Source organism: Phyllobates terribilis, unplaced genomic scaffold, assembly GCF_046119375.1.
Source record: "Phyllobates terribilis strain yellow unplaced genomic scaffold, ASM4611937v1 Scaffold_292__1_contigs__length_2399606, whole genome shotgun sequence".
NCBI classification, from domain to species: Eukaryota; Metazoa; Chordata; class Amphibia; order Anura; family Dendrobatidae; genus Phyllobates; species Phyllobates terribilis.
Window position 1 is genome coordinate 1,039,425 of NW_027363052.1, and position 72,089 is coordinate 1,111,513.

General features: G+C 44.6%; 1 protein-coding gene and 1 pseudogene across 1 annotated transcript; both read left to right on the forward strand.

Annotated features, from left to right (window-relative positions):
• The first annotated feature begins 1,651 nt into the window (after positions 1 to 1,651).
• LOC141220422 (uncharacterized) lies at positions 1,652 to 26,084 on the forward strand (annotated as a pseudogene).
• On the forward strand, positions 20,317 to 34,888 carry LOC141220423 (uncharacterized). The gene is made up of 7 exons (XM_073666344.1): positions 20,317 to 20,484; positions 30,319 to 30,458; positions 30,582 to 30,686; positions 30,770 to 30,893; positions 30,977 to 31,065; positions 31,262 to 31,352; positions 33,645 to 34,888. Exons 2-7 carry the CDS (start codon positions 30,390 to 30,392, stop codon positions 34,886 to 34,888), a joined length of 1,722 nt encoding a protein of 573 aa, XP_073522445.1. The 5' UTR covers positions 20,317 to 20,484; positions 30,319 to 30,389.
• The last annotated feature ends 37,201 nt before the right edge of the window (positions 34,889 to 72,089 follow it).

The window sequence follows — 72,089 nt, forward strand, 5'->3', positions numbered from 1 at the left end:
TGTCCAATGAACTCAGCTCACCTCATGCACGTCACTGACAGCGTGGGAAAATTCTCCTGCGCTCAGCGCTTCAGCAGGAGAATTCTCTCACGCTCACTGCATGCACAGGAGAATTCTCCCACACTGTCAGTGACGTGCATGAGGTGAGCTGAGTTCATTGTCGGCTCATCTGGATGCCGTCACAGCCAGACACTGAGGAGCGCAAGCATGCCTGCGCTTCTCAGTATCTGCGGGATGACAGGCTGGATGGCAGCTTTCTGCTGCGGTCCAGCCTGTCATCTCGATGTAGCAGAGCTGGAGCTGTCGTGGGAACCATGGAAAGGTAAGGATGATGTTGCTTTATTATTTTACTTTTATTGCAGGAGATCGTTGGCTTCAGCTGGAATGGGCGTGACGGTAAGTATGGTTTAATTTAGAACAATAAAGAATTGTGTGTTTATTTCAATTAAAGGACTTTATTCTGGGTGTTTGTGTTTTTTTTTTAACTTTGACTATGGGGTTAGTAATGGGGGTGTCTTATAGACGCCTCTCCATTACTAACCTGGGTTTGATGTCAGCTGGCATTATAAGCTGACATCAACCCCAGCCCTATTACCCCACTGCCACCGCTACAGGGCAGTGGGAAGAGCGAGGCTAAGAGCCAGAATTGGCGCATCCTATGGATGCGCCATTTCTGGGGCGGCTGACGGCTGGTGTTTCTAGCCTGGGAGGGGGCCAATATTCATGGCACCCTTCCTGGGCTATTAATATCAGCCCCCAGCTGTCTGCCTAGCCTTTGCTAGCTATTAAAATAGGGGGGACCCCACGTCATTTTTTTTGGGGGTCCCCCATTTTAATAGCTAGTAAAGGCTAGGTATTCAGCTGGGGGCTGATATTAGTAGCCTGGGAAGCTCCGTGGGTATTACCCCCTTCCCAGGCTTCAAACATCTGCCCCAGCCGTCTGCTTAACCTCCGCTAGAGACTAAAATTACGGGGAACCCCACGCCAATTTTTTTTTAAATAAATCCTTTATTTTAACACTAAATGACAAGTACAGTAACCAACACTGTCACTGTACTTCTTATATATGTGACTGACATGTTTCTATCTATCTAATCTATGTGTGATGTTCTATTCTTTCTGTTCTAAATTGTCGGGTACCGCTGCTGAATTGCCAGCCGGCTTTTTTAAAGAGACGGTGCATGAAAACACTAATATTTTTTTAAATAAATCCTTTAACACTAAATGACAAGTACAGTAAGCAACACTGTCACTGTACGTATTATATATGTGACTGACATGTTTCTATCTATCTAATCTATGTGTGAAGCTCTATTCTTTCTGTTCTAAATTGTCGGGTACCGGTGTATGCCGCTGATGAATTGCCGGCTTTTCATGTTTCACTGTGAGCACTGTTCCCATCGATTTGGGCAACCACCTCCCCCAATACATTCTACATTATTGTTAGTTGTTTTCCTTCATGTAGAATTAACCTACAAGGAAAGAAAGGGTTTATTTTCATTCCGATATTTGTGTCCCATTGACTTGCATTGGTTTCCGGTATCGGAATCAGCGATATCCGATACCTTTTGAGTATCGGCCAATCCAATCCGATCCGATATTTCCTGATATCGGAAGGTATCGCTCAACACTACTTGTGAGACATCAGTGAATTCACACCGGGGCAAAGCCGCATTCATATTCAGAATGTGGGAAATGCTATAGTGATAAATCAAGTCTTGTGAGACATCAGTGGATTCACACAGGGGAGAAGCTGTATTCATGTTCAGAATGTGGGAAACTTTATAATAATAAAACACATCTTGCCACACATCAGTGGTGAAGCCATTTTCATGTTCAGAGCGTGGGGCATTTTTTACTGATAAATCATCTCTTGTTAACCATCAAAGCGTTCATACAGGATCAATGCCATATTCATGTTCAGAATGTGGGAAATGTTTTATTAATAAATCAAATTTTGTTAGACATCAGTGGGTTCACAAGGAGGTGAAGCCGTTTACATGTTCAGAATGTGGGAAATGTTTTAGTCAGAAGTTGTAAGACATCAAAGAACTCACACAGGGGAGAAGCCATTTTCATGCAATAATGTCAGAAATATCTTACCAAGAAATCAAGTCTTAGGGTATGTGCTCACGTAGCGTTTTACAAGCGTATATGCTGCGGAATTTCCGCAGCATAAACGCTTGGGAAAAGCTTGGTAATCCGCCCCCCATGGTCCCCAATGACAAGCCGCAATGTCAATGCCCATGCTGCGGATTTTTCCGCAGCGTTTATGCTGCGCTCAAAAATCCGCAGCATGTCCATTAATTTGGCGGACACGCAGCGTAATCGCCGCCATTGACTTGCATTGAAACGCATAATATCCGTGTCAGTACATTTGCACACACGGATATTATGCGTTTCTATGTGCGGATGGTACCCAAGTCTGGAGGAGAGGAGACTCTCATCCAGACCTGGGTACCATAGAAACTGTAAAAAAAAGAATTTAAAATAAAAAATAAAGTTTATACTCACCTTCCGGTGTCCTCCCGGTGTTTTGTCTGCTCCTTCCGGTGTCTTTCACTGCTCGCGCTGTTGTGAAGGACCTGCCATGACATCACTGAGTCATGTGACCCATCACATGGCTCAATGACGTCACCACACCGGGAAGACACGGGAAGGTGAGTATAATCTTTTTTTATTTTTTACCATTCTATTCTTTTTTTTAACTATTACTTGGTCACACTATATAAATCCATGCCGGTTGCATGGATTTATATAGTGTGAACAAGTTGTCAAGCACTTTCCAGGTGATGCTAAAATCGCTTGGAAAAGCGCTTGATAACCCGCATGCAGAAATGCATGCAAAGACGCTTGACAAACGCTTCTACCTGGCGGGAAAAACGCATGTAAAAAATGTTTTTCCTGCCAGGGAGAAGCGTAAAAAATATGCAGCATTTATGCATCGTGGGCACATAGCCTTAATAACTATTAAAAAACTCAAATATATCAGAGAAAACTTTCACCTACCCTATTCGGAGAGTGTTTTAATCAAAGCCAGCTCTAATTCTGCATCAGAAATCTTTTATCGGAAAACATTTCCAATTCCTGAATGTTTTACTCACAAATCAAATCTCCATTAAAAATAAATGGATTCATTCAGTGACAGCATTTTTTCAAGCTGTTTTATGTATTAAAATGATAATAGACATTCAATTTACAGTCAAAATAAATCATTGATGAGATAGGAAAAGATATAACATTGGTCAAGAACTTAAAGGGTTGTCCCCTTTCAGAAAATCCTCGTCCCATGCTGCCGTTTGTTATAAAATAACCATACACTCTTCACTCACCTTCTCTGGGTCCAACACTGAGTTTCTGGCTCTGCTCCCGGTGACCAGTATTGAATGCTGCGTTGACTTCATGGCAAAAGTGTGGCACCCAATCAGTGAGCTCAGCGACTCTGCACGTGTAGACTGAGCCCGCCCCATTCAGAGTTTCTGAGTTCTCTGATTGGCCGCCGCGCTGTCGACGTGGGGTCAGCACCGCAGCCAATACCAGACACCAGGAACAGGGGTAAAGACTTAGCGCTGGATCCTGGGACGGTGAGTAACGAGTGGTTGGTTATTTTATAACAAACTTCAGTTGGAGACGAAGATTTTCTAAAAGGGGATAACCCCTATAAAAATGTATATAAAAAAGTATTTGCCTTTTTGTAGTTTCTTTCAGTTTTATTTTTTTTGTCACATGTAAATGTTTGTGATCATCCAACTATTTTTACCATAAAATAAAGTTTAAACAAGTAACTACAAAATGCAGCTTCTAATAGATCATTCCATTTACTGAAGTTCAAAGATTTATACAAACCCTATAGATCCACCTTGTAAAAAAAGAATAATTGCTTTTCTAAACAAATAATTGGTCGTGCCATTCTCTACAGTAACAGATGCAAACCATTAGCTTGCGATAACCTGTAACCTGTGATGAGTTTTTTTACATCAATGTGGAGGAATTTTGGACACTTGCAGAATTGTTTCTATTCGGCTACATTGGAAGGTTCTCAAGCATAAACTGCCCGTTGAAAGTCTTACCACAGCATCTCAATGAAGTTCAAGTTAGGACTTTGACTAAGGCAATCCAACACCTTAGTTTTGTTTCTTTTTAGCCATTCAGAGAGAGACCAATTTCTGTGAATTTGTGATAGGGTTCAGAATACATGTTTCTGTCAATTCTGGTAACTCGACCACTTCTTGTAGAAGCAGCTCCACACCATCACAGTACCTCATTTGTCTCATTTTCTCCAGGTGTTCTCTGTTCTGGAGATTGCTACTTAACTGAGCTGTCTGCCATTGATCCCTGCCAGATGTAGTTTGTGCTTCCTGGTGAGTGTTTGCCTGGTTCTGTTCTGCTGAGTTCTGATCTTCTGCTGCCTGACCCTTTGTTCTGACTATCCCTTCGTCTTGTCCTTTTGCCTTGATCCGCTCTCTCCTGGTATTTTGACCCCGGACCATTACCTGACTTATGTCTTTATCTATTCCCTATGGTTTTCTATGTGCTCTCTTGGTATTGACCCCGCAACGTCTGACTTCTCTGCCTCACGGTCTGTCCACAAGTAGTGACTAGTGTCACAAAACCTTTATGTTCTTTTTGGTCAGCCACGTTTTGCAACTCTCCCATGCAATTTCTGCCCATCTTTCTTATTGTGAAATTAAGGACATTTTACATTAACTGAGGAGAGAAACGAGGCCTTTAGTTCTTTAGACGTTCATCTTGGTTCTTTTGTGACATTCTGGATAAGTTCTAGGTGAAATTTTGGTAGGTTGGATCCTCCAAGGAAAATTCAACATGGTTCCAAATTTTTTTTCCATCTCACTCTCACTTTAATTCACTAGAATCCCCAGGGGCGGGCTGGGCCGGGTGGCAGAGGGCCAATTGCCTCCCCAGGCCGGTCCTCTAGCAGCGGTTTTGGGCCGCCCGGCTGTCAGCCATCGCCTCAGCCGGGCGACCCAAACTGTGCCGCCTGACTGCAATACTGCCGCGGCCACTCTCCTCTATGTGCACCCTCCCATCAGGGTGCGCGGCCTGATGGGAGGGCGCGCGGCCTGATGGGAGGGCGCGCCGCCTGACAGGAGCTGCGGCGCTAGTGAAAGGGGGATGGCTCGTGGGCCCACAGGTAAGTAGGGATCAGCGCTGGAATGGCAGAGGTGAGTATTTATTTATTTTTTTAATCTGGGACTAATATACAATACACTATGCAGGGCCATATATACAATACCGAGCACTTTTCAGGGGCATATATACAGTACAGAGCAATATGCGGGACCCTGTATACAGTACGGTGTCCAGAGCCCAAATCCAACGGGCTTCCAATTGTGCCAAACGTTGACTCCTCTTTCCACCTCTAGCAGTATTTGTAAGTAAATCTATACCCCGCACTTTAAGAAGTGTGCTGTCACAGTCATGATGTAATTGAAAGTGATGGGGAATGGTCCTAAGCGTCACTTAGGGCCATATATATAGTACGGAGAACTATGCAGGGCCATATATACAATATGGAGCACTATGCGGGGCCATATATATAGAACGGAGCACTATGCAGGGCCATATATACAGTATGGCGCACTATGCAGGGCCATATATATAGAACGGAGCACTATGCAGGGCCATATATACAGTACGGAGCACTATGCAGGGCCATATATATAGAACGGAGCACTATGCAGGGCCATATATACAGTATGGAGCACTATGCAGGGCCATATATATAGTACAGAGAACTATGCAGGGCCATATATATAGTACGGAGAACTATGCAGGGCCATATATACAGTACGGAGCACTATACAGGGCCATATATATAGTAAGGAGAACTATGCAGGGCCATATATACAGTACGGAGCACTATGCAGGGCCATATATATAGTAAGGAGAATTATGCAGGGCCATATATACAGTACGAAGCACTATGCTGGGCCATATATATAGAACGGAGAACTATGCAGGGCCATATATACAGTACGGAGAACTATGCAGGGCCATATATATAGTACAGAGCACTATGCAGGGCCATATATATAGTACAGAGCACTATGCAGGGCCATATATATAGTACGGAGAACTATACAGGGCCATGTATATAGAACGGAGCACTATGCGGGGCCATATATATAGAACGGAGAACTATGCAGGACCATATATACAGTACAGAGCACTATGCAGGGCCATGTATACAGTACAGAGAACTATGCTGGGCCATATATATAGTACGGAGAACTATGCGGGGCCATATATATAGAACGGAGCGCTATGCGGGGCCATATATATAGAACAGAGCACTATGCGGGGCCATGTATACAGTACGGAGCAATATGCAGGGCCATATATATAATACGCAGTACTATGCAGGGCCATATATACAGTACGGAGCACTATGCAGGGCCCTATATACAGTATGAAGCATTATGCAGGGCCATATATACAATACGGAGCACTATGCAGGGCCATATATATAGTACGGAGCACTATGCAGGGCCATATATACAGTACAGAGCACTATGCGGGGCCCTATATACAGTATGAAGCACTATGCAGGGCCATATATACAATACGGAGCACTATGCAGGGCCATATATACAGTACGGAGAACTATGCAGGGCCATATATACAGTACGGAGCACTATGCGGGGCCATATATATAGTACAGAGCACTATGCAGGGCCATATATATAGTACAGAGCACTATGCAGGGCCATATATACAGTACAGAGCACTATGCAGGGCCATATATACAGTACAGAGCACTATGCGGGGCCATGTATATAGAACGGAGCACTATGCGGGGCCATATATATAGAACGGAGAACTATGCAGGGCCATATATACAGTACAGAGCACTATGCAGGGCCATGTATACAGTACAGAGAACTATGCTGGGCCATATATATAGTACGGAGAACTATGCGGGGCCATATATATAGTACGGAGAACTATGCAGGGCCATATATACAGTACGGAGCACTATGCAGGGCCATATATATAGTACAGAGAACTATGCAGGGCCATATATATAGTACGGAGAACTATGCAGGGCCATATATACAGTACGGAGCACTATGCAGGGCCATATATATAGTACAGAGAACTATGCAGGGCCATATATATAGTACGGAGAACTATGCAGGGCCATATATACAGTACGGAGCACTATGCAGGGCCATATATATAGTAAGGAGAACTATGCAGGGCCATATATACAGTATGGAGCACTATGCAGGGCCATATATATAGTAAGGAGAACTATGCAGGGCCATATATACAGTACGGAGCACTATGCAGGGCCATATATATAGTACAGAGAACTATGCAGGGCCATATATATAGTACGGAGAACTATGCAGGGCCATATATACAGTACGGAGCACTATACAGGGCCATATATATAGTAAGGAGAACTATGCAGGGCCATATATACAGTAAGGAGCACTATGCAGGGCCATATATATAGTAAGGAGAATTATGCAGGGCCATATATACAGTACGAAGCACTATGCTGGGCCATATATATAGAACGGAGAACTATGCAGGGCCATATATACAGTACGGAGAACTATGCAGGGCCATATATATAGTACAGAGCACTATGCAGGGCCATATATATAGTACAGAGCACTATGCAGGGCCATATATATAGTACGGAGAACTATACAGGGCCATGTATATAGAACGGAGCACTATGCGGGGCCATATATATAGAACGGAGAACTATGCAGGACCATATATACAGTACAGAGCACTATGCAGGGCCATGTATACAGTACAGAGAACTATGCTGGGCCATATATATAGTACGGAGAACTATGCGGGGCCATATATATAGAACGGAGCGCTATGCGGGGCCATATATATAGAACAGAGCACTATGCGGGGCCATGTATACAGTACGGAGCAATATGCAGGGCCATATATATAATACGCAGTACTATGCAGGGCCATATATACAGTACGGAGCACTATGCAGGGCCCTATATACAGTACGGAGCACTATGCAGGGCCATATATACAGTATGAAGCATTATGCAGGGCCATATATACAATACGGAGCACTATGCAGGGCCATATATATAGTACGGAGCACTATGCAGGGCCATATATACAGTACAGAGCACTATGCGGGGCCCTATATACAGTATGAAGCACTATGCAGGGCCATATATACAATACGGAGCACTATGCAGGGCCATATATACAGTACGGAGAACTATGCAGGGCCATATATACAGTACGGAGCACTATGCGGGGCCATATATATAGTACAGAGCACTATGCAGGGCCATATATATAGTACAGAGCACTATGCAGGGCCATATATACAGTACAGAGCACTATGCGGGGCCATGTATATAGAACGGAGCACTATGCGGGGCCATATATATAGAACGGAGAACTATGCAGGGCCATATATACAGTACAGAGCACTATGCAGGGCCATGTATACAGTACAGAGAACTATGCTGGGCCATATATATAGTACGGAGAACTATGCAGGGCCATATATACAGTACGGAGCACTATGCGGGGCCATATATATAGAACGGAGCGCTATGCGGGGCCATATATATAGTATGGAGCACTATGCAGGGCCATATATATAGTACCGAGAACTATGCAGGGCCATATATACAGTACGGAACACTATGCGGGGCCATATATATAGAACAGAGCACTATGCGGGGCCATGTATACAGTACGGAGCACTATGCAGGGCCATATATATAATACGCAGTACTATGCAGGGCCATATATACAGTACGGAGCACTATGCAGGGCCCTATATACAGTATGAAGCATTATGCAGGGCCATATATACAATACGGAGCACTATGCAGGGCCATATATATAGTACGGAGCACTATGCAGGGCCATATATACAGTACAGAGCACTATGCGGGGCCCTATATACAGTATGAAGCACTATGCAGGGCCATATATACAATACTGAGCACTATGCAGGGCCATATATACAGTACGGAGCACTATGCAGGACCATATATACAGTATGAAGCACTATACAGGGCCATATGTACAGTACGGAGCACTATGCAGGGCCATATATACAGTACGGAGCTCTATGCGGGGCCATATATACAGTACGGAGCACTATGCAGGGCCATATATACAGTACGGAGCTCTATGCGGGGCCATATATACAGTACGGAGCACTATGCAGGGCCATATATACAGTACGGAGCACTATGCAGGGCCATATATACAGTACGGAGCACTATGCAAGGCAATATATACAGTACGGAGCACTATGCAGGGCCATATATACAGTACGGAGCACTATGCAGGACCATATATACAGTATGAAGCACTATACAGGGCCATATGTACAGTACGGAGCACTATGCAGGGCCATATATACAGTATGGAGCTCTATGCGGGGCCATATATACAGTACGGAGCACTATGCAGGGCCATATATACAGTACGGAGCTCTATGCGGGGCCATATATACAGTACGGAGCACTATGCAGGGCCATATATACAGTACGGAGCACTATGCAAGGCAATATATACAGTACGGAGCACTATGCAGGGCCATATATACAGTACGGAGCACCATGTAGAGCCATATATACAGTACGGAACTCTATGCGGGGCCCTGTATACATTATGAAGCACTATGCAGGGCCATATATACAATACGGAGCACTATGCTGGGCCATATATACAGTACGGAGCACTATGCAGGGCCATATATACAGTACGGAGCACCATGTAGAGCCATATATACAGTACGGAGCACTATGTGGGGCCCTGTATACAGTACGGAGCACTATGCAGGGCCATATATACAGTATGAAGCACTATGCAGGGCCATATATACAATACGGAGCACTATGCAGGGCCATATATACAGTATGAAGCACTATGCAGGGCCATATATACAATACGGAGCACTATGCAGGGCCATATATACAGTACAGAGCACCATGTAGAGCCATATATACAGTACAGAGCACTATGTGGGGCCCTGTATACAGTACGGAGTAAATTTACTCAGCCTCAGAGCCAAAACCTCGGCCAATATTTTGATGTCTGTGGGTAGTAAAAATATTGGCCTATAAGAATCAGGTACAAGTGGATCCTTTTTTGGCTTCATGAAATGAGCTTGGTAAGCTATTGGCATCAGCAGCTTCATGGAAAGTGTGTAATACAAGGAAATTCACTCGAATGAGGCCCTGAATATTCTGTAATAACTCTTACTATGACAAAGCAATCTGATCTAAACAGATGCAATATGCACCTCAGTATATGGAGCTTCGAACAAGCCAGGATGCATTGAGGTAGAAGCTGTTGTACCGTTTAACCTCCGTTTGCGACTTCCATCCATTGGTAAGGGACAAGGCAGAAATTGAGTCCTTTTTCGGCAACAGGGTAATTGGCAATCACAGTTTCTGGATCTAACACCACCAGACTTCTTCCTTTTGGGGGATGCTCAAAGGAAGTTTATCAGAACTAGTCTTGCACTTCAGAAGTTTTGAAGGAAAATATCCAACGTGAAGTTACTGCTATACCCCCGATATTCCTGCCGATGCCTTCAGGAACATGGAACGCAACTTTGAAATGTGTCTGGCGGAAAACGAGTATCACTTCCAGCATGGCAAATGACGCAACCAATTATACATACGTCATGGTATATAGTATATTTTATTTTATTCAGATTACTTAATCTTAATGGAAATTACAACAGAATACATTGTTCTACATATTTTCAAAAGTTGTCAGGTTCATTTATGAAATGGCCCATTTGTTAATGATTTTGACCTCCTGAATTCAATTCTCACAATGAGAATTTTTAGTTGTCTCTTGTTTCTATGACATCAAAGAGTTTTCCTTTTATGGCTACATATAATGAAAGCTTAAAAGTTTCAGTACTTTGAAACATTATTATTTTTGCAAATATAAAAATGCAGAATATTTTGCTATGCCAATCTTCTGATATTTATGTAGAGGAAACTTAGTAACAATTCAAATAACTAAAACCTGTCTAAACACTATTACGAATTATTGACAGATACAGAAATTGCACTACAACATTTGCTCCTCAGTCAGTGACCACTCTTTCTTGCTTGTCTCTTGTACTCCTACACTGGATCATCTCTTACAATTGTATAACAGTAATCTGCAAGCATTGATGGCTTCCATTTTTCTTGATATCTTTCCTCCATAGCCGTAATATCTTGGTGAAATCTCTCACAGTGCTCTTCATTCACTGCTCCACAGTTTGGTGGAAAAAAGTCTAGATGCAAATGTAAGAAATTAATCTTTAAGGGCATGTTATAGCCAAGATCATTATATGTTTTGAGGAGAATTTCTCCCAATTTTTCATAGTTATCTACTCTGGAGTTTCCCAAAAAATTAGTTACCACTAATGTGAATGCTACCCATGCAGTCTTTTCATTGCCCTGCAATGGACAAACTGCTCATCTTGAAGAAGCTTAAGAATCTGAGGTCCAATAAAGAGTCCTTCCTTTATCTTTGCTTCTCTCAACCTTAGAAATGTATCAATGAGATACTTTTATGCTTTTGCATTTTTATCTATTGCCTTTACAAAGTTCTTCATTAGGCCCAACGTAATATGCAATGGTGGCAACAAAATCTTATCTAGGTCAAGAAGTGCTGGATGTAGGACATTTTTACTCCCTGGCTGAAGTGACTGTTGGAAAGGCAAGTCTTTTATTGTAGTGATATTCTCTTGCACAACTATTTCACTCAGAAAGAAGCAGTACTTTGTGTATCCAACCTGGAGACAAAGTTAGAGGGAAACCACCTTTAAGTCACCACAGAGGGGCTGCAAATGTTGGTCATAGTTCAGGCACCTCAACAGCTGTTTCATGTTGTTATAGGTTTCTTTCATGTGGACTGCATAACCTAATGGAATTGAAGGTAGCGGATGTTTTGGACGTTCGATGAAGAGCCTCCACTCCTCTGAATTATGACTTATCTTCAGAGCTTCCATTAAACTGTTCATGTTGTTACATAGACTGAAAAAAGATAATTAGCTCATATCACCTGATACTCACAGGAATCCCAGGCTCACGGATTAGTGTCCAGCATACACTTGCAAGGATATATAAGGAAGGTAAAATCCGGTGCCACATGCGATAAATCCTTTTATTCCAAAATTAAAAATCACAACATGTCACTAGGAGCGGAACAACTGGACGCGTTTCGACGACACAGTCCCTTATTCGTCAGTATCTTTTTATTTGCTAGTGTTTGTCTGAGAACGACGCTTACCACATATATGGCAGCCTCAGGCCACAGGAGATTGCAGAAGGCATCCGATCTCATTTCCTATGCTGTGGCTGCCATAGCAGTAGGGGAGCAAGGCACCATTTAATTGTATTATCACTGTATGTTCCAAAATGATACATAGCACTTCAATAACACTTGAAAGTTCACCAGTCTGTGACATAAAATGTCAAAGACAAAGAAAAGCTATATGATTATAATAAAATTTTAATTTTATTAAATTACATAATAAAAATTATAAAAGTGCAGACCATTAGATTGTGACTTTATCAGATTAGTAATATGCAGAAGTATATGTAAAATAAGAAAGAATTAATAAATTCTTAAATGCTAGTGCAATATATTATCCCTATATCTTAATAATCACCCGCAGTTTATATATCATTATTTAACCACTATTCCTATTTCATCACAGTTAAGCACCGCATAGGATCCTTATCAGGTAAACTTATTTCACTTGAATGAACATAGGGAATAGTAAATTTGTATACAAGTCAGTCCCCTTTTCCCCCCGACGCGCGTTTCAGCGCTCTGGCTTCTTCCTTGCGGGCGTGTCTTAAGTGGGGGGCATGGCCTGGTTAAATATGTCACTGGACCAATCAGCTACAGATACGTTTTTACTCAATCAGCCAATAGAAAATGGCATCTGACGTCATGAAGTGGGTGGTGTCGTTGGCGCATAACACTCCTGTGCCGCCCTATAAGGAAGTGATCTCCTTCATGTGCGAGGTGAACCACAAGCAGGATATGCTAGTGGTTACTATGATACGCACTGAGTTTGGTCTATGAGGTCCTCAGGAGACGCATGCGCACTACCGCCCATTATTACTTAGATGGTTCTCTGCGCTGTTTTTATATATGTTTGGATATTGAAGGGAGTAGTAGGGGGAAATAAAATAATTATATGTAGGAAAATGTTTGAATTACCAAAATAATCCAGACTATTTAGTATTTTTTGAATACTATATATGTGTTCAGATTACTATAAATTTTATACATTGTTATAGCCTATACCTATCACTAGGAAAACTGTACAACAAAAAGAGCCCATGGGAGAAGAATATTATTATACTTATTGTTTGGATAAGTGAAATTAGTGTAGGAAAAATAATTTGCCCAAATGTGTGAAAAGAAATTGTGACTAAGGATGTATGATGGAAATGTCACGTGTTAAGCAGCAAATATGGAGAGGTGATGCTGAGAAATTGTAAGGAAAGTGCAAAAATATACAGACATGTAGAAGTGATGAAACGGGAATAGTGGATCAATAGAGAAAAGACTTTATATGATTTATAAACTGCGGGTAATTATTAACATCCAGGGAGAATATACAGTGCTGGCCAAAAGTATTGGCACCCCTGCAATTCTGTCAGATAATACTCTGTTTCTTCCTGAAAATGATTGCAATCACAAATTCTTTGGTGGTATTCTCTTCATTTAATTTGTCTTCAATGAAAAAAACACAAAAAGAATTGTCCTAAAGCCAAATTGAATATAATTCCACACCAAACCTAAAAAAGGGTGTGGACAAAAGTATTGGCACCCTTTGAAAAATCATGTGATGCTTCTCTAATTCGTGTAATTAACAGCACCTGTAACTTACCTGTGGCACCTAACAGGTGTTGGCAATAACTAAATCAAACTTGCAGCCAGTTAACATGGGTTAAAGTTGACTCAACCTCTGTCCTGTGTCCTTGTGTGTACCACATTGAGCATGGAGAAAAGAAAGAAGACCAAAGAACTGTCTCAGGACTTGAGAAACCAAATTGTGAGGAAGCATGAGCAATCTCAAGGCTACAAGTCCATCTCCAAAGACCTGAATGTTCCTGTGTCTTCCGTGCGCAGTGTCATCAAGAAGTTTAAAGCCCATGGCACTGTGGCTGACCTCCCAAGATGTGGACGGAAAAGAAAAATTTATGAGAGATTTCAACGCAAGATTGTGCGGATGGTGGATAAAGAACCTCGACTAACATCCAAACAAGTTCAAGCTGCCCTGCAGTCCGAGGGTACAACAGTGTCAACCCGTACTATCCGTCGACGTCTGAATGAAAAGGGACTGTATGGTAGGATACCCAGGAAGACCCCACTTCTTACCCCAAGACATAAAAAAGCCAGGCTGGAGTTTGCCAAAACTTACCTGAGAAAGCCTAAAACATTTTGGAAGAATGTTCTCTGGTCAGATGAGACAAAAGTAGAGCTTTTTGGGAAAAAGCATCAACATAGAGTGTACAGGGAAAAAAAAGAGGCATTCAAAGAAAAGAACACGGTCCCTACAGTCAAACATGGCGGAGGTTCCCTGATGTTTTGGGGTTGCTTTGCTGCCTCTGGCACTGGACTGCTTGACCGTGTGCATGGCATTATGAAGTCTGAAGACTACCAACAAATTTTGCAGCATAAGGTAGGGCCCAGTGTGAGAAAGCTGGGTCTCCCTCAGAGGTCATGGGTCTTCCAGCAGGACAATGACCCAAAACACACTTCCAAAAGCACTATAAAATGGTTTTAGAGAAAGCACTGGAGACTTCTAAGGTGGCCAGCAGTGAGTCCAGACCTAAACCCCATAGAACACCTGTGGAGAGATCTCAAAATGGCAGTTTGGAGAAGGCACCCTTTTCAAATATCAGGGACCTGGAGCAGTTTGCCAAAGAAGAATGGTCTACAATTCCAGCAGAGCATTGTAAGAAACTCATTGATGGTTACCGGAAGCGGTTGTTCGCAGTTATTTTGGCTAAAGGTTGTGCAACCAAGTATTAGGCTGAGGGTGTCAATACTTTTGTCCGGCCCTTTTTTGGAGTTTTGTGTGACATGATCAATGATTTGATTTTTGCTTCATTCTCTTTTGTGTTTTTTCCTTGCAAGCAAATTAAATGAAGAGAATTATACCAAAGAATTTGTGATTGCAATCATTTTCAGGAAGAAACTGAGTATTATCTGACAGAATTGCAGGGGTGCCAATACTTTTGGCCAGCACTGTATTACACTAGCACTTAATCAGTTATTAATTCTTTCCTATTACACATATACTTCGGTATATTACTAATCTGATAGTCACAATCTAATGCTCTGCACTTTCCTGAGGTTTCCTTGTTTTTACATGATTTTTTGTAATCTTTTAAAAATATTTAAATTTGAGAGTCCTCAGTGGTTTATACCTTTTAATGACTAACTGAAAAGATAGTAACAGGTTGAAAGCTGGCTAACACAGTACAAAAAAAAATATATATATATATCGGGCCACCATCTAGTGTGTGTGTGTATGTATGTATATAAATATATATACAGTGCCTACAAGTAGTATTCAACCCCCTGCAGATTTAGCTGGTTGACACATGCGGAATTAACTTGGCATTGTGACATTTGTACTGTAGATCAGCCTGGAAGTGGGAAATGCACTGCAGCAAATTTTTTTTTAATTTTTTTTTTAAAACGTAAAAAGTTAATTCAGAGTGTCATTTATTATTCAACCCCTCAAACCACAAGAATTAAAGTATTAAGAAGTAGTTCAGGCACCAAGAATAATGAGCTTCACATGTGTGGATTAAAGATCTCTTTTGCCAGCCTTTTCTGACTATTTAAGACCCTCCCCAAACTTGTGAACAGCACTCAGACATGGTCAACATGGGAAAGACAAAGGAGCATTCCAAGGCCATCAGAGACAAGATCGTGGAGGGTCACAAGGCTGGCAAGGGGTACAAAACCCTTTCCAAGGAGTTGGGCCTACCTGTCTCCACTGTTGGGAGCATCATCCGTAAGTGGAAGGCTTATGGAACTACTGTTAGCCTTCCACGGCCAGGACAGCCTTTGAAAGTGTCCTCCCGTGCCGAGGCCAGGCTTGTCCGAAGAGTCAAGGCTAACCCAAGGACAACAAGGAAGGAGCTCCGGGAAGATCTCATGGCAGTGGGGACATTGGTTTCAGTCAATACCATAAGTAACGTACTCCACCGCAATGGTCTCCGTTCCAGACGAGCCTGTATGGTACCTTTACTTTCAAAGCGTCATGTCAAGGCTCGTCTACAGTTTGCTCATGATCACTTGGAGGACTCTGAGACAGACTGGTTCAAGGTTCTATGGTCTGATGAGACCAAGATCGAGATCTTTGGTGCCAACCACACACGTGACGTTTGGAGACTGGATGGCACTGCATACGACCTCAAGAATACCATCCCTACAGTCAAGCATGGTGGTGGCAGCATCATGCTGTGGGGCTGTTTCTCAGCCAAGGGGCCTGGCCATCTGGTCCGCATCCATGGGAAGATGGATAGCACGGCCTACCTGGAGATTTTGGCCAAGAACCTCCGCTCCTCCATCAAGGATCTTAAGATGGGTCGTAATTTCATCTTCCAACAAGACAACGACCCAAAGCACACAGCCAAGAAAACCAAGGCCTGGTTCAATAGGGAAAAAGTCAAGGTGTTAGAGTGGCCTAGTCAGTCTCCTGACCTTAACCCAATTGAAAACTTGTGGAAGGAGCTCAAGAATAAAGTCCACATGAGACACCCAAAGAACCTAGATAACTTGGAGAAGATCTGCATGGAGGAGTGGGCCAAGATAACTCCATAGACCTGTGCCGGCCTGATCAGGTCTTATAAAAGACGATTATTAGCTGTAATTGCAAACAATGGTTATTCCACAAAATATTAAACATAGGGGTTTTATAATAATTGACCCACACTTTTATGTTTAAAATTTAATAAAATTCAACTGAGCAACATAACGTTTTGGTTTGTAAGATTTATGCTTCTGTTCATAAAATCTACTCTCGTTTGCAGTTTGAAGGCTCTAACTTATTTGCATCTTATCAAACCAGCTAAATCTGCAGGGGGTTGAATACTACTTGTAGGCACTGTATATATATATATATATATATATATATATATATATATATATATATATATATACAGTACAGACCAAAAGTTTGGACACACCTTCTCATTTAAAGATTTTTCTGTATTTTCATGACTATGAAAATTGTACACTCACACTGAAGGCATCAAAACTATGAGTTAACACATGTGGAATTATATACTTAACAAAAAAGTGTGAAACAATTGAAAATATGTCTTATATTCTAGGTTCTTCAAAGTAGCCACCTTTTGCTTTGATGACTGCTTTGCACACTCTTGGCATTCTCTTGATGAGATTCAAGAAGTAGTCACCAGAAATGGTCTTCACTTCACAGGTGTGCCCTGTCAGGTTTAATAAGTGGGATTTCTTGCCTTATAAATGGAGTTGGGACCATCAGTTGTGTTGTGCAGACATCAGGTGGATACACAGCTGATAGTCCTACTGAATAGACTGTTAGAATTTGTATTATGGCAAGAAAAAAGCAGCTAAGTAAAGAAAAACGAGTGGCCATCATTACTTTAAGAAATGAAGGTCAGTCAGTCCGAAAAATTGGGCAAACCTTGAATGTGTACCCAAGTGCAGTTGCAAAAACCATCAAGCGCTACAAAGAAACTGGCTCACATGAGGACCGCCCCAGGAAAGGAAGACCAAGAGTCACCTCTGCTTCTGAGGATAAGTTTATCCGAGTCACCAGCCTCAGAAATCGCAGGTTAACAGCAGCTCAGATTAGAGACCAGGTCAATGCCACACAGAGTTCTAGCAGCAGACACATCTCTACAACAACTCTTAAAAGGAGACTTTATGCAGCAGGCCTTCATGGTAAAATAGCTGCTAGGAAACCACTGCTAAGGACAGGCAACAAGCAGAAGAGACTTGTTTGGGCTAAAGTACACAAGGAATGGACATTAGACCAGTGGAAATCTGTGCTTTGGTCTGATGAGTCCAAATTTGAGATCTTTGGTTCCAACCACCGTGTCTTTGTGCGACGCAGAAAAGGTGAGCGGATGGACTCTACATGCCTGGTTCCCACCGTGAAGCGTGGAGGAAGAGGTGTGATGGTGTGGGGGTGCTTTGCTGGTGACACTGTTGGGGATTTATTCAAAATTGAAGGCATAATGAACCAGCATGGCTACCACAGCATCTTGCAGCGGCATGCTATTCCATCCGGTTTGCGTTTAGTTGGACCATCATTTATTTTTCATCAGGACAATGACCCCAAACACACCTCCAGGCTGTGTAAGAGCAATTTGACCAAGAAGGAGAGTGATGAGGTGCTACGCCAAATGACCTGGCCTCCACAGTCACCAGACCTGAACCCAATCGAGATGGTTTGGGTTGAGCTGGACCGCAGAGTGAAGGCAAAAGGGCCAACAAGTGCTAAGCATCTCTGGGAACTCCTTCAAGATTGTTGGAAGACCATTTCCAGTGACTACCTCTTGAAGCACATCAAGAGTGTGCAAAGCAGTCATCAAAGCAAAAGGTGTCTACTTTGAAGAACCTAGAATATAAGACATATTTTCAATTGTTTCACACTTTTTTGTTAAGTATATAATTCCACATGTGTTAATTCATAGTTTTGATGCCTTCAGTGTGAATGTACAATTTTCAAAGTCATGAAAATACAGAAAAATCTTTAAATGAGAAGGTGTGTCTAAACTTTTGGTCTGTACTGTATATACAGTATATAATATATATTTTATACTAGATGGTGGCCCGATTCTAACTCATCGGGTATTCTAGAATATGTATGCGGCCTACCGGGCGCGACTAATCAGCGAAGCAGTATTTAAATGGGTTGTGCACTACTTTAAATTAACCCCCCAATGTATCCCCCCGGGGCCCCTAATGAATTTTGTAATTACGTCATGTTGTCAATACTGCTTGTGACAACATCGCTGACCACGCACAGCCAGGACGTAATTCCCCCGGCTGCAGCCAGCTCTTGCTTTCGCTTACATCACGACTATTTGCGGCTGCAGCCAGGGGTCTCCTGTTCCACGTACCACAGTGAATGACGGGCTGTGGGCGGGGTTATCCCCCATCGTGTCACACCCAGCATCCACCGCGCGCTCTGTCAATGAATGCGCGTGCGGTGGATGCCGGGTGTGACGGGATGGGGGATAACCCCGCCCACAGTCCATCACTCACCGTGGAAAGCGAAACAGGAGACCCCTTGGCTGCAGCTGCAAATAGTCGCGACCAATCAGCGAACCGTGTTAGTGAGGACCGGGTAGCGGCGCTGCCTGTTCGGGTACTTCCGCTGCGAGCAGCCGGGAGATGACTGGCTAGCACCCGGCTGCATCGCCGCTGACCTCCATGCGGCTACCGTCGGGAGATCAGCGGCTAGGACCGCTGATTTCCCGACGGCAAGTGTGAAGGGAGGACCGGGGAGCAAGGCCGCCGGTCGGTGTACTTCTGTTGCGAGCAGCCGGGAGATGACCGGCTAGCACCGGTCATCTCCCGGCTGCGTCGCCGCTGATCTCCCGACAGTGGCCTGCGTGTTTCAAATCCGGCGCCAATTCGCGGCCGGGCTGCGCCAGTCGCTGATTTGACCATTCAGAGAAGCGGTGTTTTAAATTTCGTGCCAATCAGTAGAGCACTGTTTAAATTTGGCGGCAATATTGCTGATTGGTCGCGACCAATCAGTGAACCGTGTTAGTGTGGACCGGGGAGAGGCGCTGCCTGTGCGGGTACTTCCGCTGCTAGCGCCGGTCATCTCCCGGCTGCATCGCCACTGACCTCCATGCGGCTACCGTCGGGAGCTCAGCGGCTAGGGTCTCTGATCTTCTGACGGCAAGTGTGAAGGGAGGACCGGGGAGCGGCGCTGCCTAGGCCGCCAGTCGGGGTACTTCTGCTGCGAGCAGCCGGGAGATGACCCGCTAGTGCCGGTCATCTCCCGGCTGCATCGCCGCTGACCTTCGTGCGGCAGATGAGCCGCTAACTGCCGCCATCTTGTTCTGAAATCCCGCATCACTGATTGGCCGCTGCCGGACCAATCAGCGACGCGGGATTTCCTGGACGGACAGACAGACGGGATAAGCCGATTATATAGTAGATATTTATTTTTCCCTGTATTGTAATTTAATAAAATTAGAATTTCATTGTAATCCTAGAGCTTTTCTTTGTGATATTTTATGTCCCAGACTTATGAACTTGTCATTTCATTGTAGCCCAGCGCTAATCAACACTGGGAAATCCTGGCAGCGGCACCGACTGACCGGACAAACCCTTCACAGCAGAGACGAGCCGACTCCATCTAGAAACCACGGACGATTCTCATCCCTATTGTTCTTCAGTCCATGTGTCGTCATTATGTCCGGATTTATCAGCAATGTACAAAAGGTAATAGGGTAAAGAATGTATATAGGGTCAGTATGTATATATTCTGTACTGTATGTATATAGGGTCAGTATGTATATATTTTGTACTGTATGTATATAGGGTCAGTATGTATATATTCTGTACTGTATGTGTATAGGGTCAGTATGTATATATTCTGTACTGTATGTATATAGGGTCAGTATGTATATATTCTGTACTGTATGTATATAGGATCAGTATGTACTGTATATAGTCTGTACTGTATGTGTATAGGGTCAGTATGTATATATTCTGTACTGTATGTGTATAGGATCAGTATGTATATATTCTGTACTGTATGTGTATAGCGTCAGTATGTATATATTCTGTACTGTATGTGTATAGGGTCAGTATGTATACATTCTGTACTGTATGTATATAGGGTCAGTATGTATATATTCTGTACTGTATAGGATCAGTATGTATATATTCTGTACTGTATGTGTATAGTGTCAGTATGTATATATTCTGTACTGTATGTGTATAGGGTCAGTATCAGTATGTATACATTCTGTACTGTATGTATATAGGGTCAGTATGTATATATTCTGTACTGTATAGGATCAGTATGTATATATTCTGTACTGTATGTATATAGGGTCAGTATGTATATATTCTGTACTGTATATATATATATATATATATATATAGGGTCAGTATGTATATATTCTGTACTGTATGTGTATAGGGTCAGTATGTATATATTCTGTACTGTATGTGTATAGGGTCAGTATGTATATATTCTGTACTGTATATAGGGTCAATATGTATATATTCTGTACTGTATGTATATAGGGTCAGTATGTATACTATACTGTATGTGTATGGGGTCAGTATGTATATATTCTGTACTGTATGTGTATAGGGTTAGTATGTATATATTCTGTACTGTATGTGTATAGGGTCAGTATGTATATATTCTGTACTGTATGTGTATAGGGTCAGTATGTATATATTCTGTACTGTATGTGTATAGGGTTAGTATGTATATATTCTGTACTGTATGTGTATAGGGTCAGTATGTATATATTCTGTACTGTATGTATATAGGGTCAGTATGCATATATTCTGTACTGTATGTATATAGGGTCAGTATGTATATATTCTGTACTGTATAGGGTCAGTATGTATATATTCTGTACTGTATGTGTATAGGGTCAGTATGTATACATTCTGTACTGTATGTATATAGGGTCAGTATGTATATATTCTGTACTGTATAGGATCAGTATGTATATATTCTGTACTGTATGTATATAGGGTCAGTATGTATATATTCTGTACTGTATATATATAGGGTCAGTATGTATATATTCTGTACTGTATGTATATAGGGTCAGTATGTATATATTATGTACTGTATGTGTATAGGGTCAGTATGTATATATTCTGTACTGTATGTGTATAGGGTCAGTATGTATATATTCTGTACTGTATATATATAGGGTCAGTATGTATATATTCTGTACTGTATGTATATAGGGTCAGTATGTATACTATACTGTATGTGTATAGGGTCAGTATGTATATATTCTGTACTGTATGTGTATAGGGTTAGTATGTATATATTCTGTACTGTATGTGTATAGGGTCAGTATGTATATATTCTGTACTGTATGTGTATAGGGTTAGTATGTATATATTCTGTACTGTATGTGTATAGGGTCAGTATGTATATATTCTGTACTGTATGTATATAGGGTCAGTATGTATATATTCTGTACTGTATGTATATAGGGTCACTATGTATATATTCTGTACTGTATGTATATAGGGTCAGTATGTATATATTCTGTACTGTATGTATATAGGGTCACTATGTATATATTCTGTACTGTATGTATATAGGGTCACTATGTATATATTCTGTACTGTATGTATATAGGGTCACTATGTATATATTCTGTACTGTATGTGTATAGGGTCAGTATGTATATATTCTGTACTGTATGTATATAGGGTCAGTATGTATATATTCTGTACTGTATGTATATAGGGTCACTATGTATATATTCTGTACTGTATGTACATTTATAGAGATAAGTACACGCGCGGCGGCTCCGCTCCGTACACCTCTCACACACAAGGCTCCGCTCCGTACACTTCGCACACACGCGGCTCCGCTCCGTACACTTCGCACACGCGCGGCTCCGCTCCGTACACCTCGCACACGCGCGGCTCCGCTCCGTACGCCTCGCACACGCGCGGCTCCGCTCCGTACGCCTCGTACACGCGCGGCTCCGCTCCGTACGCCTCGTACACGCGCGGCTCCGCTCCGTACGCCTCGTACACGCGCGGCTCCGCTCCGTACGCCTCGTACACGCGCGGCTCCGCTCCGTACGCCTCGTACACGCGCGGCTCCGCTCCGTACGGCTCCTACACGCGCGGCTCCGCTCCGTAAGCCTCGTACACGCGCGGCTCCGCTCCGTACGCCTCGTACACGCGCGGCTCCGCTCCGTACGCCTCGCACACGCGCGGCTCCGCTCCGTACGCCTCGTACACGCGCGGCTCCGCTTCGTACACCTCGTACACGCGCGGCTCTGCTTCGTACACACGCGGCTCCGTTCCGTACACCTCGTACACGCGCGGCTCCGCTCCGTACACCTCGTACACGCGCGGCTCTGCTCCGTACACCTCGTACACACGGCTCTGCTCCGTACACCTCGTACACACGCGGCTCCGCACCGTACACCTCGTACACACGCGGCTCCGCTCCGTACACCTCGTACACACACGGCTCCGCTCCGTACACCTCGTACACACGCGGCTCCGCTCCGTACACCTCGTACACACGCGGCTCCGCTCCGTACACCTCGTACACACGCGGCTCTGCTCCATACACCTCGTACACACGGCTCTGCTCCGTACACCTCGTACACACGCGGCTCTGCTCCGTACACCTCGTACACACGCGGCTCCGCTCCGTACACCTCGTACACACGCGGCTCCGCTCCGTACACCTCGTACACACGCGGCTCTGCTCCGTACACCTCGTACACACGCGGCTCCGCTCCGTACACCTCGTACACACGTGGCTCTGCTCCGTACACCTCGTACACACGCGGCTCTGCTCCGTACACCTCGTACACACGCGGCTCTGCTACATCCACACTGTAAACCCCTCCTGACCCCACACATAAACTTCAGCTCATCCAGCACCATGACAACCAGCACAGCAGAGTCCTGCATCCACTGAGGCCCCTGATCATGTGACCCCTGACTCCTCCCCTCCTGTGACCTCATCACAGCTCCTGTGCGCACAGAGCAGCCATATATGTGGTGGCGGCTCTGCAGGTGGAGGTATGTGGAGACCCCATTACTGGGCGCAGGGGGCATTAACCCCTTCAGCGCGGAGACTCTTTTGGGGTCTTGTGTTGCCCCTTTATAAGAATCATAAGGTTTTTGTTCTGTTTCCTGTAATAGATACATACGACCCAACTATGGAGACAGGAAGGGAGGAAACGTATTGTTCTCATAGTACAGGACCCCTTTACTGACCCACACAGTGTAATGCCCCCATTATACCCCTTATGCAGGATGTATGATGCCCCCACAGTGTAATGCCCCCATTATGCCCCTTATGCAGGATGTATGATGCCCCCACAGTGTAATGCCCCCATTATGCCCCTTATGCAGGATGTATTATGCCCCCACAGTGTAATGCCCCCATTATACCCCTTATGCAGGATGTATTATGCCCCCACAGTGTAATGCCCCCATTATGCCCCTTATGCAGGATGTATGATGCCCCCACAGTGTAATGCCCCCATTATGCCCCTTATGCAGGATGTATTATGCCCCCACAGTGTAATGCCCCCATTATACCCCTTATGCAGGATGTATGATGCCCCCCACACAGTGTAATGCCCCCATTATGCCCCTTATGCAGTATGTATGATGCCCCCCACACAGTGTAATGCCCCCATTATGCCCCTTATACAGTATGTATGATGCCCCCCACACAGTGTAATGCCCCCATTATGCCCCTTATGCAGGATGTATGATGCCCCCACACAGTGTAATGCCCCCATGATGCCTCTTATGCAGGATGTATGATGCCCCCCACACAGTGTAATGCCCCCATTATGCCCCTTATACAGTATGTATGATGCCCCCCACACAGTGTAATGCCCCTTATGCATGATGTATGATGCCCCCACACAGTGTAATGCCCCCATGATCCCTCTTATGCAGGATGTATGATGCCCCCACAGTGTAATGCCCCCATTATGCCCCTTATGCAGTATGTATGATGCCCCCACACAGTGTAATGCCCCCATTATGCCCCTTATGCAGTATGTATGATGCCCCCCACACAGTGTAATGCCCCCATTATGCCCCTTATGCAGTATGTATGATGCCCCCCACACAGTGTAATGCCCCCATTATGCCACTTATGCATGATGTATGATGCCCCCACACAGTGTAATGCCCCCATTATGCCCCTTATGCAGTATGTATGATGCCCCCACACAGTGTAATGCCCCCATGATGCCTCTTATGCAGGATGTATGATGCCCCACACACAGTGTAATGCCCCCATTACACCCCTTATGCAGTATGTATGATGCCCCACACAGTGTAATGCCTCCATTATGCCTCTTATGCAGGATGTATGATGCCCCCCACACAGTGTAATGCCCCCATTATGCCCCTTATACAGTATGTATGATGCCCCCCACACAGTGTAATGCCCCTTATGCATGATGTATGATGCCCCCACACAGTGTAATGCCCCCATTATGCCTCTTATGCAGTATGTATTATGCCCCCACACAGTGTAATGCCCCCATTATGCCCCTTATGCAGGATGTATGATGCCCCCCCACACAGGGTTTCGCCCCCATTATGCAGTGTGATGATGCCCCCCCCACACAGTGTAATGCCCCCATTATGCCCCTTATGCAGTATGTATGATGCCCCCCACACAGTGTAATGCCCCCATTATGCCCCTTATGCAGTATGTATGATGCCCCCACACAGTGTAATGCCCCCATTATGCCCCTTATGCAGGATGTATGATGCCCCCCCACACAGTGTAATGTCCCCATTATCCACCTTATGCAGGATGTATGATGCCCCCACACAGTGTAATGCCCCCATTATGCCCTTTATGCAGGATGCATGATGCCCCCACACAGTGTAATGCCCCCATTATGCCCCTTATGCAGTGTGTATGATGCCCCCACACAGTTTAATGCCCCCATTATGCCCCTTATGCAGTGTGTATGACCCCCCCCCCCCCACAGTATAATGTTCCCCCAGTACCGCCTGAGGTCCTGCAGTTGGAATAATCCCTCTGGAGAATGTTTTTTTCCTTTCCCTGCTCCCCTCCATATATACCCTCGAGCATGTATACAGGCATGTAGGGGAGCAGGCCTTACTAGATATCGAGGCTTTGTACAGTAATATACCGCATGAGGATGGTATCAGAGGAGTAAGACGTTTCTTGAATTGAGATCAATAGAGTGTAGCAGACATAATGACTTCATGGAGGATCTTCTAAAATTCACTCTTACTCATAACTTCTTTCTTTTTGATAGGAAGTATTTCCACCAGCTCAGGGGTACTGCGATGGGTAGCCTCTGTGCCCCCTTATATGCTAACTTATCCCTGGACTGGTGGGAGGAATCCTCAATATTCAGGGATGGCATCCATATATTGGGGTATGGTACAAATATATTGACTGCATTTTTATCACCTGGTCAGGGACGAGTGAACAATCTTTTTAATTTGTCGGGGAACTCAACATCAATAGAGTGGGCGTTAGATTTACATCTGAATTTATTATAATAATAATTTTTATAGCGACAACATATTCCACAGCACTTTACAATTTTAAGGGTGACTTATATTGACAATACAGACTTTACAGAATAAGCATAACTCAGATATTAAAAGGAGTGAGGGCCCTGCTCGCAAGCTTACAGTCTATGAGGAAATAGGGGAGACACAAAAGGTAAAATGTACGTATATTGTATAATACAGCCTTAATATACTAAATAGAGTAAGTATATAACACCACATGAACTGGTCGCCAGCCAGTATGTGTACAGTACAGACAGAGGCTATTCAGTGCATGGATGGTATGAGCATGATTTTGAAGAAAATTTTAATATGGGCCAAACTGGGACAGTTAGATAAGTGTGTTGAGGTGATAGGCCAGTATAAAGAAATGTTTTTTTAGGGCACGCTTTAAACTGTGGGTATTGGGAATTAATCAAATTGTCCTGGGTAGTGCATTCCAAAGAATTGGAGCAGCATGCGAGAAATCTTGGAGACGGGAGTGGGAGAATCGGATTATGGAGGATTTTAGTTTTAAGTCATTAGCAGAACGGAGGGCACTGGTAGGGTGGTAGACTGAGACGAGGGAGGTGATGTAGGGCGGTGCTGAATCATCAAGAGTTTTGTGGGTAAGAGCGATAAGTTTATATTGAACTCTGTATTGGATGGGCAATCAGTGCAATGACTGGCACAGGGAAGAGACATCGTTGTATCGGTTGGTGAGGAATATGACCCTGACTCCTGCGTTCAGGACGGATTGGAGAGGGGAAAGTTTATAAAGGGGGAGATCGATAAGTAAAGAGTTGCAATAGTCCAGACGAGAATGAATAAGAGCTACATAAGAGTTTTTACAGAGTCAAAGGTAAGAAAATTTCTGATTCTAGAGATGTTTTTAAGGTGTAGATGACACGAGCGAGCGAGTGATTTGATGTGAGGAGTGAAGGAAAGATCTGAATCAAGCTTGACCCCAAGACAGCCGGCATGTTGCTGGCGAGTAATGATGGAGTCACAAACAGAAATGGCAATATCAGGCATAGATAGGTTAGTGGAGGGAGGAAATAGGAGTAGTTTAGTTTTTGACAGATTCAATTTTAGATAGAGGGAGGACATAGTGTTAGAGACAGCGGAAAGACAATCACTGGTATTTTGTAATAATGCAGGGGTGATGTCCGGAGAAGAGGTGTATAATTGGGTGTCATCAGCATAGAGATGGTACTAAAAACCGAATCTGCTGATTGTTTGTCCAATAGGAGCGATATATAAGTAGAAAAGAAGGGCTTCTAGGACTGATCCTTGAGGAACCCCGCCAATAAGGGGGAGGGGAGAAGAAGAGGAGCCAGCAAAAGACACAGTGAAGGAGCGGTCAGAGAGGTAGATCCACAGTGTCGAATGCTGCAGAGATCCAGGAGAATCAGCAGGGAGTAGTGACCATTAGATTTGGCTGTTAGTAGATCATTAGAAACTTTAGTGAGTTCAGTTTCAGTAGAATGTAAAGAGCGGAAACCAGATTGTAAAGGGTCAAGAAGGGAGTTATCTGAGAGATAGCATATTATACAAGAGTGGACCAGTCGTTCCAGGAGTTTAGATATAAAGGGAAGATTGGAATCAGGTCTGTAGTTAGCAGCACAGTTCTGGTCGAGGGATGTTTTTTTAAGTAATGGATGTATGCTGGAGTGTTTAAAAAAGGAGGGAAAAATACAAGATGAGAGGTAGAGGTTGAATATTTTAGTTAGGTGAGTGGTGACAGCTGGAGAAAGGGACTGAAGGAGATGTGAAGGAACAGGGTCACTGGTGCAGGTGGTAGAGCGAGAGGAAGTAAGGAGCCTTGTCACTTCATCTTCCGTGACTGGTTCGAAGTCAGAAAATGATCAAGATACAATGTGGGAGGGAGGAGCATGCATTACATTTGGGGATTGAGAGAAAATTTCCTGTCGGATATGGTCAATTTTTTCTTTGAAATAATTGTCCAGATCGTCAGTGCTGAGGTTTTTGGTTGGGGCCTGTGCTGTTTGATTAAGGAGAGAATGAAAAGTGTCAAACAGGTGTTTAGGATTATTGGGCCATGAGATGATGAGGTTGTTAGGCTGCGTGCACACAATGCTTTTTTCATGCGTTTCCGCAGCGGAAACGCATCAAAAACGCATGGTAATCCGCACCCCATGGTCCCCAATGGCATTCCGCAATGTCAATGCACATGCTGCGGATTTTTCCGCAACGTTTCTGCAGCGCTCATAAATCCACAGCATGTTCATTAATTTTGCGGAAGCCATGCCATTGACTTGCATTGAGACGCATAGAATCCGTGTCTGTACATTTGTACAAGCGGATAATATGCGTTTCAATGTGCGGATGGTACCCAGTTCTGGAGGAGAGAAGACTCTCATCCAGACCTGGGTACCATTGTACCTGTAAAAAAAAGAATAAAATAAAAAATAAAGTTTATATTCACCTGTCCGGCGGCCCCTGCAGCGCTTCTCCTTCCAGGACCTGAGATGACGTCGCAGTCATGTGACCGCAGGCTGTCTCGCGAGATGCTGGCAAGCCAGGAAGGAACCAGGAAGGAGCGCGACAGCACACACGGCGGCATCGGAGGTAAGTATAGCTTTATTTTTTTATTTTTACGGTCACACTGTATAAATCCATGCCGTTTGCATGGATTTATACAGTGTGACCTAGTTGTCAAGCACTTTCCAAGTGATGCTATCGCCTGGAAAGTGCTTGTCAGTCCGCATGCGGAAACACATGCGTTAACGCATGTGAATCCGCATGTATTCCGCAGGAAAAACGCATGCACAATCTGCATGCGTTTTTTCCGCCAGGGAGATGCATATATGCTGCAGAAATTTTCTGCTTCATTTCTGCATCGTGGGCACATAGCCTCAAAGTAGGTTTGTTTGGAGAGGTGAAGGGCGGAGTTATAGGTTTTAAGCATAAATTTATAATGGAGGAAATCTTCAGCCAGATTAGATTTTGTCCACAGCCGTTCGGCACACCTGGAGCCCCGCTGGAGAAAATGTTTTTGCAGCGTGTTCCAAGGTTGTCGCCGTCTGTGCCGAGTTGTTCTCTGTGTAGAAGGTGCGCCTTCATCCAGGGCACATTGCAATGTTTCGTTATAATTCTTCAGTGCAGAGTCAGGGCATGAGAGGGTGGAGATTGGGGCCAATGATGATTGCAACGTTTTCATAAATTTCTGGGTGTTAATGCCATGTATATTTCTATAAGTGTGGAAAGTGGGGGTGTCTTGAGCAGGGTGACAGTTCTTGACAGAGAATGAAAGAAGGTTGTGATCAGAGAGTGGAAGAGGAGAGTTAGTAAAGTCATGTATTGAACAGAGCCGGGTGAAGATCAGGTCAAAGAGTATTTCCATCTTCATGTGTAGGAGAATTAGTAAGCTGTGAAAGGCCGAAGGAGGAAGTTAGCGATAAAAGATGAGCGGCAGATGGGAAGAGGGAATCGCCTATTGGGATGTTAAAATCTCCCATGATGAGGGTGGGGATGTCATAGGATAGAAATTTTGGAAGCCAAGTGGCAAAGTGATCCACAAACTGAAGGGAGTGGCCCGGAGGGCGATACACAGCTGCCACTCGCAGGGAGAAGGGCCAGTAGAGTCTGACTGTGTGGGCCTCAAAAGAAGGGATGAAAAATGAGGGTACTGAGGATATAACCTGAAAAGTACATTTTATTTAAAGGAGCAGACCAACACCAATTATTACCAGTTGCCTTTCCTGCATGTACTGATCAAGAAGGATTGTAACGGGACCCTAGGGACACTCATCTACCAGAAACCTTCAAGCACTAATAAACTACTGAAGTGGGATAACCACCACCCCCATCCCCATAAAAAGAGGAAAATCCAAGGGACAATTTTTATGGTTGAGAAGGTACTGCTCGACTGTCACAGATTTTAATATACAGGCAATAGACCTGAACACCAGATTAAGGGATGAAGGGTACTCGTGGTACATTTTGGATTCCGCATCATCGTTTGCAGAAAAATGGTCTTATCCATCAGCTTATCTTTTCCTCATTCAGGTCTCTACAATACCGGATCCTCTCAGTGAAGATCGTCTATATAAGAAAATTTTCCTGATTTATCCAGGAAAATGATGGACAAGATGGTGGAGGGGATATTACACCTCACCCTAGAGATCCTCTTCCGGCTTACTGGAGAGGTGAGCGATTCTGATGACGTCACATTACAGCATTCTTGGAAATAACAGATGGACAGAACTAGAGAGGTGAGGACTCTGGAAATGTCTGTAGTGAGATTTATTAATGTGACTCTCCATAACCAGAGATTAATCACGGGGCCTCCACCTCACCCCCTAATACATGAGGACATCAATGACCAGAAGATCCTAGAACTCGCCTACAAGATAATTGAGCTGCTGACTGGAGAGGTGACACTGCTGGGAATGCTGGGACATTATACAGTAACGCTGTGAAGGGATCGGGGGGATGACGGTATCATTGTATGTGTCAGGTTCCTATAAGATGTCAGGATGTCGCCGTCTATTTCTCCATGGAGGAGTGGGAGTATTTAGAAGGACACAAAGATCTGTACAAGGACGTCATGATGGAGGTTCCCCAGCCCCTCACATCACCAGGTAATAGACAGGACTAAATACACACGGCCTATAATTATCTGTATGTAAAGAATGAATTCAGTCCCTGTATGTGTTTCCTCCAGATCTATCCAGTAAGAGGACAACACCAGAGAGATGTCCCCGTCGTCTTCTTCCACAGGACTGTAAACAAGAAAATCCAAATGTTCCTCAGGTAGATAGAGAGAAGGTGTCATGAGATCTCCCCTATGATGTGTAGACGGCTGTAAATGTCATGTCTTCAGTTCTGTTTTATCCATCATTATTATGTTTTATATTTGTGTAATGAGAATGGTGGAGATGGCAGGATTAGAGCTGATCATAGATGTGACTTCTCCATCTGTCAGTGACTTTTACAATATTTGTTTCAGGGTGAAGATCTGACCCATATTAATACTACAGAGACATATGTGAGGGGTGATGAGCGGTGTAAAGAGGAGATTCCTACATATGACTACACAGGTGAGCAGTAACCACTGAATACAGAGAAGTCCCTGTCTGTGGCTGCTTTATCAGTGGTGTAGTCGTATCACAATCGTGTGATCACCATTTTGCCGCTAGACTCCAACATTCTCCTCCGTTCGAAAATATTCAAATTACTTTGTGTAATTGTGAAAGACCTTTTCTATAGAACTTACAACCTGAAGGATCCACCTACCCCCTGGGATTAGGAGACGCTGACCGTTACCTGCCCAGGTCTGTAAACTATAAAGCCAAATGACAGCGTACGTAGAATGTGCTGACAAATTAAAAAATCACTTGAAGAAAAATATGATGGGCCTGTAAGAGAAAGCGGAGGGTAATGATGCTGTTGGCTTCCTAGATCCCTGATATCTTATTAGATGAATCTACCTTCTCTCCCTTCTGTGCTGCTGAATGTGCTCATATGGTCCCTACAAGACCAGGTCCAGTCTTTCTGGCCAAACTTCACTTTTATGATCGACAACATTAAATGTCCAGTGAGGCCAAGTGTGAATTTCTGTACAATAAGAACAGAGTTTCCCTTTATCCTGACTTTTCAATTTCTTTTGAAACCAACTAACTTCAAACAGGATTGTCATAAACTACACAGAAAACATTACACCTGTGCCATGATATATCTCTAAGCTGTGCGTGGCTGATGGCTGTAATATACATTTATTCATGCCTGCAGGAGATGTGTTGGCATGGCTCCAGCCCTGGTTTCATGGATCCACTCCACATCATAAATAGTATTTATCGAATTTGTTCGGCATTTCAAATTCGGGTTAGTTTTCGGGGTTCCGGCTTGTTCGCGCCAAATGGTCCACCATAAATGAGTGCAACTCCAGTTTAGTGTTGGATTTCTCCCCTCATACATACGTGGTTGTTGGGGATGTTACATGTTTATATATTCTTTATTTTTTTTACATATTTTTATTTTTTTCACTCTCTATGATAGTTTCATTCTGGTGGGATCGGCCGGCCTCACTTATGTGAGTCTGTAACTCCCTGGTCGTCTTTCAAAAAGATCTCCATTACCTCTTCCAATTGCCTGAGATCTAAATTTAAAACACCTCAGCTCTTCAGTATTATAAAAAAGTTCTCTTTGAACGTCTAATATTTCTTCTTGACACTCATCTGCCAGAAAATATTGGCCCTTAGCGATAGTTTAGATTGAGAAGAGCCCCCGAGCCCCATACTCTAATTACCCCAGAGAGGTTTCACCACTAGTTACTCATTTTTCTCTGATGAAGACTGTTCAGTTTGGTCATTTCAGGAGATGTGTTATTGTCTGTAGACACAGTTTTTGACTTCAGTAATCCTCTGCTTTAACCCCTTCCCGCAGTCAGTATTATGTTTCTAATCAGGCCCCATTTTTCAAATTTGACTTGTGTCACTTTATGTGGTGATAATTTTGGAATTCTTCACAAAGGATAATAGGAAACAAATGGACCTTACAAATTATTTTCCAACTTCTTTTGAATCTGACAATACCCTATATACGGTTGTACACTACTGTCTGGGCACATGGGAGGTTGAGAAGGGAAGGAGCGCCATTTAGCTATTAGGAATGCTCAAAAGATGGCTACCATGAACAGGCTTATAACTATCTACCCTGTTTACAGATTTCACAAATTACTTTGCTCATCACCCTTTAACTCTTCTACATGGATCTGAACCTACACAGAGACCCCTAGGCTTGGGCCATGGTGTTACCTGCTATTCGGTGGAGTGAGATGGAAAGAAGAATAGTCAGGTAGCCGGGTCAGAACCAAGAGGATAGAGAAAATACAAAATCAGAAGACACCAGTAGTCAGTAAACGGGCCGAGGTCACAACAGGAAACAAATACACAAGCCGGGAGCTGAGCACAGAGGACTGAACCAGAGGAGAACAAGGCTGTATCTGGCAGCTTCCGGCAATATGCTTCCAGCTTTAGTAGGGTGCGGTGCTTTCCAAATTGCTGAAGCAGGGAGCAGATTACTCCAGCTGGACTGCACACACACCCATACTGCCAGACTCGATGGTACTACAGGTCCCAAGCACCCTAATCTTAGTGGCTGGACAGAGCCTGTACCTTTTACTCCATATTTGGGAGGCAGAATAAACAAACAGGTGAACACCACGCTCCACTGGTTCATCCTATGAGGTTTTCTATTAGATGGTCATTGTCCAGTGAATTTTTTTTTTATATAACTTGCCTTTTTTACAGACAATTTAAGTAGAAATGTTCAAAAATATAAAATTCAAGGATTCTTTATTAAAAAATAATAATTGTTTTTATTCTTGGCAGATGTCTGTACCAGGAGATCAGAGGGACAGCTGACATCTTCAGTTTTTAAATCAGATAATTTTCAGATCCCCCAGGATACAATTGAAGTGAATGCCATTACTCCAGATTTACCATCATCCCTTCACAGCCAAGATCTGTCATCTGATCCTTTGAAACACGTCCTGTCTTCTGATTCATTACCGACTACTAAGGAAAATCAAAGTCACAAAATAAGCATTAAAAAACAAACTGCTCCTAAAGCAAAGAAGCCATTTTCACATTCAGAATATAGAAATAGTTTTCCTCTCAAAAAGTCTTTTCTTAAACATCAAAAAATTCACACAGCGAAGAATAGATTTTCTTGCTCCAAGTGTGGGAGATGGTTTAATCAGAAATCAAGTCTTGTTAGGCACCAGATAACTCACACAGGAGAGAAGCCATTTTCCTGTTCAGAATGTGGGAATTTTTTTACAGAGAAATCAAATCTTATCGCACACCAGAGAACCCACACAGAGGAGAATCCTTTTTCATGTTCAGATTGTGGGAAAAGTTTTGTACAGAAATCAAATCTTAATATACATCAGAGAACTCACACAGGGGAGAAGCCATTTTCATGTTCAGAATGTGGGAAATGTTTTACAGAGAAATCAACTCTTATCAACCATCAGAGAACACACACAGGGGAGAAGCCATTTTCATGTTCAGAATGTGGGAAATGTTTTGCAAAGAAATCAAATCTTATCAAACATGTGAGAACTCACACAGGGGAGAAGCCTTTTCCATGTTCAGAATGTGGAAAATGTTTTACAGAGAAATCAACTCTTATCAACCATCAGAGAACACACACAGGAGAGAAGCCGTTTCCATGTTCAGAATGTGGGAAATATTTTACAGCGAAATCAAATGTTATCAAACATCACAAAACTCACACAGTTGAGAAGCCTTTTTCATGTTCAGAATGTGGGAAATGTTTTGCAGAGAAATATACTCTTATTAAACATCAGACAACTCACACAGGGGAGAAGCCTTTTCCATGTTCAGAATGTGGAAAATGTTATAACCATAAATCTAGTTTTCTTAAGCACCAGAGAACCCACACAGTGGAGAAGCCATTTTCATGTTCAGATTGTGGGAAATGTTTTGTACAAAAATCACGTCTTAATATACATCAGAGAACTCACACAGGGGAGAAGCCATTTTCATGTTCAGAATGTGGGAAATGTTTTGCAAAGAAATCAAATCTTTTCAAACATCAGAGATGTTAAGAGACTCAGAAAGAGAATAGGAGGGATCCAATGGCTGGATGTCCTTAAGGACAAAAATGTCCAGGAAGGATGGGAAATTTTTAAAAATGAGATTCTCAAAGCACAATCGTTAACAATCCCAAAAAGTAGGAAGAATGGGAAGCATTTAAGGAAACCAGGATGGATGAACACAGAACTTAAACACATGCTAAAAAGAAAGAAAGAAATGTTTATTAAATGGAAAGAGGGAGGCATATCTAAAGAAGATTATAATGCAGTCTGCAGATCCTGCAGGGCACGTATCAGGTTAGCTAAAGCTGACAATGAATTAAGGCTTGCAAGAGATGTCAAAAGCAATAAAAAATGATTTTGGGGGTATGTCAAAAGTAAAAGAAAAGTCAAAGATGCTATAGGATTTTTACAGGATGAAAATGGAGAAATGGTAAGAGAGGATGTTGAGAAGGCCGAACTTTTTAATTCCTATTTTGCATCTGTTTTCTCTCAGAAAGAAAATGTAACTTCAACTGATCTTCACTGTCCTTTTAAAGGAATAGAGGAATCCAAGTTATCTGTAAACAGAAAGATTGTGAGGGAATATTTAGCTAACATAAATGAGTTCAAGTCTCCAGGTCCAGATGAATTACACCCCAGAGTACTGAAGGAGATCGTAGAAGAAATTTTAGAACCACTCTCCATAATCTTTGAAAATTCTTGGAGAACAGGAGAAGTCCCAGAAGACTGGAGAAGAGCAAATGTTGTTCCTATCTTCAAAAAGGGGAAGAAGGTGGACCCAGGGAACTATAGGCCGGTGAGTCTGACTTCTATACCAGGAAAGATCTTTGAGGGTAAACTGATTAAATTTGCTGATGACACAAAGCTAGGAGGGATAGCTAATACTAGAGAAGAGAGAGAGAGGATTCAAAAAGACCTAAATAAACTGGAGCAGTGGGCAGCAACCAACAGAATGGTTTTTAACAGGGAAAACTACATCTGGGCAATAAAAATGAAAAAAGCATATACAGAATGGGAGGAATAGAGCTAAGCAACAGTACATGTGAAAAAGACTTAGGTATACTAATAGATCATAGACTGAACATGAGTCAACAGTGTGATGCAGCAGCAAAAAAGGCAAATACAATTCTGGGATGTATTAACAGAAGCATACAGTCTAGATCACGTGAAGTCATTATCGGTCTTTACTCCTCTTTGGTCAGACCTCATCTGGAATACTGTGTACAGTTTTGGGCACCACATTTTAAAAAAGACATAGACAAACTGGAGCAAGTTCAGAGAAGATCGACCAGAATGGTGACTGGTCTGCAAACCATGTCCTATGAGGAACGGTTGCAGGATTTGGGAATGTTTAGCTTGCAAAAAAGAAGACTGAGAGGAGACTTAATAGCTGTCTACAAATATGTCAAGGGCTGTCACATTGTAGAAGGATCATCTTTATTCTCATTTGCACAAGGAAAGACTAGAAGCAATGGGATGAAACTAAATGGGAGGAGACACAGATTAGATATTAGAAAAAACTTTTTGACAGTTAGGGTGATTAATGAGTGGAACAGGCTGCCACGAGAGGTGGTGAGTTCCCCTTCAATGGACGTCTTCAAACAGAGGCTGGACAGACATCTGTCTGAGATGATCTAGTGAATCCTGCTTTGAGCAGGGGGTTGGACCAGATGACCCAGGAGGTCCCTTCCAACTCTACCATTCTATGATTCTATGATCAGAGAACTCACACAGGGGAGAAGCCTTTTCCATGTTCAGAATGTGGAAAATGTTTTACAGAGAAATCAACTCTTATCAACCATCAGAGAACTCACACAGGAGAGAAGCCATTTTCATGTTCAGAATGTGGGAAATATTTTACAGAGAAATCAACTCTTATCATCCATCAGAGAACCCACACAGGGGCAAAGCCTTTTTCATATGCAGATTGTGGGAAATGTTTTGGACAGAAATCACATCTTAGTAAACATCAGAGAATTCACACAGGGAAGAAGCCTTTTTCATGTTGAAAATGTGGGAAATGTTTTAAACAGAAAGCGCATCTTGATAACCACCGGAGAACCCACACAGGGGAGAATGCCGCAACTACACCCAACTAGTCTCTGTACAGACAAGAAAGGCCCTAGCTGTACAACTAAAAACGCCACCACAGACCTAACTCCCTAATAAGTCGTTGAGGAGTTTCTCATACCTCCTGAGGAACCAGAGGGGAGGCTGCAACAAGGGGAAAGGAAAGTATGAAGTAAAATACGAAAACCCTGAATGACAAGCAAAAACACATTCATATAGGGCAAAGAAGGCAAGCTAAGGAGAACCAAAAATAAAAGGAACAAGTATAATCTCCCAGAAACCTAACATTGTTAGACTTAAAAGGTACTGGGAGGAAAAGCACACTGACTGGGAGGATAGTTTCACCTTTGTGGTGAAACTTATAAAATTCATCCTCACCTGTATATGTAAACCTGTCCGTTTATAATGACCACTGACAAGATAAAGATTCCCAACTTACATGAGGATTACAAGATCCCAGGTACTTTCAGCTGCATTAAATCTAATGTAATGTACTTAATTATATGTACCAATTGTCCAACTGGGGGTCTGTATGTAGGGGAGACAGGGCAAAAACTTAAAACAAGGATGAATTCTCATCGCAACACAAAAAAGAAAAAAAGAATAGATCTACTTGTGGCCACACATTTTTACGGCCACAACTGCTTATCCTTTTCCGAAACTGATAGTTCTGCTTAACATCACTTGTCTTATCTATTGCATTATTCCTGTGCCCTGTTGTGTATAAATATGTGACTCTTCAGATTTTGTGTTATACTATGTCTCATGAAGAGACATGAGTAGTCTAGAAAGCTTATTGACTAATGGCTAACTCAAAAGATTGTATCAACCACTGAGGACTCTCAAATTTTAATATTTTTCTCCATACAGCAATTTTAAGATCTCTCCACAGGTGTTCAATGGGATTTAGATCCAGACTCATTGCTGGTCAGAACTCTCCAGCACTTTGTTTCCATCTATTTTCTAGGTGCTTCTTGAAGTATGTTTGGGCTCATTGTCATGCTGGAAGACCCATGACCTAGGACTAGTGTTGAGCGAGTGTGTTTTGTTCTGAGTATTTACAGCTGCTCTGTTATGTTTGAATCACTCCCGTGTGCATGATTTGCGACTGTTTGGCAGCTTTATTACATGTGAGGAATGTGTAAGAAATAGACATTCCTCACATGTAATAAAGCTGTCAAACAGTTGCAAATCATGCACATGGGAGTGATTCAAACATATCACTGAGCAGCTGTAAATACTCGGAGCTCGGCCCGAGCATACTCGGCGAAAGGGTAAATAGAACATACTCCCTCAACACTACCTAGGATGCAAACCCAGCTTTCTGACACTAGGCACTATATTGTGACCCAAAATCCTTTGCTAATCTTCAAATTTCATGATGCCTTGCACACAGTCGGAGGCAGCAAAGCAACCCCAAACCACCTTTGAACCGCCACCATATTTGACTGTATGGGTTGTAAATTTATTCTTTATGCTGTGTACCTTGGGCAAAGGAACATGTGGATCTCTAAAGATGGACTTATAACCTTGAAATTGTTGAGAACCAAAATTGTTGATAAATATCAAGTCCTCAGACAGTTCTCTTCTCCTTTTTCTGTTTTCTCCATGCTTAGTGTGCCACACATTTTCACACAATGCAAATATTGAATCAACTTCTCCCTTTTTTATCTGGTTTTAGGTGTAATTTTCATATTGCCCACACCTGTTACTTGCCAAAATTGCATTTGACTAGGGGGTGCCGAAGCGGAAAACAACGATCACATGGCCAATGATGTAGAAAACATGTATAAACTTTATTCAAAAAGATTTTTTACATAAAGAATAGAGCAGAGTGTCTAAGGAGACAAATCGGTGCCAAATCACCATACAGAACATTAAAACATAGATAAAACAAGCAGGTAACACATAGGATGCCGGTATCTCGTCTCACAACTCCCTTCCTCCCCATTGTCAAATGTTTAAAGAGACTATAACGCATGTGAAGGGACAGCATGAAAACAACCGTCTATATGCTATAAATAGCTATATCTCAAAGATAGATATCCTTTCCCTTAGTATCTCACACGGTCAAAATCCAGCATAGTTACCTGAGTGGGAGACTGGGAACCTGCACGATGCGTGCTTCCCCAAAATTGCGTTTGAACAAGCTTCACATGCTTGAAACAAAGTTGTTTACCCACAATTCTGGCAAGGTGCCAACAATTTTGTCCGAACTATTTTGTGTGAAATTATGTTCAAGTTGCCTTTTTTTTCTCTGTTTTCTTGTGTTGTTCCAATGCATGCAAAGGAAATAAACGTGTATAACAAAACTTGTAATTGCAATAATTTTCTGAGAGAATGACTTCATTTTCTGGAACAATTTCAACACTTTTGACCATAACTTGTTTTTGTTGCCTTTTGAATTTGTTGCAGCATATCATCCTCTTCATGTTCAGCTATATTAGGAGGCTTGTAGCAAAGTCCAATTAGCAGCTTTGCATTATTGCCATTTCCATGTACATTACCCATACTGATTTTACATCAGGGATGGAAAGCTCAAAACATGCAGAAGGCCAAAATGAAAAACTTTGACAAAGTCGTGGGCCGACCAGTATACAGTATAATGAGCCCCACATAGTCCTCCATACAGAATAATGGCCCCACATAGTCCTCCATACAGAATAATGGGCCCCACATAGTCCTCCATACAGTATAATGGGCCCCACATAGTCCTCCATACAGTATAATGGGCCCCACATAGTGCTCCATACAGTATAATGGGCCCCACATAGTCCTCCATACAGTATAATGGGCCCCACATAGTCCTCCATACATAAGAAACAAGAGGGAAAAACTTCAAGTCAGAGTCCCATCTAATAGTGAAAAAATGATAACATTTTATTAATTATAATTTATACAGGAAAAAAATATGAATCACAGAGACAGTTAATAGTAAAACAATGGAGGAGCACTAATGAGGAGCATGAGACAAATTAACATGATTATTTTCTGATGTAAATACATAATTGGGCTGCCAAAAAAATAAGAATATATTGTTAAAATGCAGTGAAGCATTCAATAAAAGTGCAGGTGCTTATGAGGTAGGTCAGAAGTAGTTGCTATATAAGAGGTTAGTCATACCGCTGTCTATATATAGGTACTAATATAGATAGCTCATACCGGGGATAGCAGATCTTTATAAGTGGTATCAGTGCCCTGACCCCTTAGGCTACAGAGTAAAAGTATATCCTAATACATATTAAAGCCTAGAAAATGCACCTAAGTAGGAAAAAAGATTAAAGAACGGCAGCGAAAAGATTGTAGCATAAATCTTATAGAATACTTACAGCCACAGTGGATGTGAACACGCTCCTCAATGGCACTCACCCTGGTGCGCGTTTCGGCACGGCTGCCTTCGTCAGGAGGTGGCGTCAATGAAGGTGGGTAGGGTTTAGAAACCCTTGAGCCAATAGAAAAGGGGGTGTGTAGTCTCCGCCAATGGGTGTGGGGAGGGTGTGGCATAACACATGGCAATCACCGATACACCACCGCATCCACGGCAACCGCGTCATGTGAGCACATATGGATACAGCCAGTGAGGACACCACAGAGAACAGTGAAGCCGGGCGTACCACCCAGTCCACAGATATATAGTCAAATACAACCGGAGAGAAAAAGAAAATAATAGCATATCCCAAATGTATGTATGTGTGTGTGTATATATATATATATATATATATATATACAGTACAGACCAAAAGTTTGGACACATGTTCTCATTTAAAGATTTTTCTGTGTTTTCATGACTATGAAAATTGTACATTCACACTGAAGGCATCAAAACTATGAATTAACACATGTGGAATTATATACTTAACAAAAAAGTGTGAAACAACTGAAAATATGTCTTATATTCTAGGTTCTTCAAAGTAGCCACCTTTTGCTTTGATGACTGCTTTGCACACTCTTGGCATTCTCTTGATGAGCTTAAAGAGGTAGTCACCGGAAATGGTCTTCCAACAATCTTGAAGGAGTTCCCAGAGATGCTTAGCACTTGTTGGCCCTTTTGCCTTCACTCTGCGGTCCAGCTCACCCCAAACCATCTCTATTGGGTTCAGGTCTAGTGACTGTGGAGGCCAGGTCATCTGGCGTAGCACCCCATCTCTCTCCTTCTTGGTCAAATAGCCCTTACACAGCCTGGAGGTGTGTTTGGGGTCATTGTCCTGTTGAAAATTAAATGATGGTTCAACTAAATGCAAACCGGATGGAATAGCATGCCGCTGCAAGATGCTGTGGTAGCCATGCTGGTTCAGTATGCCTTCAATTTTGAATAAATCCCCAACAGTGTCACCAGCAAAGCACCCCCACACCATCACACCTCCTCCTCCATGCTTCACAGTGGGAACCAGGCATGTAGAGTTCATCCATTCACCTTTTCTGCGTAGTACAAAGACACGGTGGTTGGAACCAAAGATCTCAAATTTGGACTCATCAGACCAAAGCATAGATTTCCACTGGTCTAATGTCCATTCCTTTTGTTCTTTAGCCCAAACAAGTCTCTTCTGCTTGTTGCCTGTCCTTAGCAGTGGTTTCCTAGCAGCTATTTTACCATGAAGGCCTGCTGCACAAAGTCTCCTCTTTACTAGTGTTGAGCATTCCGATACTGAAATATCGGGTATCGGCCGATAGTCGCAGTATCGGAATTCCGATACTTAATTCCGATACTTTTACAATATCGTATGCCGGAATCTGAAGTTCCCATAATGCAATGAGCCAGTTTCATTTTATTCAGCCAATGAGGATCCTAAGAAGTGTGGGCACTAGTGTTGAGCCACCCCCGTAGTGTTCGGGTTCGGTTCGGTTCGTCGAACACCGGGATGTTCGAGGAACTGTTCGTCGAACACCTTAGAACACCGTCGAACACCGTTAAAACCAATGGCAGGCAAACAAAAACACATAGAAACACATAGAAAACACCTTCAAAGGTGTCCAAAAGCTGACAAACTGCTCAGAAGACGCTTTCTTTAAAAAAGCCGGCCGGCAATTCAGCAGCGGCATACACCGGTACCCGACAATTTAGACAAGAAGGAATAGAGCCTCACACATAGATTAGATAGATAGAAACATGTCAGTCACATATATATGAAGTACAGTGACAGTGTTGCTTACTGTACTTGTCATTTAGTGTAAAGGATTTATTAAAAAAAATAATAGTGTTTTCATGCACTGTCTCTTTAAAAAAGCCGGCCGGCAATTCAGCATCTGTACCCGACAATTTATAACAGACAGAATAGAGCTTCACACATAGATTAGATAGATAGAAACATGTCAGTCACATATATATGAAGTACAGTGACAGTGTTGGTTACTGTACTTGTCATTTAGTATTAAAATAAAGGATTTATTATTAAAAAAAATTGGCGTGGGGTTCCCCTTAATTTTAGTCTCTAGCGGAGGTTAAGCAGACAGCTGGGGCAGATGTTTGAAGCCTGGGAAGGGGGTAATACCCACGGAGCTTCCCAGGCTACTAATATCAGCCCCCAGCTGAATACATAGCCTCTACTAGCTATTAAAATGGGGGACCCCCCCAAAAAAATGACGTGGGGTCCCCCCTAATTTAATAGCTAGCAAAGGCTAGGCAGACAGCTGGGGGCTGATATTAATAGCCCAGGAAGGGAGCCATGAATATTGGCCCCCTCCCAGGCTAGAAACACCAGCCGTCAGCCGCCCCAGAAATGGCGCATTCATAGGATGCGCCAATTCTGGCACTTAGCCTCGCTCTTCCACGCTGCCCTGGTGCGGTGGCAGTGGGGTAATAGGGCTGGGGTTGATGTCAGCTTATAATGCCAGCTGACATCAAGCCCAGGTTAGTAATGGAGAGGCGTCTATAAGACACCCCCATTACTAACCCCATAGTCAAAGTTAAAAGAAAACACAAACACCCAGAATAAAGTCCTTTAATTGAAATAAAGACACAATCCTTTATTGTTCTAAATTAAACCATACTTACCATCACGCCCATTCCAGCTGAAGCCAACGATCTCCTGCAATAAAAGAAAAATAATAAAGCAACATCATCCTTACCTTTCCATGGTTCCCACGACAGCTTCAGCTCTGCTACATCGAGATGACAGGCTGGACCGCAGCAGAACGCTGCCATCCAGCCTGTCACCCCGCAGACACTGAGAAGCGCAGGCATGCTTGCGCTCCTCAGTGTCTGACTGTGACGGCATCCAGATGAGCCGACAATGAACTCGGCTCACCTCATGTACGTCACTGACAGCGTGGGAGAATTCTCGCGCTGAGTGCAGGAGAATTTTCCCACGCTGTCAGTGACGTGCATGAGGCTGATATTTAAATTTGGCGCACAAATCGGTGATTGGTCGCGGGCAGCGTCCGCGACCAATCAGCACAGTAGTGTTTAACTTTGGCGGCAAGATCAGTGATTGGTCGCGGTCAAGACGGCGACCAATCACCGATTTGTGCGGCACATTTAAATAGCGGCCGCGACCAATTGGATGTCAGCGCCGCTCCCCGGTCCTCCCTTCACACCCTAGCCGCATGGATGTCAGCGGCGCTGCCTGGTTGGATACTTCCGCTCCGAGAACCCGGGACATGAGCGGGTACTCGCAGCAGAAGTATCTCGACCCGCAGCGCCGCTCCCCGGTCCTCCCTTCACACCCTAGCTGCTGATCTCCCCACAGTATCCGCATGGTGTTACAAAGGTCCGGACATTTGTGTTAAAAATCGCTGATTGGTCGCTGGCGCTGCCCGCGACCAATCACCGATTTGGGCGCCAAATTTAAATATCGGCCGCGACCAATCACCCATCTTGGCTCCACATTTAAACACCGCTGTACTGATTGGTCGCGGACGCTATTTAAATGTGGCGCCAAAATCGGTGATTGATCGCGCCCAGCGTCGGCGACCAATCAGCTCAGCGGTGTTTAAATGTGGAGCCAAGATTGGTGATTGGTTGCAGCCGATATTTAAATTTGGCGCCCAAATCGGTGATTGGTCGCTGGCAGCGCCAGCGACCAATCAGCGATTTTTAACACAAATGTCCGGATCTTTGTAACACCATGCGGATACTGTGGGGACATCAGCGGCTAGGGTGTCAAGGGAGGACCGGGGAGCTGCGCTGCGGGTCGGGATACTTCTGCTGCGACCAGTCGCTCATGTCCCGGGTTCTCGCAGCGGAAGTATCCAACCAGGCAGCGGCGCTCCCCAGTCCTCACCAATACGATTAGCTGATTGGTCGCGCTCTCCGCATGCGACCAATCAGTGATCTTGGCGCTAAAGTTAAACACCGCTCTGCTGATTGGTCGCGGACGCTGCCCGCGACCAATCACCGATTTGGGCGCCACATTTAAATAGCGGCCGCGACCAATCAGCGAGCTTGGCGCCAAATTTAAACAACGCTCTGCTGATTGGTCGTGGACCCCAGACGCGTCCAATCAGTGAGATTGGCGCCAAATTTAAACAACGCTCTGCTGATTGGTCGCGGACTCCAGCCGCGACCAATCAGCGAGATTGGCACCAAATTTAAACCCCGCTCTGCTAATTGGTCGCGGATGCCGGCCGCGACTAATCAGCATTATTGGCGCCAAATTTAAACACTGCTCTGCTGATTGATCGCGGTCGCCGTCCGCGACCAATCAGCAGTATTGGCGCCAAATTTAAACCCTGCTCGGCTGATTGGTCACGGTTGCCGGCCACGACAAATCAGCAGTATTGGCGCCAAATTTAAACCCCGCTCTGCTGATTGGTCACAGTTGCCGGCCGCGACCAGTTTGCGATTTTGGCGCCAAATTTAAACCCCGCTCTGCTGATTGGTCGCGACCGCCGGCCGCGACTAATCAACATTGTTGCCGCCAAATTTAAACACCGCTCTGCTGAATGGTCGCGGTCGTGACCAATCACCATTATTGGCGCCAAATTTAAACACCGCTTTGCTGATTGGTTGCGACGGCAACCAATCAGCATTATTGACGCAAAATGTAAACACCGCTTTGCTGATTGGTCGCGACCGCGACCAATCAGCATTATTGGCGCAAAATTTAAACCCCGCTCTGCTGATTAGTCGTGACCGCCGGCCGTGACCAATCAGCGATATAGTCGCCAAATTTCAACACCGCTTTGCTGATTGGTCGCGGTTGCTGGCCGCGACCAGTCAGCGATTTTGGCGCCAAATTTAAACACCGCTCTGCTGATTGCGTCGGGTCTGCCGCATACATATTCTAGAATACCCGATGCGTTAGAATCGGGCCACCATCTAGTTTCATGAAATAATTTTAAAAAAAATTGACGTGGGGCTTCGCCCTATATTTGTGTCCAGCCAGGTACAGCAGGCAGGAACGGGCTGCCCCCAACCACCAGCTGCCTATTTGTACCTGGCTGGACACAACAATATAGGGAAGCCCTTTTTTTCTTAATTATTTCATGAATTTCATGAAATAATTAAAAAAAAAAATACGTGGGGCTTCGCCCTATTTTTGTGTCCAGCCAGGTACAACTAGGCAGCTGGGGGCTGGAATCTGCAGCGCAGGGAGGCCCGAGCTTTCTGGGTCCCCCCCGCTGCAAAATGCAGTCCGCAGCCACCCCGGAAAATGGCGCATTCATAGAAGTGCCATCTTCTGGCGCTGTACCCAACTCATCCAGGGCCCTGGTGCGGTGGCTCACTGGGTAATAAAGGGGTTAGGGCCAGCTTGGCATTATCAGCTGGCCCTAAGCCCAAAATTCATGGGGTCACGCCAATATTAGACATGACCGCCATGAATTTCTAGTAAAGTATTTAAAAAAAACACAAACACCCAGAAAAAAGTCCTTTAATTGAAATAAACACACAATTCTTTATTGTTCTAAATTAAACCATACTTACCGTCACGCCCATTCCAGCTGAAGCCAATGTCTTCTGCAATAAAAGTAAAATAATTAAGCAACCTCATCCTTACCTTTCCATGGTTCCCACGACAGCTTCAGCTCTGCTACATCGAGATGACAGGCTGGACCGCAGCAGAACGCTGCCATCCAGCCTGTCATCCCGCAGACACTGAGAAGCGCAGGCATGCTTGCGCTCTGCAGTGTCTGGCTGTGACGGCATAAAGATGAGACGAGTTCATGTCCAATGAACTCGGCGCACCTCATGCACGTCACTGACAGCGTGGGAGAATTCTCCTGCACTCAGCACTTCAGCGTGAGAATTCTCCCACGCTGTCAGTGAAGTGCATGAGGTGAACTCATTCATGTCCAATGAACTCAGCTGACCTCATGTACGTCACTGACAGCGTGGGAGAATTCTCACGCTGAAGTGCTGAGTGCAGGAGAATTCTCCCACGCTGTCAGTGACGTGCATGAGGTGCGCCGAGTTCATTGGACATGAACTCGGCTCATCTGGATGCCGTCACAGCCAGACACTGCAGAGCGCAAGCATGCCTGCGCTTCTCAGTGTCTGCGGGATGACAGGCTGGATGGCAGCGTTCTGCTGCGGTCCAGCCTGTCATCTCGATGTAGCAGAGCTGAAGCTGTCGTGGGAACCATGGAAAGGTAAGGATGAGGTTGCTTTATTATTTTTCTTCTATTGCAGGAGATCGTTGGCTTCAGCTGGAATGGGCGTGACGGTAAGTATGGTTTAATTTAGAACAATAAAGGATTGTGTCTTTATTTCAATTAAAGGACTTTATTCTGGGTGTTTGTGTTCTTTTTAACTTTGACTATGGTGTTAGTAATGGGGGTGTCTTATAGACGCCTCTCCATTACTAACCTGGGCTTGATGTCAGCTGGCATTATAAGCTGACATCAACCCCAACCCTATTACCCCCTGCCACCGCACCAGGGCAGCGTGGAAGAGCGAGGCTAAGTGCCAGAATTGGCGCATCCTATGAATGCGCCATTTCTGGGGCGGCTGACGGCTGGTGTTTCTAGCCTGGGAGGGGGCCAATATTCATGGCTCCCTTCCTGGGCTATTAATATCAGCCCCCAGCTGTCTGCCTAGCCTTTGCTAGCTATTAAATTAGGGGGACCCCACGTCATTTTTTTTGGGGGGTCCCCCATTTTAATAGCTAGTAAAGGCTATGTATTCAGCTGGGGGCTGATATTAGTAGCCTGGGAAGCTCCGTGGGTATTACCCCCTTCCCAGGCTTCAAACATCTGCCCCAGCCGTCTGCTTAACCTCCGCTAGAGCCTAAAATTAAGGGGAACCCCACGCCAATTTTTTTAATAATAAATCCTTTATTTTAATACTAAATGACAAGTACAGTAACCAACACTATCACTGTACTTCATATATATGTGACTGACATGTTTCTATCTATCTAATCTATGTGTGAAGCTCTATTCTGTCTGTTATAAATTGTCGGGTACAGATGCTGAATTGCCGGCCGGCTTTCTTAAAGAGACGGTGCATGAAAACACTATTATTTTTTTTAATAAATCCTTTACACTAAATGACAAGTACAGTAAGCAACACTGTCACTGTACTTCATATATATGTGACTGACATGTTTCTATCTATCTAATCTATGTGTGATTCTCTATTCCTTCTATTCTAAATTGTTGGGTACAGATGCTGAATTGCCGGCCGGCTTTTTTAAAGAGACGGTGCATGAAAACACTATTATTTTTTTTAATAAATCCTTTACACTAAATGACAAGTACAGTAATCAACACTGTCACTGTACTTCATATATATGTGACTGACATGTTTCTATCTATCTAATCTATGTGTGAAGCTCTATTCTGTCTGTTATAAATTGTCGGGTACCCTGCTGAATTGCCGGCCGGCTTTTTTAAAGAGACAGTGCATGAAAACACTATTATTTTTTTTGATAAATCCTTTACGCTAAATGACAAGTACAGTAAGCAGCACTTTCACTGTACTTCGTATATATGTGGCTGACATGTTTATATCTATCTAATCTATGTGTGAAGCTCTATTCTTTCGGTTCTAAATTGTCGGGTACCGGTGTATACCGCTGCTGAATTGCCGGCTTTTCATGTTTCACTGTTGGCACTGTTCCTATCGATTTGGGCAATCACTGTAATGCCACAACCACCATGGCTGTGGCATTACAGTGAGTGGCAGACAATCCCTGCATGATTGCTGCTCTAAATAGCGCCAGACATGCAGGACACGCTTTTGGTGCACGAACAGTTATCGAACATAACCTCGAACAGCCGAATTTTTTGCAAATCGTTCGGGTTCGTCGAACAACTCGAACACCGCCCAAAACAGCTCGAATTTCAGATTGGCGAACAGTTCTAGTCGAACACCGCTCATCTCTAGTGGGCACATCCTGTTAGGCATGTAGGCATCTTAACTAATGGCATGGCTGTGATTGGCTGCTGAAATGATGTCATGATGCACTATGAAAGCCGCCGCCGCCATTTTGAGCTCACTGCTGTGAATTCAGTTAGGGATAGGACGCTGTTGTTCTGAGGGACAGTTTTAGCTACCTATTTGGTCTATTCTGCTTTACCCAAGCTACTTTATAAATTGCTGTGCCTTGCAGTGCTAGTGCACAGTTCTCTGTGCTGTTCACCGCTGTCTGCAAGGTCTCTGTGTGTGATTGCAGCTCACCCTGTAGTGTGTGCTTCAGCCACGTCTGGTTGTAGTGCACTCAGTGTGTGTCACTGCCTCATACATTGTCCTTTTTTGCTAATTCATAATTTTTCCTGATATCTCCTATTAGTGTGGTGGTTCCATCCGTATTCAGCTAAATTGGTTCCAAACACACTATATAGGAGTAGATAGAGAATTTTTTTTGTCTTGCAGCGCTAGTGCACAGTGCTCTGCATCTGCACTGTTCACGCCTGTCTGCAAGGTCTCTGTGTGTGAGTGCAGCTCACGCTGTAGTGTGTGCTTCAGCCACGTCTGGTTGTAGTGCGCTCAGCGTGCGTTACTGCCTCATACATTGTCCTTGTTTGCTAATTGAACATTTTTCCTGATTTCTCCTATTAGTGTATTGGTTCCATCCATATTCAGCTACATTGGTTCCAAACTCACTATATAGGAGTAGATAGAGGAGCCTTTCTGCAGCATTGTGCCCTGCAGCCCCAGCCAGATTAGTATTAGCCTATTTTTTGTAGCCTCATCTATTGCATTGTAGGTTACCTTCCTACATTGTAATAGCTACAAAAAGTTTGTGATACTATCGTTATTACATCTTTAGGCACATCCAATGTCTTTTTGTGACAAAAAAAAACTTTTGTGACAAAAAATTTTTTTTTCCAACAGCTAAAGGCGGCTCTGTGATGGCAGTTTCTTCTTGTGGACGGTTGTGATAAATCTGCAGAACATCTACATAACGCGACATGTAGAAAATCCTGTCTTTTCCCCTTTGTTCTTCCTCTGATGCTACAGAGACCGATAGAAGGAGCTTTTCCAGACCTTACATTGCACAATATGGGACCTAATCTCTGATATCCCAGATCTCCTCAGTACAAGCATACCGCCAACCTATGAGGACTAGAAAGAGGGCGAAACCATGCGGCAGGCGTAGTCTGACCACGCCCCTATCCACACCCCAAGCCATGCCCATTTACCATGTCTTTCTCCCCCGGTAGGAACAGTTATCAGAGGGGCGGTGGCAGTGAGGGACATTCAGCAGAAACTCGTGACTGTAGGGCATAGACCTAAATCCGGGACTGTCTGCTGTATCCAGGACGGCTGGGACTAGAGATGAGAGGATCGACTCATGGGACTCAGGTCCAGCATCCAGGTCAGTGGTAATTGGTGGCTGGACGGGAGGCCCTGTCGCGGCTTTAGATTAGCCCGGGCTGCTGCAATATCATCTGTGCGTCCTGCTCTTCTCTAGTTGGGACCTGTGGATTATTTTTTATTCCCTCATTCACAGTCGGACCCTTCAGAACTTTCTCATCTCTGTGTAGTTTCACTATATGACATCTGGCTTTTTTGTGTCTGTAAGGCCGTGTTCACAAGTAGCATAAATACTGTGCACCAATCTACACAATAACAATCTCCTCTGGTTATTGCATCTTTGGTGCACTATTTTAGGCTTTTTCCCCCTTATTTGATGCATTTTGGTGCAGATGTGAAACCGCGTTTTTAATTGTTTTTTACAGTACAGAAAAGCTTTGATTCTGCACTTAAAAAAGTATCTGCAGTTTCTTACAGACGTTTCTTTATGCTCCACATAGAAGTCTATAGAGGAAAAAAATCACCAAAACCACACAGGGTGGGGGCAGGGTGAGGGACACTGAGGGCAGAATGGAGGCATGGGGGGGTCGAATGGGAAACATGGAGGCAGAATGGGAGACATTGGGGGCAGAATGGAGTCACATTGGGGGAGAATGGAGTCATATTGGAGGCAGAATGGAAACACATTGAGGGCAGAATGGAGACATGGGGGGCAGAATTGAGACAGGGCAGAATGGAGACAGGGGGGAAGAATGGAGACAGGGGGGCAGAATGGACACGGGGCAGAATAGAGACCGGGGGGCAGAATGGAGATAGGTGGCAGAATGGAGACAGGGGCAGTATGGAGACATTGGGGGCAGAATAGAAACCAGACGGCAGTATGGATGGAGACAAGGGTGGCAGAATAGAAACATGGGGGCAGAATGCAGACAGGGGAGAAGAAAGGAGACAGGGGGGCAGAATGGAGACGGGGCAGAATGGAGACAGGGGGGCAGAATGGAGACTGGGCAGAATAGAGACTGGGGGGCAGAATGGAGATAGGGGGCAGAATGGAGACATGGGGACAGTGTGGAGACATTGGGGGCAGAATAGAAACCAAAGGGCAGTATGGATGGAGACAAGGGTGGCAGAATAGAAACATGGGGGAAGAATGGAGACAGGGGGGCAGAATGGAGACGGGGAAGAATAGAGACCGGGGGGCTGAATGGAGATAGGGGGCAGAATGGAGACAGGGGGCAGAATGGAGACAGGGGGGCAGAATGGAGACAGGGGGGCAGAATGGAGATAGGGGGCAGAATGGAGACATGGGGACAGTATGGAGACATTGGGGGCAGAATAGAAACCAAAGGGCAGTATGGATGGAAACAAGGATGGCAGAATAGAAACATGGGGGAAGAATGGAGACAGGGGGGCAGAATGGAGATGGGGCAGAATAGAGACCGGGGGCAGAATGGAGATAGGGGTTAGAATGGAGATAGGAGGCAGAATGGAGACAGGGGGCAGAATGGAGATAGGGGGCAGAATGGAGAGGGGCAGAATAGAGCCCGGGGGGGCAGAATGGAGATAGGGGGCAGAATGGAGACAAGGGGACAGTATGGAGACATTGGGGGCAGAATAGAAACCAGTGGGCAGTATGGATGGAGACAAGGGTGGCAGAATAGAAACATGGGGGCAGAATGGAGACAAGGGGGGACAGAATGGAGACATGGAGGGAAGAATAGAAACATGGGGGGCAGAATGGAGACGGGGGCAGAATGGAGACATTGGGGGCAGAATAGAAACCAGGGGGTAGTATGGAGACAAGGGGGCAGAATGGAGACAGGGGGGCAAAATGGAGACAGGGAAGGCAGGATGGAGACAAGGGGGCAGAATGGAGACATTGGGGCAGAATAGAAACATTGGGGCAGAATGGAGGCAAGGGGGGCAGAATGGAGAAAGGGGAGCAGAATGGAGACATTGGATGCATAATAGAAACATGGAGGCAGAATAGAAACATGGTGGCAGAATGGAGACGGGGCAGAATGGAGAGACATTGGGGGCAGAATGGAGACGGGGCAGAATTGAGACGGGGCAGAATGGAGACATTGGAGGCAGAATGGAGAGACATTGGGGGCAGAATGGAAACATGGGGCAAAATAGACACATGGAGGCAGAATGGAGACGTGGGCAGAATGGAGAGACATTGGCAGAATGGAAAGAAATGGGGGCAGAATGGAGAGACATTGGGGCAGAATGGAAAGACATTGGGGCAGAATGGAGAGACATTGGGGGCAGGATGGAGAGACATTGGGGGCAGAATGGAGAGACATTGGGGGCAGAATGGAGACATGGGGCAAAATAGACACATGGAGGCAGAATGGAGACGTGAGCAGAATGGAGAGACATTGGCAGAATGGAAAGAAATGGGGGCAGAATGGAGAGACATTGGGGCAGAATGGAAAGAAATGGGGGCAGAATGGAGAGACATTGGGGCAGAATGGAGAGACATTGGGGGGCAGGATGGAGAGACATTGGGGGCAGGATGGAGACAAATGGAAACATGGGGGCAGGATGGAGACATTGGGGGCAGGATGGAGACAATGGGGGCAGGATGAAGACAATGGGAGTAAGATGTGGGACATTATTACTGTAGGGGCTAATTAAAGGATATTATTACTGCTGTAATGTATTTTATTTTTGAGGATACTGTTTTCTGTGGGGGGTTCATGTTACTGTGCAGGGCGGCACTATATCAATTTTTTTCTTCATTTGGTGTAGTGTAGAAGTTGGGGAAATATTGGGGAATGTGCTCTGTAAGCTGCTCTAGATAACTGTGTTATTTTATGCAGAGACGAGTCCTGGCGAGAAGAAGTGATGGCGGTCTGCCATGGATGAAGAGGAAAAGTGGAGATGAAGGACTTCAACTAGAGACATCACCAGTGAGTCAGTGTGTTATCTGTACACTGACACTATACACTGTATACTATACACAGAGCTCCTGTGAATAATGGCACTATTAGTAATGGTAATATTAGTATTCTGTTTTTGTATTAATGCTCAGTATGGTAGTATTCGGTCACTATGTGGTGGTAATATGTGATCTGGTCATGGTGTGGCGGTATTTGTCCCTTGTCCACTACAGGATATTGGCCCCTCATGCCGTCCACATGGAGTTTGTTTCCGTCCTCTTGAGACTGTGCTGCGAGATATAGCAAACCTTCTTGTGACGGCACGTATGGATGCCGTCCTGGCAGAGCCAGACCACCTGTACAACCTGAATGGGCCGCCTCATGTTACCCACAATTACCAAGACACAACAGAAATGGAAAACTAGAGAGGTCAGGGAGGAGGAAGAGAGAGGAATTGTCTGTGGCAATGTCATGCTCCAGGATTTGATCCCTTCAGTTTGTGTTCTGTGGTCAGCTTCTCTTTCTGCCGAGCCACAGGACACACACCTTTTCACTGGGTGTTTGGGTTCTGCTTTTCTGGCTGCAGCCTGCTTAGCTTTACACATTTGTATTTTTATTTGGATGCCTATCACATTTTGGGTGCAGCTTTATAGTCTGCGTTTCCTGCTGGTGATAGATTCATTTGGATATTCTGACATTCTGTTGATATTTGGAGCTAGGGTTTTTCGCTTTGCTGTTTATTTGTTATACTTTGCACTTTTCTTCGTTTTATCATTTGAAAATAGGCAGTATATTTGTTAACAGTACTTGCTGTATTCTTTGTTTGGTATTTTGCTTCTTACTTTACTTGCTTTGGGATTATTCCTTTGTTCAGCACACTTCTCTTCTTTTAGATAATTCACACTCTGCTCTGCCCTCTGGTTCTTTAGGAGGAACGTGAAGCAACTTGTCTGCCTTTTAGGCAGTTTAGGCCATAGCTGCCATCTCCTAGTCTGTGGTTAGGTCTATCTCTTCACCCGCAGGTACCGCTGGGGACTGTGTAGTCAAGGTATCTAGTCTGTACAGGAGCAAGCAGGGTCAGTTGTAGTTTTTAGTGTTTAACCTATTTTCCCAAGTAAGTTGCTACACAAGCATAGATAAACTAGGAGTTGTTAGGAGCATTCAGGGTGAGCCACTATTGATAGGGGGCGCCATTGCGTTATCTTAGGGTGCCAACCTCCACCATCATGTAGGGACAGACCAGGGTCAGAGTAGTGCTTCTACCAGTCTGAATTTGGATCTGCCAGGTTCAGGTATTTGTTCCCCTTGTTTGTACGCTATCAATGTACATGGGCTTGTGCAGTCATAATAGGCCACTGTCTGCACCATTCCCTCTTTCGGGGTGTCTCGCTGTTCCTCTCCCGGGCTCCTGTTGTCACTTTCATCTGCACCAGAAGAGGTGACATTGATTCACAATCACTTCTGCCCCTAACTAGACAGATCGATGTCCCTGACATTTAAGTGACTCGTGGTTATACAGTAAAAGTGTGTGAAGATGTCGGTCACCGTCCCAGAAGACTTTTACAGTTTGTGTCATTATAACATGTATAATGGTTGAGCAATGTTTAATGCTGAATTTAATGTAATATCTCCCATCAGAGCTGTAGTAGATTGGACAACTGGGTAAGGAAGACTTAACAGTCAGCTGGCCCTACAGATGGGAGGAGTGTTTGGAAGTAAGAAGAGAGTTTCTTCCTGCTTAGAGAAGTCAGCACTGGAATGAGTAGTGAGGTGACGCCAAATACAGAGAGTGTGACAGATGAGGCTGCATAGTGAGGAGTGTGAGACTGGAAGGAAGCAGAACAGAGATAGCAAGATTCTGTAACTGGATCCAGTGGCAGAGTAATATGGCCAGAGCAGCCTGTACCCTGTGTGGTGAAGTGGACTATAGACAGAAAGAGGTCAGCTGCACTGGATACGGCCAGGAGCTTAAGGAGGTAGAGCTGTGGGTTAGCGGGTAACCCTGAGACAGCACAGGCAAAGTAACATAGTTTTTAAGGTTGAAGGAAGACTAAGTCCATCTAGTTCAACCCATAGCCTAACATGTTGATCCAGAGGAAGGCAAAAAAAAACATGTGGCAAACACTAAGCTCCACATTGGGGAAAAAAATTCCTTCCCGACTCCATACGACAATCAGACTAGTTCCCTGGATCAACGCCCTATCAAGGAATCTAGTATATATAACCTGTAATATTATACTTTTCAAGAAAGGAATCCATGCCCTTCTTAAATTTTATTAGTGAATCACTCATTACAACATCATGCGGCAGAGAGCTCCATAGTCTCACTGCTCTTACAGTAAAGAATCCCCGTCTGTGATTATGATTAAACCTTCTTTCCTCCAAACGTAGAAGATGCCCCCTTGTCCCCGTCTCTGGCCTCAGAGTAAAAAGATCAGTAGACAGGTCTTTGTACTGCCCCCTCATATACTTGTACATAGTAATAAGATCACCCCTAAGCCTTTGTTTTTCCACAGTAAATAACCCCAAGTGTAATTGTAGCACCCTGAGGACTCGGTTGCTACAGGGGTATTGCACCTCAACCCAGAGGTGTGGTATTCCACTCCCGGGTAAGGATGGAGTCTGGGACTGAGCTCAGTAGGCTGCATGCACTACATACATCCCATTTCCGGGGGACAGAACTACGGTACTCCCACCAGTAAGATGTGCAGGTACGACAGCGTCTGTCCCTGGCTGGAGTGGGAGGGGGGGTGGAACATCCCAGTAGTGTAGGAGCAGACAGGGGAGGGACTCTGGGCATAGGTAGGAGCCCATTGGGTGCTGGTCACCTGGGCTCGGGTGTCAGAAGGGAGTATATAAGGCGGGCACCATGATAGGACAGGGTCGAGTCAGTCTGAGGAGAAGCAGAGCAGAGGAGCTCAGCCAGGAGGGCTGACAGGGAGCTGTGGCTCCGGCTGGGCCCAGCTCCAGGGCCAGGCTTGTAGTGAAGAGGAAGAAGAAAGGCCCAGAGACGCAGAGCCAGAGGGAACCCTGAGATCCCAGAATTAAGCCAGAAGGGTGAAGGGTTGGCAGAAGAGGGCACCGGATCCCAAGCTGGCGGTGGCAAAAGTAACCCTTAACCAGGAACCGGAGGTCGTGGTCAAGCTTTGCCACGACCCTCACCACATCCACCAGGAAGGTACACCAAGAGTAGGGTCAGGAAAGCCAGAGAAGGTTTACCATAGAAGGCCCAAGGGAACCGGACAAAAGTGGATCCCTGGTGGGGACGGCCAGCAGAGAGAGAAAGAGAAGGGAGCTCAGGACCACGCTCCAGAACTGCCTGGGGGTTAGCCGAGTCCCACACCTGGTGAATGCAGCACGGCTCGGGTGGTCACTCAAGGCCAGAGTGACTGAAGGAACACCTGTGAGTAAAAACCCTGAAACTGCATCTCACGCCTCTGACTCTCCTTTCTGCACTATCACTACCTCCATCATCCGCACCAGCTGCCCTGAGGCCATACCCCTCCCGTTGGGGGTTATACCACCATCGCTGCACACATACTACCGGCCTCAGCGGACTGTTCTGCAGCGGCGGCCTTGTGACCGCAAATCAACGGGTGGCGTAGTCGACACTGATGAAACAACATCTACCAAGACTGCCACACACTTAGTTTGACACCCTGGGCACGGACCGGGTCACCGCCACGAGACTACTACCCCCATCTGATCCGGCTCCGGGTAAGCCCCCGTGCGCGCGATGCTGCACGACACAGCCGGCCCAGGGGCGCGTCATAATAACCTGTCTTGGTATTGCAGACCCCCCAGTCCTCTAATAAGCTTTGTCGCTCTTCTCTGCACCCTCTCTAGTTCAGCTATGTCTTTCTTATACGCCGGAGACCAGAACTGAACACAGTATTCTAAGTGTGGTTGCACTAGTGACTTGTATAGAGGTAAAATTATGTTCTCCTCATGAGCATCTATGCTTCTTTTAATGCATCCCATTATTTTATTTGCCTTTGCAGCAGCTGCCTGACACTTGGCCACTAAACGTGAGCTTGTCGTCCACCAATACACCCAGGTCTTTTTCAGTTACAGTTTTGCCCAGTGTTTTACAATTAAGCATATAATTATACATTTTATTTCCTCTGCCCAAGTGCATTACCTTACATTTATCCCCATTAAAGTTCATTTGCCATTTATCAACCCAAGCTTCTAGTTTACATAGATCCTCCTGTAATATAAAATTGTCCTCCTCTGTATTGATTACCCTGCAGAGTTTAGTGTCATCTGCAAATATTGAAATGTTACTCTGCATGCCCCCTACAAGGTCATTAATAAATATGTTAAAAAGAAGGGGGCCCAATACTGACCCCTGTGGTACCCCACTGTTAACTGAGACCCAGTCTGAGTGTTTTCCATTAATAACCACCCTTTGTTTCCTATCACTGAGCCAATTCTTAACCCACATACATATATTTTCCCCTATCCCCATTGTTCTCATTTTATGTATCAACCTTTTGTGTGGAACCGTGTGGAATCGTTCCATTACTCTTGTTAGTCTCTCAGAGGCCTCAATTGAGTCATTGTTTCATATGAGACTGTACGTTCACTCTTGTGGTATGTTCATTTGTAAATGCCTGCTGAGTATATATTGCATCAGCCCACTGCAGTTTACTAATTACACAATTTAGGACAAATATGCTGGTTAGTTGAACAGTGAAGTCTCACCTCCCCCCAACTTCTCCAATCCTGTGGAGGAATGTCCTGAATGGGAACTGTGGGTATAAAGTCTCTGACTCCCACTCCAGAGGGTCTCTTCAGTAACAGTCCAAAACACCATGGCTCCATCTGGTGGAATACAGGTCTGCTCCTCTGCCCAACACTGAACCCACAAATAAGTTTGGAGAACCCCACTTGAGACTGTACTATATGTTGCTGGAGTTAGATAGATGTTCTACGGTCATGGTATCCATCGTCTGTATGTGATGAACTATGTATGTGAGGACTGTAGTTGCTGACTGGATACATGTGCGATGGACGTGATATCTGTTGTCTGGACTAGCATGAACTGTAACCAGGGCCGGACTGGAGCAATGGGACATCGGACAACTCTTCGGTGGGCCCAGATCTTTGGCGTGTCCCCGAGCAGGACATAGAGTGGGCCCACTGGTTTCAACTGAATGTACATCCGAGGACACACATTCAATTGAAATGTATTGGTGTTCCATGGGGGAAAACAATAGGGAGGTCCTGTTACCGTGCATGGCTGCACTACATCGCCTTTTTTCTTCATCTGGCGTAGTGTATAAGTCAGGGAATAAGTGGAGACCGTGCCACCTGACGAAGGCTGGTTCAAAATGAGCGTCAGGGGCGGACGCACTAATAGTTAGAGCTCCTGCATCATTGGTGTCCAAAGTATTTCATAATGCTTCTTGTTTGGTGCATTAGCATAGTTCTAGTGGGATCATTTGTCACATATACCTTGATAACGCTATTTATTGGTATAACGGCAGGATTTCTTTTTTATGACATAGTATTCCTTTATATCTGTTATGATAGTACACATGATAATGTATATGATATTTGATATACAGTGCCTACAAGTAGTATTCAACCCCCTGCAGATTTAGCTGGTTGACACATGCGGAATTAACTTGGCATTGTGACATTTGTACTGTAGATCAGCCTGGAAGTGGGAAATGCACTGCAGCAAATTTTGTTTTTGTTTTTTTTTTTGTTTGTTTTTTTAAAACGTTAAAAGTTAATTCAGAGTGTCATTTATTATTCAACCCCTCAAACCACAAGAATTCTGTTTGGTCCCCCTAAAGTATTAAGAAGTAGTTCAGGCACCAAGAATAATGAGCTTCACATGTGTGGATTAAAGATCTCTTTTGCCAGCCTTTTCTGACTATTTAAGACCCTCCCCAAACTTGTGAACAGCACTCAGACATGGTCAACATGGGAAAGACAAAGGAGCATTCCAAGGCCATCAGAGACAAGATCGTGGAGGGTCACAAGGCTGGCAAGGGGTACAAAACCCTTTCCAAGGAGTTGGGCCTACCTGTCTCCACTGTTGGGAGCATCATCCGTAAGTGGAAGGCTTATGGAACTACTGTTAGCCTTCCACGGCCTGGACAGCCTTTGAAAGTGTCCTCCCGTGCCGAGGCCAGGCTTGTCCGAAGAGTCAAGGCTAACCCAAGGACAACAAGGAAGGAGCTCCGGGAAGATCTCATGGCAGTGGGGACATTGGTTTCAGTCAATACCATAAGTAACGTACTCCACCGCAATGGTCTCCGTTCCAGACGAGCCTGTATGGTACCTTTACTTTCAAAGCGTCATGTCAAGGCTTGTCTACAGTTTGCTCATGATCACTTGGAGGACTCTGAGACAGACTGGTTCAAGGTTCTATGGTCTGATGAGACCAAGATCGAGATCTTTGGTGCCAACCACACACGTGACGTTTGGAGACTGGATGGCACTGCATACGACCCCAAGAATACCATCCCTACAGTCAAGCATGGTGGTAGCAGCATCATGCTGTGGGGCTGTTTCTCAGCCAAGGGGCCTGGCCATGTGGTCCGCATCCATGGGAAGATGGATAGCACGGCCTACCTGGAGATTTTGGCCAAGAACCTCTGCTCCTCCATCAAGGATCTTAAGATGGGTCGTAATTTCATCTTCCAACAAGACAACGACCCAAAGCACACAGCCAAGAAAACCAAGGCCTGGTTCAAGAGGGAAAAAGACAAGGTGTTGGAGTGGCTTAGTCAGTCTCCTGACCTTAACCCAATTGAAAACTTGTGGAAGGAGCTCAAGAATAAAGTCCACATGAGACACCCAAAGAACCTAGATAACTTGGAGAAGATCTGCATGGAGGAGTGGGCCAAGATAACTCCACAGACCTGTGTCGGCCTGATCAGGTCTTATAAAAGACGATTATTAGCTGTAATTGCAAACAAGGGTTATTCCACAAAATATTAAACATAGGGGTTGTATAATAATTGACCCACACTTTTAGGTTTAAAATTTAATAAAATTAAACGGAGCAACATAACTTTTTGGTTTGTAAGATTTATGCTTCTGTTCATAAAACCTACTCTCGTTTGCAGTTTGAAGGCTCTAACTTATTTGCATCTTATCAAACCAGCTAAATCTGCAGGGAGTTGAATACTACTTGTAGGCACTGTATACTATTATTAATGTTCCTATATTGCGTGCCCCTTTTTTCCACAGTTTGTCTTCACACGTGGATGTGTGTCCTATTCCCCCCTGCCCTGTTCATGTATATTTTTATCCATCAATAAATTTTCTACTTTTGAACATTGAAACAAAAGAGGAAAAAAAAGTCAGCTCAACTTACTCAGACATCAGGTGCATGGAACAGCCGGCAGTGCCCCGGGAGATTAGCAGGAAAAAACAAGGAGTGATCCGGCATCCAAAAGTCTTCTTTAAAATCAATAATCCTATATTAGAAAACTATTTTAAAAATCATATGCAGAGAAGTCACAGCCCCCACAGGAGGAGGTGATGTACAGACGAGTTTCAGACCTTATGGTCCTTAATCATTGTATGATGTGACTTTTCTGCATATGATTTTTAAAATAGTTTTCTAATATAGGATTATTGATTTTAAAGAAGACTTTTGGATGCTGGATCACTCCTTGTTTTTTCCTACTTTTGTACATTACCCTGGACTATTGCTCGTCATTTTTTGTCTCCGTATATATGTATTTCATGACGAGTTGTCCACCTGAGTCCTTCAATACCTGCATGTGTATTATGCCATTATATAACCTTTGATTTTTTTATACTGGGTTTAACATGCTACTATTTCCTATGAGTTATTACTAAGAACTAACAGGCAGGTAATTGCTAACTACCTGCCTGTTTTAGCCGGTGGCGACTCAGATCGCTCCTGAACTGCTCCTAACAGCAATTCTGGTGTTTCACGTCAACAGGACAGCTGTTCCTTTTCCTATCTGCTCTGTCATGGAGGCATGACTGCCAACTTCATGCTGATTGGCAGCCGGCTCCCTGCTGTTAGGCAGCGGGGAGCCAGCTGTCAGTCAGCATGACTCCAGCAGTCATGCCCCATCAACAGAGCAGAGGGGGAGCTGGAGAATCACCAGCAGGAGCGGGCTGTGACCACTGTTAGCAGGCAAAGATCGGCCTGTAAGTTCTTAGGTCCACGGTAAAAAAAAAAAATAGTCCCGGATAACCCCTTTAAATATTAAGGAGCAGGAATTCTCCGAATGATTCTATAATCAAAAGAACATAAAATTCTCTCCTGCCCAGTCAGTCTGCCCGGTCTGTTACACCATGATTACCAAAACTTCGACTCATTTCCCTGCCCATTTATTATTACCACATACCCGGCTCTGCTTGACCCGTTTCCAGGTCATTGTGTTGTCTGACTACACTTACGTTTCTCCCTGGTACCACATATCTGCATCTCATACTCTTCAAATTACATTTTGAGACTTTCTCCTCCTGTTGTTGCACATATTTTTTTCCCTTCATCTGCACAGGTATCATTAATCTATCAACTATAATGGCCGTACCAGGTCCTGCAGGTCCTGTATCCCGTACACATGACGTGGGCAGTGCATGGCATGCCGCTAGTTTTTATTCTGAGTGCTCTTATATACGGTGGTAGTTTTACACAATGTTGAGCCTGTGATCTGCAGAGTGAAATGTCTGACTGCTAGAACAGAAGTATACGGCAGATTCTACAGCATGGATACATAAAGGACGTCCTGGGTGAATATACCTCCCTCCAACACTCGTCCAGTCCCTGCCTCACACTAGAGACATTTATAATAACTCCAGGACTATGGAGCTGGTCATTTTCTCATAATCTGTGGCCATTATTAGTGATCTCGCATTGTACGGTAATATCACCCTGGAGGTTGTGATGTATTTAGTGTAATAGCGCCATCTAGAATATACAGTATATATCAGGCGATACCATGCTTTCTATAGTTAGTCATCTTATGTGCCCTCTATAGATATATATTATACTTTATATTTATTAATAATAAAATTACTCGACACTATTTCAGCTTTATGATATTTATTAATCTGCTGTAATTATAAAAGAAAGTCCAACCTTACAGTGGACACAGGTGGAAGTGTCCTCCATGATGGTATAGGGTGAGGTGGAGCAAGTATATAGTCAGTGGGGGTTCAGAATGATCAGTATTCACTAGGGTCCCTTGTAATCAGGGAGGAACCTGGATGTGTCCCATCAAAAGTTATTGACCCACTGTCCAGCTGTGTACCATCAACAGGTAATGAACCTCTGGCTGTGGGCCATCAATAGGTCATCACCCTCCAGCATTTAGCCACCCAGAAATCTGAACTTCAAGTTTATCGTCATCTGTAGGATGTGAACCACAGATGGTTACGATGCTGATGACATCAGGAGGTATCCTTCAAATCTGTGATGGATCGGGAATAGGTGAGATGCAAGCGATGGAAACTACAGACAGATGTTTTCTCAATCTTTTTTGCCTCTTAGACATCTACAGAAAAATATTCTCCTCTCGATTCTGTGTTGCAGTATTGTGGGCTTTCTAGGCTCCAGCATTCAAGGTTCTGAATCTCTAGGCTCTGGTATTCTTGGTACTGGTGTGCTCAACTCTGGCGTTCTCGGCTCTGAAATTCTAGGTTATTGATTATTGGTTTCATTCAAAGATCAGAAACCTCTTTTTACTCTGTAGAACTTTGAGGTCTTCTTCTGCTGTAATATGGTACAGTATGGACCCAGACAATATCACTGAAACCCTCTTTATAGTTGCGTCTAGGAACTTTATTCGCATCCTATGGTACAGGAGCCATGGATGGACCAGAACATTTGCCATTTGGCAGAACAGTTATTCTCCTGGAAACTTGCTCCTGAATCTTAGGGATACAAATTGGTTCCTTACAAGTACTTTGTTCTTCCAGAATGTTTTTGTTCTTAGGAGTGGGTTTTATAGTTGTTTCACCAAGTTTAGACTTTGCCTTCTTGCTCAGGACAAGCCTTAAAGCGCACATGTGAGCAGGACTGTGCTTAGTAAACTACATACACTGACTGGTGGGTGCCATTACACTGAGTAAAATGATACCTTTGTTGATGAAATCCATCCAGAGGTTCTTTTGTAATCTTTATTTTCAGTTCTGCCATAATGATATGCTCTTGCTCTGGGGTGGGACTTTAGGGAGGGGCTGTAAGTGGTGCTCTCATTATGTATTCCTATCTCTGGCCTCTGACAGGTCACTGTGCTTCTGCTTCTATTTTAAATATTGCCTTTGTAATTTCTCTGTCAATTTGAAATTTACATCCCCCAAAATGGCCGCCGGGCCCGCGCATGCGCAGTAGCATCTTTCGGTTGCTGGGTGCCATATTGCTGCAGGCAAGTTTCTTTTTCCTTTAGCAAAATGGCGACCCAGCGTGTGCAGTAGCATCTTTCGGCAACCGAAACATGCTACTGCGCATGCGCGGGCCTTTGCGGCCATTTTGGGGATGTAAATTTCAAATTGGCAGAGAAATTGCAAAGGCAATATTTAAAATATTAGGCCGGCGACTGAAAGCACAGTGACCTGTCAGAGATAGGCATACATAATGAGAGCACCAGCTACAGCACCTCCCTAAAGTCCCGCCCCAGAGCACGAGTATCTCATTATGGCAAAACTGAAACTAAAGATTATAAAAGAACCTCTGGATGGATTTCATCAACAAAGCTATCATTTTACTCAGTGTAATGGCGCCCACCGGTCAGTGTATGTGGTTTACTAAGCACAATCCTGCTGACAGGTGCGCTTTAAAGCCAAGTTCTCTACTATTGTCACAAGTGTCATCAGCGCAACAAAAACTGTGGCACGGAAGATCCAAAGAGGAAGCTTGATGGAATCTTCAGAGGAATTTTTCCAGGGAACCACACGTAGTGGGTCATCCTGTAATAAAAAAAAAACATTTAGAAATTCTCTTATACATAATCTAATCAACCAGAGAGCCCTTGTTATTATACAGTCATGGATAAAATATAAAGCAGCTTCATGAATATCCCATAGAGAAGATCAGGGAGAAGTTTGGGATTTACCTTGAGGGTCCATGGAATATTGTTTATGGTTGGACTTTCATATGATGGACGGTGATGTATCCAGTATGAAAAGCCCTGCAAAAGGCGATAACATTAGCTGAACCTTTGTGACCCCATATGGATGAGACCATACTCAACGTCAGTGTACTGTGAAGTAGGGAGTAAAGCAACGTAAAGCTCAGAAATGGATAGCATAATACTCATCATCTTCAGAGGTCTCGCAGCAACAATTGAAAAAATGTAAAGCACTAAAGTTTTAATTTAAAAAAAAAAATCTTTTAATGGTAAAAAAATATAAAAATTGTAAAAGTTTTGATATTTTCAACTTTTAAACACTAGGGGGAGCAGCTGCAGACATTTCCCATGAATCTAGTGTAGTGTTAGATTGCATTAAGACTGCAGTAAAAGTGGGTGGGATGTGCTCACATGGTGTGATGTCTCCTCCCCTCTTTTTCTGGTCCTTTGCAAAAAGATAAGTGAGAATGTAGTTTAGGGTCACAGTGCGGAGACATTCTGTTGGCTGCTGCAAAGTGATACCAAGAGGTAAACAGTGTCACCAAGGACGGATAGCAGCGGGGGCGTTGTTAGGGTCTTAAAAGATCAGGTCCCAAACACCAAGGCATGTCCACCCTCTCCTCAGTATAGATAGATACAGGAGAATACAGCCGCCCCTGTAAGTGCTGCAAACATTGAATATATGACATTTGAACCGCATTACTGCTATATAGAATTTACTTATAAAAATTACAGTATTTAGCACATAAATTGGCAAATTCAGGAGAGCCCACTAGCCGTGACAAGGTGACCTTTCTTTGATGGGATCCTAATCCTAATATTTATCAGTCATGCCTCTCCCGGGCTATAAGCGTAAAAATGTAAAGGGCAGGTAGGATCCAGCATTAATTAAAAGCCTTAGGCACCTTCATAAATTCATATAAAACCGTTACCGGAAAAACACCATCTATAATATAACACTACAAGCGTGTCTCTGTCTGCAGCCTCGATAGACTGCGCATGCGCGACGCGCAGTCTGGCTCCAGACAGAATCACCCATCCAGCCGTTACAGGTAAGAGGAGTGTATGGCGCCGGAGATCGCGGTATGCGTAGGCACTGAACGCATACCGCGATCTCCGACGCCATACTTACATACTTACCTGACCGGGAGGAGCGTTGCCGCAGCGCCTCTCTTCGCCGGAGACCGGGGCAGGAGTGGGGCGCTGGATCGGCGCATGCACATAGCGCTATCTTGCGCCATTTTACTGAAGACACATTTGCAGTGTGTCTTCAGCAAAATGGCGCCGGACAGCGCGGTGCTCCGTCGCCACACTCCTCCCCCAGCCTCCGGCAGAACAGGACGCAGCAGCGCTGGAGCACAGAGAAGAAAGGTGAGTATAACTGTTTATTTTTTTGTATGTGTGTACAGTGTGAAAGGAATGAGGGGGCCACACATACCAGAATTGTGGGGTGAGGGGACCATGCATACCAGGATTGTGGGGTGAGGGGATCAAGCATACCAGGATGAGGGGTACCACGCATACCAGGATTGGGGGGTGAGGGGACCATGCATACCAGGATTGGGAGGTGAGGGGGACCATGCATACCAGGATTGGGGGGTGAGGGGAGCATGCATACCAGGATGAGGGGTACCACACATACCATTATTGGGGGTGAGGGGACCACGCTTACCAGGATTGGGGGTTGAGGGGACCATGTATACCAGGATTGGGGGGATGAGGAGACCATGCATACCAGGACTGGGGGTGAGGGGACCATGCATACCAGGATTGGGGGGTGAGGGGACCATGCATACCAGTGTTAAGGGGTGAGGGGACCATGCATACTAGGATTGGGGGGTGAGGGGACCGTGCATACCAGGATTGGGGGGGCGAGGGGACCATGCATACCAGGATTGGGGGGTGAGGGGCCATGCATACCAGGATTGGGGGGTGAGGGGACCATGCATACCAGGATTGGGGTGTGAGGGGTGCCATGTATAACAGAATAGGGATGTGAGGGGTGCCATGCATACCAGAATAGGGATGAGGGGTACCATACATACCAGGATAGGAATGCGGGGTACCATGCATACCAGGATGAGGGGTACCATACATACCATGATAGGGATGAGGGGTACCATGTATGCCACGATTGGGGATGAGGGGTACTATGTATACCAGGATTGGGGATGAGGGGCCCATGCATACCAGGATAGGGATGAGGAGTGCCTTGCATACCAGGATGGGGATGAGGGGTGCCATGCATACCAGGATGAGGGTGAGCGGCCCATGCATACCAGGATCTGGGATACCATACATACCAGGATAGGGATGAGGGATGGGGTACCACACATACCAGGATTGGGGGTGAGGGGTGCCATGCATACCAAGATTGGGGGTGAGGGGTGCCATGCATACCAGGATTGGGGGTGAGGGGTGCCATGCATACCAGGATTGGGGGTGAGGGGTGCCTTGCATACCAGGATTGGGGGTGAGAGGTGCCTTGCATACCAGGATGGGATGGTGGGGACAGGATGGGGGAAGCACAAATACCAATAGGGGGGCAGCACATACCTGCATGGGAGACCATATACCAATAAAAATGCTTGTCACCGGGGCGTAGAACGGGTTGAATAGCTAGTAGGTTATAATGGGCACGTGTGGTATCCATGAAAAAAACGGATGCCACACGTAACGCAGACACGTACATGTGAAGGGGGCCTTAGGCTGATCAGAGGAGTGCACAGTCAGAAAAGGAGGCTGTCACAACCTCCAAAAGTAAACTATAAAAAAAACTTGACCAGCATCACCGATCAGAATAAAGCAGGTGCAAGCTGCCTTAAGCTACAAGACTGCAGTCACTTTATGTGACTGCAGACTTGTGAATCCTCACACTGCACGCCCTGCTCGCTGTGAGGATTTTCAGGTGTCGGGTGTGTGACCACAAGCATGTGATACGCATACTTCTACTTCTGGCCACATTCTGACTAGACTGTGTTCGGCTGCACTCAATTCACATCGGGCACCGGCACCTGAGAATCCTCACAGCGCGCACAGAGAAATTGCAGGCTTGTAGCCTAAAGCTGGACAACCCCTTTAAGGTTGTTTTTCTTTTTCTTAAAACAAACCCTGTCCCCTGTAAAATTTTCAAGAAGGTTGGAAATTCTCTTTAGGCTGAGTTCACACGATGCGTTTTTCATGTTACGTAAACGCCGCGGAAATGCATGAAAAACGCATGGTAGAAGGGCAGCAATGTTCCCCAATTGAAATCCCCATGTGCTGTGCCCATGATGCGGATTTTTCCGCAGCGTAAACGCTGAGCTCAAAAATCCGCAGCATGTCAATTAATTTTGCGGAAACGCTGCTTTTTTTGGCGCCATTGACTTGCATTAGACCGCATGGAATCCGCATCACTGTATATGTTGATGCGCTTTTCATGCGGTCTAATGTGCGGATGGTTCCCGAGTGTGGAGGAGAGGACTCTCATCCAGACCCAGGTACCATTAAAAAAAAAAGAATAAAATAAAAAATATATACAGTACAGACCAAAAGTTTGGACACACCGTCTCATTGAAAGATTTTTCTGCATTTTCATGACTATGAAAATTGTACATTCACACTGAAGGCATCAAAACTATGAATTAACACATGTGGAATTATATACTTAACAAAAAAGTGTGAAACAACTGAAAATATGTCTTATATTCTAGGTTCTTCAAAGTAGCCACCTTTTGCTTTGATGACTGCTTTGCACACTCTTGGCATTCTCTTGAGCTTCAAGAGGTAGTCACCGGAAATGGTTTTCACTTCACAGGTATGCCCTGTCACGTTTAATATGTGGCATTTCTTGCCTTATAAATGGGGTTGGGGCCATCAGTTGTGTTGTGCAGATGTCAGGTGGATACACAGCTGATAGTCTTACTGAATAGACTGTTAGAATTTGTATTATGGCAAGAAAAAAGCAGGTAAGTAAAGAAAAATGAGTGGCCATCATTATTTTAAGAAATGAAGGTCAGTCAATCCGAAAAATTGGGCAAACTTTGAAAGTGTCTCCAAGTGCAGTTGCAAAAACAATCAAGCGCTACAAAGAAACTGGCTCACATGAGGACCGCCCCAGGAAAGAAAGACCAAGAGTCACCTCTGCTTCTGAGGATAAGTTTATCCGAGTCACCAACCTCAGAAATCGCAGGTTAACAGCAGCTCAGATTAGAGACCAGGTCAATGCCACATAGAGTTCTAGCAGCAGACACATCTCTACAGCAACTGTTAAGAGGAGACTTTGTGCAGCAGGCCTTCATGGTAAAATAGCTGCTAGGAAACCACTGCTAAGGACAGGCAACAAGCAGAAGACTTGTTTGGGCTAAAGAACACAAGGAATGGACATTAGACCAGTGGAAATCTGTGCTTTGGTCTGATGAGTCCAAATTTGAGATATTTGGTTCCAACCACCGTGTCTTTGTGCGACGCAGAAAAGGTGAACGGATGGACTCTACATGCCTGGTTCCCACCATGAAGCATGGAGGAGGAGGTGTGATAGTGTGGGGGTGCTTTGCTGGTGACACTGTTGGGTATTTATTCAAAACTGAAGGCATACTGAACCAGCATGGCTACCACAGCATCTTGCAGCGGCATGCTATTCCATCCGGTTTGCGTTTAGTTGGACCATCATTTATTTTTCAACAGGACAATGACCCCAAACACACCTCCAGGCTGTGTAAGGGCTATTTGACCAAGTAGGAGAGTGATGGGGTGCTACGCCAGATGACCTGGCCTCCACAGTCACCAGACCTGAACCCAATCGAGATGGTTTGGGGTGAGCTGGACCGCAGAGTGAAGGCAAAAGGGCCAACAAGTGGTAAGCATCTCTGGGAACTCCTTCAAGATTGTTGGAAGACCATTTCCGGTGACTACCTCTTGAAGTTCATCAAGAGAATGCCAAGAGTGTGCAAAGCAGTCATCAAAGCAAAAGGTGGCTACTTTGAAGAACCTAGAATATATGACATATTTTCAGTTGTTTCACACTCTTTTGTTATGTATATAATTCCACATGTGTTAATTCATAGTTTTGATGCCTTCAGTGTGAATGTACAATTTTCATAGTCATGAAAATACAGAAAAATCATTAAATGAGACGGTGTGTCCAAACTTTTGGTCTGTACTGTATATACTCACCTTCTGACGGACCGCGCAGCGCTCCTGCTTGGTTCCCGGCACTTCGGGGTTGAATGAAGAAGGACCTTCGCTAACGTCAGAGTCATGTGACGGGTCACGTGACGCTGACGTAGACAGGTCCTTCAGTCTTCACTGCCGGCAGCCGGGACCGAGCGAAGCCGGACACCGGGGGTCATCAGAGGGTAAAGTATAGATTTATTTTTTATTTTTTGACATTCACGCACTATATAAATCCATGCCGGTTGCATGGATTTATATAGTGTGAAGTTGACAAGCACTTTCCAAGTGATGCTAAAATCGCTTGGGAAGCGCTTGTCAACCCGCATGCGGAAATGAAAGTGAAGACCGCTTCATTTCCGCATGTCCCTGGCAGGAAACCGCATGTACAATCCGCATGCGTTTTTTCCTGCCAGGGAGATGCAGAAATGCTCAGGAAAAAATCCTGAGCATTTCTGCATCGTGTGCACATACCCTTAAAGGAATTTTCCTTTAAATGTATGTTATTTACATACTTGCTGTCATGTGCGGACGAGACTCCTCTTGCTCCACTCAATATAAGAGAATTGAAAGAATCTGGATGAGACTAGTCGGCATGTGACTGCAAGTATGTAAATTGCATACATGAGGTCAAGCGACCGCCCTCCCGCATTAAAATACAGGAAAATCGAGACAGTGTGCGCAAATCGTGACAGTGTGATAATTCAGCTGTCTGCAGTCACAGTAACTGCAGACTTTTCTCTTGTGACCAGAAAACAACTATAAGAGAGTAAAGGATATTTCCGGTCATATGGGATTGATGACCTCTCTACATATACAGGATAGGTCATGAAAAGCAGATAGGTGGGGTCTGACAGCTGGTGCCCCCATCGGTCAGCTGTTACAAGCTCCGGAGCAAGCGCAGCTCTATCCAGAGTGTAGTGGCCTCTGCCAGTCGCTGCTGGTACTGTAGTCACTACTATTCAAATGAACAGGAGCTGAGCTGCAGAACCAGCAGCAGCCGCTCAGTAATGCCGCCTGAGCAAACAGCTGCTCTTGGGGGCGCCAGGTGTCGGACCCCCACTGATCTGCTATTGATGACCTATCCTGTAGATGTAGATAGGTCATCAATACTGTATGCCCGGACATCCCTTTATATCTTATAGGGTTTTCTGCTTGCAAAAGAAAAGTCTGCAGTCTCTCTCTGTGACAGCTGAATTATGGTGCAGTGCGATATGGCAATACTGTATGCCCAGTATTTTGTCAAACTCAAATACCCGGAGGACCAAAATGAAAAGCTTGGACAAAGTTGCAAGACAACCGTGATATTTATTTAAAAAATGTCTACAATTGAGGAAGTTTTCCCTTATCAAATATAACATTGAATAGTCCTCCATACAGTATAATGGCCCCGCATAGTCCTTCATACAGTATAATGGCCCCGCATAGTCCTCCATGCAGAATAATGGCCCACATAGTCATCCATACAGTTTAATGGCCCTACATAGTCCTCCATACAGTATAATGGCCCCACATAGTCCTCCATACAGTATAATGTGTCCCACATAGACCTCCATGCAGAATAATGGCCCCACATAGTACTCCATACAGTATAATGGGTCCCACATAGTCCTCCATGCAGAATAATGGCCCAACATAGTCCTCCATGCATAATAATGGCCCCACATAGTCCTCCATACAGTATAATGTGTCCCACATAGACCTCCATGCAGAATAATGGCCCCACATAATACTCCATACAGTATAATGTGTCCCACATAGACCTCCATGCAGAGTAATGGCCCCACATAGTACTCCATACAGTATAATGGGTCCCACATAGTCCTCCATGCAGAATAATGGCCCCACATAGTCCTCCATGCATAATAATGGCCCCACATAGTCCTCCATGCACAATAATGGCCCCACATAGTCCTCCATACAGTATAATGTGTCCCACATAGACCTCCATACAGTATAATGGCCCCACATAGTCCTCCATACAGTATAATGTGTCCAACATAGACCTCCATGCAGAATAATGGCCCCACATAGTATTCCATACAGTATAATGGGTCCCACATAGTCCTCCATGCAGAATAATGGCCCAACATAGTCCTCCATGCATAATAATGGCCCTACATAGTCCTCCATACAGTATAATGGCCCCACATAGTCCTCCAAACAGTATAATGTGTCCCACATAGACCTCCATGCAGAATAATGGCCCCACATAGTACTCCATACAGTATAATGTGTCCCACATAGACCTCCATGCAGAGTAATGGCCCCACATAGTACTCCATACAGTATAATGGGTCCCACATAGTCCTCCATGCAGAATAATGGCCCCACATAGTCCTCCATACAATATAATGGGTCCAACATAGTCCTACATGCAGAATAATGGCCCCACATAGTCCTCCATGCAGAATAATGGCCCCACATAGTCCTCCATACAGTATAATGGCCCCACATAGTCCTCCATACAGAATAATGGCCCCACATAGTCCTCCATACAGAATAATGGCCCCACATAGTCCTCCATACTGAATAATGGGCCCCACATAGCCCTCCATATCAGAATAATGGGTCCCACATAGTTCTCCATACAGTATAATGGGCCCCACATAGTGTTCCACACAGTATAGTGGGCCCCACATAGTGCTCCATACAGTATAATGGGCCCCACATAGTACTCCATACAGTATACTGGCCCCACATAGTGCTCCTGCAGTATTATGGCCCCACATAATCCTCCATACAGTATAATGGGCCCCACAACAGTGCTCCATACAGTATAATTGGCCCCACACAGTGCTCCATACAGTATAATGTGGCGCCCCTGAGGGTTCAGTCGCCACAGGGGTACTGCACCTCAGACCGAGGTGTGGTATCTCCTCTCCAAGGTAAGGATGGAGTACTACACAGGACCCCTGCCACGGACTCAACACTACACCACTTCAGTTCAGGACGGGGATCTAAAGCACCATAGTGCAGCCCTGGGTCTGAATGGAGGAGTTGGGGGGAACCAAAGTAAGGGGGAACCAAGTAGTGAGTGAGGGTGGAGGAAGCACTTTATAACATGCCTTAATAGAATCATATATAAACAGAGGCCATCTTTAGTACCGGGTCTTTGGTCGGAGTTCCCTGGAGTGGTTAGTCAGTACAAGCTGCAGCTGTTCTAGGATTCTGTGATTCCCGGTCTCAGGCCTCGAGACTGGGGATTGGGGCAGAGTTGAGTTATAGCCAGCTCTGTTCCTGGTCTTAGTCCACACAAGAAGGCAAAAGAGGGGAGCAGAGGAGATAGGCTCCACAGGCGAAAGGATCTCAGGGGATGCGGACGGAGCGGAGTCGCCACCTGCATGCCTCATTCTGGCTTAGTCAGAGAGACCCTGCCGCAA

Bases quoted from the DNA above. Each gene is read 5' to 3' on its own strand.
- LOC141220423 (XM_073666344.1), top strand. From the start codon at position 30,390: ATGATGGACAAGATGGTGGAGGGGATATTACACCTCACCCTAGAGATC. The intron at 30,894-30,976 runs GTAATAGACAGG...TGTTTCCTCCAG, and splicing joins CCAGCCCCTCACATCACCAG to ATCTATCCAGTAAGAGGACA. The intron at 31,066-31,261 runs GTAGATAGAGAG...TATTTGTTTCAG, and splicing joins AAAATCCAAATGTTCCTCAG to GGTGAAGATCTGACCCATAT.